At 36.5% G+C, this 72,089-nt stretch overlaps 6 non-coding genes across 6 annotated transcripts; 4 read left to right on the top strand and 2 right to left on the bottom strand.

Moving 5' to 3' along the window:
- Positions 1-17,526: 17,526 nt before the first annotated feature.
- TRNAK-CUU (transfer RNA lysine (anticodon CUU)) lies at positions 17,527-17,599 on the bottom strand. Its single transcript has one exon. It is a non-coding gene; the product is annotated as a tRNA-Lys (tRNA).
- A 12,342-nt stretch (positions 17,600-29,941) lies between these two features.
- On the top strand, positions 29,942-30,014 carry TRNAK-CUU (transfer RNA lysine (anticodon CUU)). Its single transcript has one exon. It is a non-coding gene; the product is annotated as a tRNA-Lys (tRNA).
- A 203-nt stretch (positions 30,015-30,217) lies between these two features.
- On the top strand, positions 30,218-30,290 carry TRNAK-CUU (transfer RNA lysine (anticodon CUU)). Its single transcript has one exon. It is a non-coding gene; the product is annotated as a tRNA-Lys (tRNA).
- Positions 30,291-30,357: 67 nt separating this feature from the next.
- Positions 30,358-30,430, top strand: TRNAK-CUU (transfer RNA lysine (anticodon CUU)). Its single transcript has one exon. It is a non-coding gene; the product is annotated as a tRNA-Lys (tRNA).
- Positions 30,431-33,633: 3,203 nt separating this feature from the next.
- On the top strand, positions 33,634-33,706 carry TRNAK-CUU (transfer RNA lysine (anticodon CUU)). The gene has a single exon. It is a non-coding gene; the product is annotated as a tRNA-Lys (tRNA).
- A 2,423-nt stretch (positions 33,707-36,129) lies between these two features.
- TRNAK-CUU (transfer RNA lysine (anticodon CUU)) lies at positions 36,130-36,202 on the bottom strand. Its single transcript has one exon. It is a non-coding gene; the product is annotated as a tRNA-Lys (tRNA).
- Between the last annotated feature and the right edge of the window lie 35,887 nt (positions 36,203-72,089).

The raw sequence follows: 72,089 nt of genomic DNA on the forward strand, positions 1-72,089 counted from the left end.
CTCAAATACGTAGACTCAAGGAGCGCCCTGCTGCCAAGGATGCAAGTTCTGTGTCCATCAGATCCCAATCCCACAAGAGTTTGGTTGTAAGATTGAAATCCGATCCCCGTATCCGGCCCAAACCAGCAGGGTCCCGAAAATCCTCCGGAAGGTTAGAGACGGCGTTAATTTAGAATTTCAAAAGAAAAAAAAATCATCCGACCTCTTGGAAACTAGAAGATTCCAGAATAGTAATGAAATTAGAGTAATAGCTAAGATATCCCTAATTAGAGTTTGCCAAAATAAAAAAATTAAATAAACTGAATTTTGGATCGGTGATTTCAATAACCAAACATCACCGATGGCTACCCCGCGCAGACATGCCACAGTCTGGGACGTCGTTAATTTCCCTCATCTAATTAAACTAAGAAAAGACATGAAAATACTTAAGGGGACTAGGGGTCGACGTCCGGGTACGCTAATGACATGAATATTAATTTAGTAGCAGTTGATTTAATCGGATAGTCCGAACTGAGTTATATGAACACTGCACAATAAATAAATAAGGTAAGCAACGAAAAAGAAAAAAAAATCTCGGAGAGACAATGAATGTTAAAGGTACAAATGACCGAAACCTGTACTTTTCGATGATCACAGGAAATAGCAGTTATTTTTCTTAATTATCATTTCTGTCAACCTTTAGAAGTAATTCCCACATGATGCTACCCTATCTGTTGAAAGGCTTAAGATCCGGGGCTGTTAATATGAGGTACATAAATGCGAAGTAACACACAATTCCCAACTACAATTTACTATCCAAGTAGCAAACTCGGTTGGATGAATGTACTGGTGTAGAAGTCAAAACGCGAGAGATCTCTTTTTTTTAGTAAACGTATTCATATTTTCACTATATAACATACACTAGGCCTATCCATTTAAATGTAGGTGTCATATCATCTCATTCATATTATTTTATATCATATTATTAATATATCATTACGTTCATTCATTATCTACTAATTTTTGCGCGAAGTAATATTTTATAGACACCCTATTTCATACATTTTACACGCAGGCCATACACATATTTATATTACACACTAATAAATATATATAATTATCACAATCTATCACGCTCAAACTACTACACGATAACATTCATCGAACCACGTACTCTTCGTTTCGAAGCACCCAAATTGTATTTACTTCGCAGTTTAAAAAAATCATACGTGCGTATTCACTGAAAGTTAAATTGTCAACGATTAATCTATTTCCGATTTGCTGATAAAACTAAAGCAACAATGGAATTTTTCTACAGCCACGGGAAAAGAGAATTTAATACTACATTTTGAAACAAACAGTAACAGCATATGGGCTTTACTTCTATTAAGAAAATAGGTATTCTTTATTTCAGCGGATATTTCAATTACTACTGGACCTAGCAAGCTGAAATTTTCAGTACAGTAAGATCTCATGCTATCTTATATGAAGGTATACTCATCTGAACCGAAAACCATGTCCACGGGAAGTAATTTGAGAATAAATGGCCAAAATCAAACAATCTAGATCACTAAATCATGCGATGTCGTAATGTCAACAAACAACTGATTATCGAAACCGGACGCAATGGCGCTGTAGTGGAGGCATAATTTACCGTGTACTGAAATATATACTTGTACTCATTAATCAGGAATTTAATATTTACTCCGGTTTAGTATACTTCGAGTTAGACAAATGGTACTAAATTAACGCATATTTATACACTGTCCTAACCGAAAATTCACACACTCACACAAAACTACTAACTACATACATCACTGTTAGTACTATACATAAAGACAACTAACTAAACCAAACATGCACCATTTAATTACATGCATGTTGACGAAAAATACTCCCTTGTTGGTATATACAGTCGGCTCTATTAAACTTAAAGGGGGGCAAAATGAGAAAAGTAACCCTAGGTCCAATTGACCTGACCAATTGTTTACATAATGATTGCCAAAGATTGATGCCCTGGGGGCACCTTAACGAGATTTATGGAGGGACCCTTCCCCTGAGAGGGGAAAAGGCCCTAAAACAAACAATAACTAACCCATTCCCCCGCTAGAACTGGTTCAATTTGGAAAAGGGGATAGGAGCCCTTTTAAGCTAACTTAAGCTGCCATTATGATTATTTACATTACAACTATCAAACCTACTACGTACATGCACTTACTGTAAAATAAAAAAAAATCACATCTACCTAATACACGAACAACATGCACTAAACAGGTCGTAATTTCCCTAATCCCTAACTGAATCTATGGTTTGAAAGAAAAAGAAAGTAAAGTCACTATTTCACTTTGTCTATTCTAGCTGGGCAGCAAACATGGCTTCCTAGTAAACAGAACTGGATGTTTCACTAACTTATTGTTTCTTTACGAAAAATGTAGATTTTTTCCCTTTTTTTGGGGCTCCTACACAGCCTTCAATGTTCAACTATGAAATTAAATCAGATTTTTACCTGAATTCTATTAAAATCCTAGTCCTTTTACCGCAGATATGTAGGCGAAATTATAAGCTGCGCCTCGTAAGGTGTCTTCGATTATTCTGATAACATTGCGCCGAAAAAGCCAGAGGTAGGAGAATTCCTCCAATCAGAACGAAAACTTTAGCCGCGGAAATTACAAAGCAAATAGAAATTTGGCAAATCCAGATATAACCGGATCTGAAAGTGACTATGGACTAGTGAGAGGGGGTGAGGGAAAGATTAGGTACCTGACTAAATTCTACATTGGTCTGAAATTAAGAAAATTTATATCCAATGACGGAACTATGTTTCGGTATGACGTCAGAATGGTAAACCTTGTAACTTTTCAACTTGTATATCCGAAAATGGGATTTACACTTAATCAAAATATAAATAAAATATATTATTCAGTGGGAATATGGTTACTAATGAAACCTTTCGATTCATTATATTTAATTCGAAGTAAAGAGAGTAAATAAATTGTGTAACTAAACCGAGATTGGAAAAAAAATTACTAGGTACAGGGTGCGTAAAAAAAAGTTGCCATTACTTTCAACTGTAATGGTACATTACAGTTTTCCCCGGCCCATTAACAAAATTTTGTTAGAATAACAAAATTTTGCTAATTGGGAATACTAACTACTGATGCTTGTTAAGTTAACACACTCATTCATCCCATTCAAACGTTACCAGTCACACTAGGACAGTATATTATATCTACTTGGGGTATTGCGCGAGTAATTCACTACGTTTATCTTCTGTACAATTGAAAATCTTTAAATTTCGAAAATTGTGAGTTCCGATACTTTCACCTTTGAGATTATGCAAAACAGCGCAGTTTTTTAGCAATTTTTTCACGACAAACGGGCCAGTGAAAATTTTCATCCATTTGGCGGATTCCTGCTTTATTATTGACGATAAGTTGTGTAATTTCAGCATTACTAGTTGACCTTCTTCCAGAGTAACAGAATGTGTTGACCGTTTACTAGAATTTCGTGAATTTATATCTATCTCCGTAAATTTAAACCTATTTTCAATGGAATCTAATTGTTTTGGCCATGGGAACACCTTCCGGTAGTTGTCAACAGCAGAGTAACTCAGAAAGCGTTCCGCCGGCGTGCAACCAATACTTGAGCAATAAGAATTATTAAGAAGGTCCTGTATTTTTACAAGATATCTATACCAAGTGGTTTGATCTTCATTACACCATAACCGAACTAACCTATTGAGCTCTTTATGGCTGCGCTCTGTTATGCTGTTACCCTGAGGAGAATAGCTAGCTGTTTTCTTGTGTTTAATTTTGTACTTAGCACAGAAATCCTGCCACAGTTTAGACTGGAACTGTGGTCCCCTGTCACTTAAGAATTCTTGAGGATATGGTAAAAGGTGAAAGTATCTTCTCTCTAGTACCGTTATTATTTCTTTGGTATGAGCTTTTCTGAGCGGAAGAAAAGTAACAAAACGAGAGTAAATATCTATTAGTGATAAAATATAATAGTATCCCTGGCTAGGTGGTAATTTCCCAATAAGGTCCACCCCCAGAGTCTCATGGGGTACATTTGCTCTTATGTGATATTCTTGCTGAGCTATGGTTCGGTTTGTGAACTTTGTTTCCGCACATTGGATACAGTTTCGGATGAAATTTTTTATGGTAGATTTTTGATTTTTCCAATAAAAGATTGCGCGACAAAAGCGATAACATTTTTGAACTCCAAAATGACCTGTGGAGTGAACAATACTGATAATTTGGTGAATGCAAGCCTGAGGTATTACTAAAAGCCATTTTTGAACTCGCAACGGTTTTATGTACATTAACCCACAATGCATTACGATTCTACTCTGATTACCACTATTTTCATATTGCCTTAAGAACGTTTGACATAATTCATCAGTTTCCTGATTTTTCTTTATATGATTTAAATCAATGTCAGCATATTGTGTTTTCGTTAGGAAATGCACATAATGGGTTTCGGGTTCAAGCAATACCTCAGGCGGGTACCTACTAAGTGTATCGGCGATAAGGTTCTCGCGGCCTGGACAGTGCTGAAATGTTAAATCAAATTTCTGTAATTTAAGTAGGATCCTGGTGGTTCTTGGTTCAAGGTTCTTCTGAGTGAAAGCATGAGTAACTGCTGCATTGTCGGTATGAACATACGTGATACGACCCATAATATATTGTTCAAAGTGCTCACATAGGAACAGAACGGACAGTAGTTCTAACTGAGAGATCGACAGAGACAACTCGTAAGGCTTTACCCGTCGACTAGCATATCCGATGACATTAGGATCTTCTTGACCTGCTGGATATTGTGCAAGATAGCCAGCCAGATTTTCCATACACGCATCACTGTGTATGTGAAATGGCAGGGAGAAATCTGGCTGACTTAGAGCAGGCGGATTGCTAATAAGCTCTTTTAACTTATGGAAAGTTTCCAATGTTTCATCGTTCCATGTGAATTTTTGATCCTTTTTTAGTAGTTGATATAATTTAGCGGTAAGTCCAGAAAAGTTTGGTACGAACTTTCTCCTCCACCCTATGAGGCCTAGGAACTTTTGTAATGCCTTCTTTGATTTCGGAACCGGAAAACAACGAATGGGTTCGTTTAATTTAGGGTCGACCCTTATCGTTTTGCCACTAATGATATGACCTAAAAATTTTATCTCCCGTGCGAAGAATTTACATTTTTGAAAATTTAAGGAAAAATTTGCCTGCTTGAAAATTTCAAAGGTTCTTTCTAAATGAGATAAGTGTTCTTCTTCCGTGACCGATTTTACCATAACATCATCAAGGTATAAAACTACAAAAGAACGAGTTGAGTCGTTGAAAAAATTAGTCATAACGGATTGAAAAACAGCAGGACTGCTCTTCAATCCCTGTGGCAAAACGGTAAGGCAATATTGCCTTCCTTTATACACGAAGCTAGTACATTGATATGATTCTTTGTGTAAACTGATCCCATAATAGGCACTAGATGCATCAAAAGATGAGAACCAAGTGGCTTGTGAAACACGATGTAATAAATCGTCTATTGGTTCAACCTGTGCTTGTGGAGAAATAATTTTAGAGTTGGTAGTCCTGAGGTCCAAAACGGGACGTACGCCCCCAGAGGCCTTTCTGACAACATGAATAGGATTTCTGTATGGGGACATCTGTTCTATAGCAATTCCTAACCGTAACCATTTATTTAATTCGGCCTCAAACTCGGGTTGCATTGCTTGAGGGACAGAATAGCAAGGTCCCACAACTGGTTCGTTATCTTTTAGTTGAATTTTGTATGGAGGCGCATTAACACGACGTGGGTACTCGGAGAAGAGAGATCTGTACTGTAATAATAGTTTACGGAGACCTGATCTAATTGGTGGTGGTAAGTCATCCCGAGTAGTAATGTAAGTATCGATATCTTGTGGAGAGACATTGCATTCGGCATTCAGGAATGGATCCAGCTGATCGTCCCTGTTAACCTCTCCCCCATTGAGAGGTGTCACTGCACAGGCAGCTTGACAGATAAACCTGGGGTCAAGCATGGGCTGATCCATCACTGGCCGCCCTGACTCACCGATTGCAATCTCTCTTTCCGGTATTCCCACTAACATTACATTTGGTTTATTAGTTGAAACAGTAACTGCATTCCCGAGACTATCTTTCATACGAATTTCTTTCTTTTCACGGTCGATGATACAATGGAACTTATCTAAGAATGGGCAACCCAAGATTAAATCCGTTCGCAAGTATTTAATAACAAAAATAGCTATTTCAAAAATATGGTTTTGAATATTAAGATTGAAATTTTGAACCCCTTGAACTGAAAAACTTTCCTTCCCAGCAAATGCACCCAGTGTAAGACCCGTGTACGGCCTTAATTTTGCAGAAAGGAAGCGCTGTTTCAATCTTCTCCACACCTCCCAGTCCATTAGGCAGAGCTCCGAACCACTATCTATGGTAGCAACAAGTTCAACGCCACCGATACTTCCCTTTAGGCTGGGAGATGCCGAGAAATAGCGTTCTTCCCCCACCGCAAATGGCTCTTCATCGATTACGAATTTTATTATAAATTCTAAGGAATTCGGCGAGGGGTATTCTAGTATCTGAAACTCGGATTTACTATTATTAGAATATTGCATTTTGTAGTTAATGGGGTGTATGTACCCGCAGTTATCCTCCCCCATTTCATCAGGTAACTGCGGCGTTAGTTTGTCGACTTTACCGCAGTTTCGCGACTATCACTCCCATTTAATATTGTTCTAGGCTCACCGTTACCACGCACTTGCGAAGGGACTGAATTCTGGGGTCGATTTACATTATTGTTACTATTATTGTTATTATTATTGCCCTGACTATTACCGTTCTCCCTTCTTCCGTACGTCCTGTTAAAATTCCTCCTGGTGTTATCGCCCCTATCCGGGTTCGATTCCATGTTGGTACGGTCATAGGGACGATAACTCCGGCGATTGTTGAACATGGGCCGATTCCTAAATAGTCGCCGGCCATTAGTGTTGTTTTCTGAGCCATACCCACTAGGATAACGAGATCCAGCTTGGGTATAACTCAGGAAATCTGTCTGGCAACTTGCCGTTACCTTCGTCTTCGTCGGTTTTAGAATCTTTGCCTGTCGGGCGAAGTATCGTTTTGGTGGACCACCAACTTCCTTGCCGCACAAGGCAGCTAAACGTGAGGTGACTTCTCGCACCGTTTGGCACAAGTGGGACGCTATGGCCCGGGACTCATTGGGTGGAAGAGCGTTAACTATAATATCTACCAGTTCGGCCTGAGAGGGATGTTCAGCTATCTGATAATATAGTTCAATGATTTTCCAAGCATAGTCCAAGAGGGACCCATACTTGGAGCGATCATACCGGAGTGATTGTAAGTTTCTCTTTTGGAGCCGCTCGATGTGCTCATTACAATACTCTTCTTTGAAAAGAATCAAAAAATCACTGAACGTCCGGATTTGGTATTTAACCGAGGCAAACCATGCGCCCGAAGCGGCGATCAAACATTTTTCGACTATTTGTAGGCGTTCCCCATCAGTAAGTTTGTACATATCTAGATATTGCTGCAATCTTCGCAGGAAAACTCGAGGTAACCCGTTAGCAATGTTCCCATCGAAAGTGGGAAAACGTTCAATATCCCGGAGGGAAACTTTAGAGCTCATACTATACGGGGCAGGAAAAGAATCTATTGGAATCAACGCGTTATCCTGAGCGGTTGGGGTTGTCACCGGATTTGCCACCGACGGAGTGGTCACCGAACTGAACGCTCCCATATGACCAAGAGAGGTTTTATAATTAGTGTTGACCATGTGAGGTTCGAACTTAGGACCCACCACGGCAGTAACCGACGGTCCGGCACATCTCCTTTCCCCTCCTGGCAGCACGCTGTAAGATTGTACCATTCCAAAGGTAGAGTGAGCATTTACGCTAGTGACTGTTGTAGTCACAACACTCGACTGCATCGGTACATCGAAATTACTCAACCATGATTTCGAGGTTGGCTGATGCGGGGGACAATACATTGTTGTGTCCCGTGCATCAGGCAACACTTGACATTTTATCGGGGGGACGTTACTTGTTTCTGGGAAAATTTTACCTGGAGAATCGCCATCAGGAAAAGGATAGGAGATATCAGACTTGACGATTTCCAATTTAGTAATATTCCCCTTAAGACTGTCTACTTCGGTTTGAATTTGACCAATCCTTTGATCAACCGACTCTAGTTTGGTTTCTATTGATAGGTTAGATATTACAACATTTAATTTACTTATTTCAGCCTGCTGCTGTTCAACCTTTTGTTCGATGTCACAAAATCTTTTGTTTGTGCTCTCAAACCTTACATCTATTTCATTTAATTTTTCATTTGTTTCGTCTCTGAGCTGCTCGGTAGAATGTTGGGCCTGGTATCTAACCTGCTCTAGTTCAGTAGACGTTTGCTCTTTCAATTTGCTAATCGAAGAAGCAAAGTCTAAACAGATCTGGTCAAATTTATTGTTTAGTACCTCGAATCGAGCATCGGTCTCTCGTTTCGAGGTATCAAACTTTTCATTTATTTCACGTCTCATTTCTGCATTCTCACGCCTCATTTCTGCACCGTTCTGTTTCAATTCATCAAATTTGTTGTTCATCATTTGCATCATTTGGCGAATTAATGCAGACGTGTCAGACCCTCCAGATGACATTCCTTCCTTCGGGTTTGCCGTCTGATCACGAGAATCATTGTGATCTCCATTCTTTTCATCATCATCGAGGTCAGATATCTCCGCTGGAGATATTTGGCCTCGGTCCTTTTCACAATCCTCACAATATTTTATTATTTCGCCGGTTTGAACTTTTTCTGCATTTTCAGCAGTATCATCCAAATTGGTGCAAGCAAAGTGGATCCATTTTAGTCCACAACCAGTGCATCTTATTAATCTCCGCGGGGCGCGAGATCTTTTCTCTTTTTCATCTAACGTGCATTGAGTGCACGTGACTTCACATTCGTCCTGTGACAAAACAACTTTTTTATTTGTTGCCATAGCTTTGACACACTATACACTTTACAAAAGACAAGATATATATCAAAAATACACATATACTATAAAATACTTATTCGCTATCAAGACAAGTATTATTCATGAATTAAAGGACTCCCATTCTCTTTCCTTCCTTGAAACCCTTCTAGCGTTTAGTTCTAATTTAGAAAAAATTTTGACACTCCTTCTCTTTTTCCCCCTTAGAAAAGGAAGCAAAAATGACAAAGTAGCCAACGACTCTACTTGTTTCATTTGACTATAAAATTTCTCTTATTAATTTCAATGTTGTAATCAATTCAACATGCCTTCAACCTCACTCTTTGACATTCTTAAAAAAAATTCAGATCTATCGGTCGCCATTTAAACTGAGATCCGTTGCCATGGGAACAAACGTTGCCATGACAACCATTCTTGTCGCGGTTCACCAATCAAACTGATTGGCATGATAACTGGTATTATTCAATAAGCATTTTCAGATCCGTTACCACAGCAAACATGGTTACCATGGCAACAGTCTTGTCACGTGTCGCCACTCTAAAACTGAAAAAGGAAGGGCCCGTTGTCATAGAAACCACCGTTTCCATAACAACGAATCCCGGCACGGCTCGTCAATCTAAAACTGATTGAGGGAAGAAAGAATCTGCAACAAATGTGATGCACGGAATAAGTCGTGAGTGGGAACCCTTCACCCCTGGTGGGGATATTCATGAAGCTATCAGCTTATGTCTAATTATATTGGAATATATTACCCATTTCTTAATTTCGAACATACTAGGTTCGATCGAAACGAGAAAACTTTTTATCGGACTTCTAAAGAAAATAAAATAAAATAAATAAATACATGACCGTGTTTATTACATATAGAATTCCCAGTCACGACCCCTTTTCAGTTTTATTTAAAAATAGAAGAAGATGAAGAAAGGAAAAGGAAGATAGAAGAGGAAAGAGGTAAAGTAAGAAGGTGATAAAGAGGAAACTGTTACTGGATATTTTGAGAAATATGGTAAAGGGAAAGTGAATAACTATCGAATTGGGATCATTTCCAATAGCTATTGGGTGAATGTTTGGTATTAAGGTGATCAAAGGTAGACACATGTTAACCCATACATCCCCGACCTAGATCCATTTAACCCCAACTACCGAATTATCCCAATCTAGCTCTGAGATAGATGAGAAAGTTTAATTTTACCGTTTATTCAATATTTCCAGAAGTTCTAGACTAATATCTAATATTTGAAAAATGAACGACGAAGTTGATGGCATGTTAGAATCGACCACAGAGGAGAAAGAAAAAAAATAAAAAAAAATAAAAAAATCAGAGTATCACATATTTGTCGAAGATTTTGACTTTCACAGTTCTCACATGATGATCATTCGTTCAGGCTACTTCGGTCCTTTTTACTTCCTTCATAGAGCCAACTTAAATTAAGTTAGTATTAACATTCAATGACTTTAATTGCTAGCTACCATTAATTATAATAAGTCACACATATATGTCAAAATAATTTGTGCACTTAATACTAAACCTACATTTCACTCACACACACATTCATACAGGACAATGTATGCTTCAGGTTGTATTTAGTTGAATTAAACTAACCTAACTACATTTCTATAGACATTTATTACATTTCAATAAAAGAAAACTTAGTTTGACATAACAGGAAAAAATTTAATACATGAAAAGAATGTTTTATAAGCATGCACAGAAATCCGCTACTTTCAACAAGATCAAATAACACATTTCTCTTTCTAGATATATTAAAAGTTGGATTACATAAAAAAGAATTCGACAAAAAAAACGAAAGACAGAAAATAAAGGGAAAAAAAAGAAAATTCAAAGGTCAATATATTTAAGATTCAGTGCAATGAATACATATCATTGCGGGCAAAAGAAAGAAAAAAAAATATAATTGGTTAATCACTCTTTTTTTTTTTAAAAAAAAAGCACTTTAGTAACATTTTATTAAGTCTCTGTCCCAAGAGGAGACATTTCGACAATTTTATGAGTCTTTGTTCTCACGTCGATAATAACTCCTTTTTTTAACTCTCTTTACGCACTGTGATTTGTGTCCATGAGAGTATTTAATCGTTTTTGTTTTAACTATAGACAAATAGTTGCTTCATATCACATATATATTTATATTTCTCATTTCGTCACTTGACGCACTTGATATAAAATTTCAAAGTTTATCAAGATTTAAAATATCGAGTCTAGTCCCAAACATTGGGAACATATTTCCATATTCCTGTATTCCCATTACTAAATTATTAACCTAATTTCAGTTCGTTGAATTTAAGATCACTATTTTTTTTTCTAGTATAGATCGTGTAGTCAAAAGATTCTAGTCACTGAATAGTTAGGTTTCCGATCGTAGGGGAAGGATTTGTTTCATAGTTTTCTGATAAAAGATTCGTTGGTGGGGCACACTGTTTCGACGTTTACTGAGTTCACTATGATCTCGCAAAGTAAATTTGGATAAGGATTAGGTTATTTTTACATTTCTTACGACCTGCTACTTGTTTTATTTACATGCAGTATTTAACATGATATTCAACTTTAATAGTCACAAACATCAATAACAACTCAACGAAATGTAATTTATTACAATTTACGCGGTAATACTGTATATCACAAATAGTTGGTCAATATCGGGTGTCAAAAGTCTATGGCAACCTAACACAACCAGGGTAAATACCGAGCCCTTTACATACATACTCGCATATATATATTCATATTACTCAATATAATAAATTTCACTTTAATATCCATCTTAATATTTCGTCGACATTTAAATTCTACATAACCTTTTTATATTCGATAAGTATTCATATTTTATTGGCTCAAAATAAACAAAAAACCCTGACTATCAAAACTCACTTTTTTCCCTCATAAGGTTGCAACATTGTACTTTATATGTAAACCCGATAATCAATAATCATTCTCAATTTACTAAAGATCCGCGTATAAAGAAATAATTGGTGTTATTTAATAAGTTGACATAAGAGGTGGAAATACAACAAATAGAGCAGGCACGTAACTTTTCAAACTATGTAAGTACATATATATAGATGTATATACAGAGAAAGAAAAAATCAAGGTTATTTGAAACTAGTGGGCCCAAACTACTAATACATATACCATATAACCAATCAATAGAAAGAAAAACCAGAAATCAGTAATCAATTGATATAATTTGTACGAATCAATGAATAACAAATAAGTTTCTAGGAATCTGAAAGCATAGTGTACCTTCTCGTCAGTTTCTCCCGTGGTGGATTGAATATCGCGAAAATGGTCTGAGTTGTGCTGCAATACCTCCACGAATTGCATCCCTCGATGTCTCAGTTAGTACATACGATCGAAATAAGTGATATGAATATTGTATGTTTTTAATGAGTTTCAGAAACCGGGGGGGGGAGGTTAAAAAATTTGAAAAAAAAATCTCGAAGTAATGAAGACAGAGAGAGAGATAGAGAAGAAGGAAGACGAAGAATAGGGGCGCCAAAGACTTAAGTGGGAAATAACTAACGCTACAAAGATAGAAGTCGAATTTCGCTCTCAACAAAATCCATAGCCAAAATATTCTTAACATGCCAAAAGGGTGGTCTACTCAAATACGTAGACTCAAGGAGCGCCCTGCTGCCAAGGATGCAAGTTCTGTGTCCATCAGATCCCAATCCCACAAGAATTTGGTTGTAAGATTGAAATCCGATCCCCGTATCCGGCCCAAACCAGCAGGGTCCCGAAAATCCTCCGGAAGGTTAGAGACGGCGTTAATTTAGAATTTCAAAAGAAAAAAAAATCATCCGACCTCTTGGAAACTAGAAGATTCCAGAATAGTAATGAAATTAGAGTAATAGCTAAGATATCCCTAATTAGAGTTTGCCAAAATAAAAAAATTAAATAAACTGAATTTTGGATCGGTGATTTCAATAACCAAACATCACCGATGGCTACCCCGCGCAGACATGCCACAGTCTGGGACGTCGTTAATTTCCCTCATCTAATTAAACTAAGAAAAGACATGAAAATACTTAAGGGGACTAGGGGTCGACGTCCGGGTACGCTAATGACATGAATATTAATTTAGTAGCAGTTGATTTAATCGGATAGTCCGAACTGAGTTATATGAACACTGCACAATAAATAAATAAGGTAAGCAACGAAAAAGAAAAAAAAATCTCGGAGAGACAATGAATGTTAAAGGTACAAATGACCGAAACCTGTACTTTTCGATGATCACAGGAAATAGCAGTTATTTTTCTTAATTATCATTTCTGTCAACCTTTAGAAGTAATTCCCACATGATGCTACCCTATCTGTTGAAAGGCTTAAGATCCGGGGCTGTTAATATGAGGTACATAAATGCGAAGTAACACACAATTCCCAACTACAATTTACTATCCAAGTAGCAAACTCGGTTGGATGAATGTACTGGTGTAGAAGTCAAAACGCGAGAGATCTCTTTTTTTTTTAGTAAACGTATTCATATTTTCACTATATAACATACACTAGGCCTATCCATTTAAATGTAGGTGTCATATCATCTCATTCATATTATTTTATATCATATTATTAATATATCATTACGTTCATTCATTATCTACTAATTTTTGCGCGAAGTAATATTTTATAGACACCCTATTTCATACATTTTACACGCAGGCCATACACATATTTATATTACACACTAATAAATATATATAATTATCACAATCTATCACGCTCAAACTACTACACGATAACATTCATCGAACCACGTACTCTTCGTTTCGAAGCACCCAAATTGTATTTACTTCGCAGTTTAAAAAAATCATACGTGCGTATTCACTGAAAGTTAAATTGTCAACGATTAATCTATTTCCGATTTGCTGATAAAACTAAAGCAACAATGGAATTTTTCTACAGCCACGGGAAAAGAGAATTTAATACTACATTTTGAAACAAACAGTAACAGCATATGGGCTTTACTTCTATTAAGAAAATAGGTATTCTTTATTTCAGCGGATATTTCAATTACTACTGGACCTAGCAAGCTGAAATTTTCAGTACAGTAAGATCTCATGCTATCTTATATGAAGGTATACTCATCTGAACCGAAAACCATGTCCACGGGAAGTAATTTGAGAATAAATGGCCAAAATCAAACAATCTAGATCACTAAATCATGCGATGTCGTAATGTCAACAAACAACTGATTATCGAAACCGGACGCAATGGCGCTGTAGTGGAGGCATAATTTACCGTGTACTGAAATATATACTTGTACTCATTAATCAGGAATTTAATATTTACTCCGGTTTAGTATACTTCGAGTTAGACAAATGGTACTAAATTAACGCATATTTATACACTGTCCTAACCGAAAATTCACACACTCACACAAAACTACTAACTACATACATCACTGTTAGTACTATACATAAAGACAACTAACTAAACCAAACATGCACCATTTAATTACATGCATGTTGACGAAAAATACTCCCTTGTTGGTATATACAGTCGGCTCTATTAAACTTAAAGGGGGGCAAAATGAGAAAAGTAACCCTAGGTCCAATTGACCTGACCAATTGTTTACATAATGATTGCCAAAGATTGATGCCCTGGGGGCACCTTAACGAGATTTATGGAGGGACCCTTCCCCTGAGAGGGGAAAAGGCCCTAAAACAAACAATAACTAACCCATTCCCCCGCTAGAACTGGTTCAATTTGGAAAAGGGGATAGGAGCCCTTTTAAGCTAACTTAAGCTGCCATTATGATTATTTACATTACAACTATCAAACCTACTACGTACATGCACTTACTGTAAAATAAAAAAAAAATCACATCTACCTAATACACGAACAGCATGCACTAAACAGGTCGTAATTTCCCTAATCCCTAACTGAATCTATGGTTTGAAAGAAAAAGAAAGTAAAGTCACTATTTCACTTTGTCTATTCTAGCTGGGCAGCAAACATGGCTTCCTAGTAAACAGAACTGGATGTTTCACTAACTTATTGTTTCTTTACGAAAAATGTAGATTTTTTCCCTTTTTTTGGGGCTCCTACACAGCCTTCAATGTTCAACTATGAAATTAAATCAGATTTTTACCTGAATTCTATTAAAATCCTAGTCCTTTTACCGCAGATATGTAGGCGAAATTATAAGCTGCGCCTCGTAAGGTGTCTTCGATTATTCTGATAACATTGCGCCGAAAAAGCCAGAGGTAGGAGAATTCCTCCAATCAGAACGAAAACTTTAGCCGCGGAAATTACAAAGCAAATAGAAATTTGGCAAATCCAGATATAACCGGATCTGAAAGTGACTATGGACTAGTGAGAGGGGGTGAGGGAAAGATTAGGTACCTGACTAAATTCTACATTGGTCTGAAATTAAGAAAATTTATATCCAATGACGGAACTATGTTTCGGTATGACGTCAGAATGGTAAACCTTGTAACTTTTCAACTTGTATATCCGAAAATGGGATTTACACTTAATCAAAATATAAATAAAATATATCATTCAGTGGGAAATGGTTACTAATGAAACCTTTCGATTCATTATATTTAATTCGAAGTAAAGAGAGTAAATAAATTGTGTAACTAAACCGAGATTGGAAAAAAAATTACTAGGTACAGGGTGCGTAAAAAAAAAGTTGCCATTACTTTCAACTGTAATGGTACATTACAATGAAGAAGAGGACTACAAAGCCCGCACTTGATATTCGTCAATCTCCTGAAACGACGAAAACATGACTTGTGTGAAAGAACTTTCACAAACAGACCGTCGAAGGAGTGCTCTGTTCAATGGCCGACATGTTAAATATTCCAAAAACTATCATCTATGAGATTGTGACCAAGGATTTACACATGAGAAAAGTGTACGCGAAGCTTGTCTTAAGAATTTTGATCGATGACCCAAAACCTCACCAAGCGGAAGTTTGTCAAGACGTTTTAGAAATGTATGAAAATGATCCTCACTTTTTGCACAAAGTTATCAGAGATGATGAAATGTGAATATTCCAGTATGACCCCGAAACGAAGAGGCAAGTGGTACACCTGGACGTCCTCTTGACGCAATAAGGTGCGAATGAGCAAATCAGAGATCAATACCATATTTATTGTGTTTGTTGACTTCAGAGGGATCGTCCATGATGAGTTTGTAGCTCCCGCTACAACTCTTAACTCCTTAAATTTTATGTAGAAGTACTCAAGAGACTGAGAGCAAGAATCCTGCGCGTCAGACCAGATATCAGCAGCGATTGGAAACTTCATCATGACAATGCGCCAGCTCACTTCATCATGACAATTCGTCGTGATCAGCTATCTGGCCAAATCTAACGTAGCAAACGATTCCCAGCCACCCTACAGTTCCAACTTGGCTTCCGTGTGGACTTCTTTCTGTTTCCTCGTTTGAAATCCCCCAACCCCTGAAAGGACATCGTTACAGAACAATGGACGATGTGAAAGCAGCTTGTGAAATGGCTTTAAACACACTTCCTGTTCCAGAATGACTTCGCAGATTGGAAATCACGCTGGGAAAGATGTATTAACACAGGAAGATAATATTTGGAAGAATTTTAATATGCAGGTATTGTTATTTTTTTCTAAATAAATTATTTTTTTGCATACGTGTAGAGTTGGTGACATTACTTTTCGGACATACCTTGTATTTAAAGAAGGAATTGTTAAGAAGAGCAGATCTAATCAAAAAAATATGAATAGGAAAAATCAACATTATGCTGAGTAACTATCCCTGTTTAAACATTTCCCCCCATTTCATAATGGGTACTTTTTCATAATGTTTCAAAACAAAATTGAGAAGTGAAAATATACTAGAAAATAAGTCATTCTAGTGTTTCATATTATTATTATTATTATTATTACACATATTAACACTTGAAACAATGTTTTAAGAACGTCTTAGAAATACAATGAACGATTGAAGGTCAGTAGAAGTGAAGTGAAGATAAAAGCAAGACCCTGATAACCAACTGATTTATTATATCGTTGATAAACTTGACCTGTAAATCAATGTGTTTTAAGTTGTGTAACTTTCGCTTATCTACAGCTTCATTGTAGGCCTATTATATTTAGTTGGAGTATTATCTCAAGTGTTATTCTGTGTTATCAGGATTTACAGCTTAGTTCATTAATACATCACGACTTTTTAATTCAATTCACCGATATTGAATGTAACTTCTTTTTTTTAAAGTATCGTCTCGTGGGTTTTCTCGGGGTTCTCCCGTTTCCTCCCACTTTCTTCATTCCACCATTTCACTCATCTCTCATAATCACCGTCTCCTTTAGCCTAACCGGCATAACTGTGGGACGTAAAACTGACAGATTTCATTTTTTAAAGTATCGTCCAGCGCGCGACTCAAACTTACAACAGTAAATTTAAGCGTCTCATGCTATACCGACTTAGCTAGCCAGAGTTAACATTCTCTTTGTCTGCTTTCTATATTTAAAAAAAATAAATAAAAGAAAATTTAAAAAAAGTTTCACATAGAGAAGGAAGAAATGAAAAGGAAACGCCCAGCGTGGGGCTCGAACCCACGACCCTGAGATTAAGAGTCTCATGCTCTACCGACTGAGCCAGCCGGGCTTACTGCCGAACTACTGTATATTTTCTAAGCAGATAGTATCTTTAGCATAACGAAGGAAGAAATGAAAAGGTAACGCCCAGCTCGGGGCTCGAAACCACGACCCTGAGATTACGAGTCTCATATTGTACTGACTGAGTTAGGAGGTTTGGATGTGTATTGTTATTGTGTGTGTTTAATAGTAACAGTGTAACTATTAAGGGTATTGTTAATACAGAGTCTTCGAAAAATAATGGGAATTGGTAACTATTAAGGGTATTCATAATACACAGTCTTCGGAAAATAATGGGAATTGTACAGTGAAATAACTAGGCTAGTTGTCACCCGGGGCAAGAATCGGGCTTAGCGCCTCCCTGACCCTGACCAACTAAACCAAAACCTTCCTTCAAATATTTGCCTAATTTTGCGCCCTCTCAATCCAGCACCAGGGGCAAAGTCCCGTTTCCACCACCCTAGGATTTGGATTTCGTGAGCTGCTCTGCAGGCAGTGACTTCGATATGTGTATAACTTTGGGAAACTCCCATTTAAGTATACATGTTACATTATCATAGAAACAAGCAAATATATACAGATTCTGGGGGCCCTAGTATTTCTTTCAGAAACAAATGTTCCGGGGCACACTTAGTATTCCGCGGAGCACACTGCAGGCATTATTCTATCTGTTATTATATTACAGACGTATTATTTTGGTCTCCTCCTGGGTGCACTGCCCCTAAAAACAAGTCTGGAAGAAACAATGCCAGAGCCCCCTCGGCTCCCCAAAACCGGCGCCCACACGAAGGAGTGATGGTACTTGGGTTTTAAAATGAAACATGACTTCGTTTGACAACTAAAAATAGTTTATTACGTAAATGCAAAAGCAAATGCATTGCTAATAGAATTCATTGTACTGACGAAAAAAAAAAAAAGAGAGAGAGAGAAAATGAGTGCATGCCAGTATGTTTCAGTGTGCGCCAGGACCGGATCCAGGACGGACTTCTGGGGGGGGGCGGTGGGTTGTAATACTGCTACTTAGAGATTGAGGCTGACAAGAAAGACCCGTTTTTCTCGCCAGCCTCGTTAGAGCTACTTTTAAGAGCTCCAAACTCTGTGGTCGGTTTTATTTATATATAAAATAAAAATTTCCTCTTCTGGGGGGGGGAGATCTTCCCCTGGATCCGTCACTGGTGTGTGCACCATTCACAGCGCGATACATAACCAAGCCAGGAGCGTTATTTGAGGAAACAGGGGACAATTCCCTTCTGAATTTGAGTGATGCACATTTTAACCAATTAAGTAGTAAAAAACTTGAAATTCTTATGCTGGTACGGACCCCTTGCTTCCCTCCGACTCCCGCAAGCAAAAATCTGAAATTACTCAGCTGGTCCAGACGATAATCAATTTCACACCGGACCCTGTCGAGCATGTCTGGCGTAACAGTACTAACCCCAGCACTACCAACGGAGGGGGTGGGAGTACTTTGTGCCCAAAACAGTATGTTGTTTGTAATTACTCTTCCAATCCTTTCTTTAAAAGTATATATATATATATATATATATATATATATATATATATATATATATATATATATATATATATATATATATATATATATATATATATATACATATATCTTACGGTAGTGCAAATTGAAGGTTCGTATGTTTCATAAATTTTGCTATTTTAAGTTGGTGGGCACAAAGTACCCTCCCATCTGTTGTTAGGAGACGTGACTGACGTTTAGAAGTGTCATTTCTAGATTTTTGTGAGGTTCTAAGTTCTTTCTCTTGCGAGATGTATTTCATCATAACAAGTGGGTACAAAATTATTTATTTATTTATTTATTTATGACTTCTTTTACGTGGCGAAGTTAAGGCTCTGCAGCCTTCTCCGAGCACTTAACCAAATTATTACCCCTTTGCTCGTCCGCGTTACAAAAAGTACCTATTTTTTAGGTAGTGCGAGGGTAAATTTGCCTCGTCGGTTCTTGTTTTCCGATAATTCACATTAACGATTGTAACATCACTTTAGAAAATCATATTTAAATGAAATTGGTCGCATTTGAAAGAAAAACTCAAATATATATATATATATTTACTATACCTCAAAGACATTAAATGTGGTCCCCACGAGTGGCGATGCAGACATCAACACGATAAAAACAAAATCCCATTCACCCACACACGCTCCAACATACTGTATCTGATGAAATGAACTGGATGAATGGATTTAATAACATATGTAGCCACTATCCACAAAATCACGGTGCCACTTCAAAATTGACGCGTGTGTAGGTAGGAGCCTGCTGTTGAAACCTTCGCCTAAAAACACGTGCTGTGATATTCCCAATACACCAACTTTGTTCTTACCCCATCATGATCCTGCCGCCTACAGTCGGACAATTTTTCCATGCCCACCAGATGCCGCGGTCGGATTGCCGGCGCCGGACTTTGGCGTCTTTCCCCGCGATTTTTGACCGCGACGAATAGTTGCCTTACCGTGTTGCCGAGCAGTCGCCAAACAGGCGGAAATGAACATTAAATGCACCGGCGCTGCCGTCGAAAAAGAGACCGATGTAAGGGAGTCGGCAGAGGGTCGGAAAGAGGCCTTTCCGACTGTTTTACCGACTCTTAACGGTCGGCAACAGTCGGCAAAGGGCATTTTATTTTACGATTTTCGACCACTTGCCGCTTCGGCAAAAGGTCGGCAATTTTTTAATAAGTAGATCGTCGTGCCGCCGCGGACGGGTGCCGGCGGCCTGCCACCGTCGACGGCGGCAATCCCTCTTTCCGACCGCGACTTCCTGATGGGGTATGGAGTCGCCATAACTCCTTGAAACTTATTCTTTAATAACAATACAACACAACACAATGAAAGGAAATAAATTTACGCTAACACATTGCGGTATAACAATATAGAAACACTAAAGCTTCCCAACATGACCTCCAGCAGAAACAGCAACCGCTTGCTGAATATCCAACAATGAACCCATATCGACTAATTACAAAGTAAACATGAGTGAATTTACTTCTTCCTTGTTTGATATCGTCCATTATTAACATTGTTGTTTATTGTTATCCATTGTTAAAATCAAGGTGACCAGACGTCCCGTTTTAGCCGGGACAGTCCCTTATTTTCAACCGTTTCCCATTTTCTCTTATTCTCAAACGGGACGCCTAAATGTCCCGTTTTTAAGCAAACATGACCCAGGTGTACCTTAATTATTATTATTCAAAATATAAATGGTCAATGCTAATTGTACACTCTTCCATACCAACACTCATTGGGAAGGTTCAGCCGTGCCTAGAACTTCTGAATATTCAAATGAGAATTGAGTGTTCTGTGGTTCAAGTGGGAATTGAGTGGGAATTCTGAGTATTCAAGTAGTTAATAGTATTGTTGGGCTGTACTTAATGCTGTGTTATAATTCTTACTTGTGTATTTTGTAAATTGAAAACACTGCTGAGTCTCAAAATGCAATGTGGAAGTCACCGCCACCCCCCCCCCTCCGTCGCCGATTCGTATGCGTCCCGTTTTTAAAAGTAAAAGTTACCTTGGTTAAAATGCACAAAAATATTTGAGTTTTCTTGCAAATGTGGCCAATTTCATTTAAATACGATTATCAAAACCGGCGTTATTCCACTTTAAAATATTATAGTATTATTACGGACACCCTCTATAATATTTCACAATATTTGAATTCGACTACCGGAAACATAACAGAGGGAAGTACGGATACTCATAAGGGCAGTATAACTTGTTTTTAACGCAATCTCATTTCCTGGAGCGTTTAAACACAAGTACACATCATTAAATAAATGTAAAATAAATAAATAGAAATAAAGCACTGAAGGCGAAAGTGTAATAATACCAGAAGTTCTTCATTCCAATTGTGTCTTGCAGTCTGGGAAGAAAACAACCTTTCCGTCTTCCTTTATTTCTCAGGAACAAGCATGTCTTTTTCTTTTTCACTTTTTTCCAATGTCTGTGAAGGTCACCTCTACGAACTGGAAAAAACTAAAAACAGTTCATTTCTCAGAATAACAAATATAAATTACTTTATAGATAGAACGGCAGCTTTGCATGCTTACCATAACATCTGTCGTTCAATTTTTACTCCATAGCTTTTTCTGTGCAGCCTGCAGTAACGTAACATATCACCAAAGAATATTATTCTTGATTATTTACAAACATTCTGTCAACATTCCTGGAATATTAAAAAAAAAAAAAATTAAAAATTTAGTCGAAACGAAACACAATATAGATAATTTCAGTACTTAAATATCAGGAGTGGTAGGGTTGCCATATGTCCGTATTTTGTACGGACTGTTTCTATTTTCGGGTCGGTATCCGTGTCCGTATCGTACAAAGCATGAAATAAGAAAATGTCCGTATTTGGAGCTGCCCGACAATTTCCGAGTCGGGAATCATTAAAATCTCGGGCGAAAAGAATTGTGTTTTCATCATATATGCATAACTTATATTTTAAAGCCTGTGACAAACATCTTGACATTTTAGCTAAACGAATAAAACGCAAGCTCTAGCGCGACGTTGCCAAGTGGTAAAGGGGTGTGGCTATGGCTAAGCAGACAAACTACAGCACGATCAGGTGGCAGGGATAGACGTGGATATTTATAATATAAACGTGGCAATACCGCTGGTCTCTCATTTGCTAGCAACATTTAAAGGGATTTTGGAGCGCCGCCTTCAAATGCCAAGGTGTTTGTCACGCCGTTTAGTTACTATTAATAAAGTATGTAATGTTTTTAATGAATGTCTCATTTTTCCATTCCAGGGTCCTTTTGGTTAGATTTAATATACGTAATTTAATGGCAAGATTTATTACATTTGTGTTAATGAAAGAAAATTATAAAGCATGTTACTTTCCAATAGTGTTTTAAGTATTACAGTTGACAATTGTGTGATAACCTAAAAAGGTGATTTTTAGGTAAGAAATTGCAACATTTATTCTGTGTTTGGGCACCGTATCTCTGATAAGTCGTCATTTTAAGGCTTGCATCCGTATTTTGGATAAAAAAAATTATGGCAACACTAAGGATTGGTTCTGTTAATGGCGTATACAGAATTTCATCGCATATATTTAAATCACGCTCGACTCTAGGCATAGGAGCTAAATACACGGTTCTGATTGGTTGAAGTTATCTGTTTCTCGCCACGTAGCATACATATAGCACAAATCAACATCAAGTGTTGTTAGTTCTCGTGGCTAAGCTTACTAACACTCGTGGTAGCAAAGAAAATCGTTTTAGGCGTGGGATTCAAACACTGTCCAAGGATTTTTTTACTCTTTCTAATGTTTATAACACTTTTATCATTAAAATAAGATATAAATTATACTCATTTACCTTAGTACGTAGTATATAATGAGCAAACAGTGGTTTACTTACGTTACGAAACAGAGCTGAGTGAGCGTCAGCGAGCGAAGGCGGTTAGAAGCCCAGCAGGGCTCGTTTTGTTCCATCTTTACTCTATAATATTACCACGTGACATTACGTCACACTTCGATGTAAATCTACAGTCACCCGCTTCCTTGCGACCAACTTAAAAACATTTGGCTAGAGTAGCGCGTGAAAAAAATGCAATTTCAAGGGGGATATTCACCCGGGGCTAGGGTCGCGGGTGGAAAAAATGCAATTTCAAGGGGGATATTCACTCGGGGCTAGGGTAGCGCGTGGAAAAAAATGCAATTTGAAGGGGGATATTCACCCTGGGCTGGGGTAGCGCGTGGAAAAAAATGCAATTTCAAGGGGGATATTCACCCGGGACTAGGGTCGCGGGTGGAAAAAATGCAATTTCAAGGGGATATTCACCCGGGGCTAGGGTAGCGATTGAAAAAAATGCAATTTCAAGGGGATATTCACTCGGGGCTAGGGTAGCGCGTGGAAAAAAATGCAATTTGAAGGGGGATATTCACCCTGGGCTAGGGTAGCGCGTGGAAAAAAATGCAATTTCAAGGGGGATATTCACCCGGGACTAGGGTCGCGGGTGGAAAAAATGCAATTTCAAGGGGATATTCACCCGGGGCTAGGGTAGCGCGTGGAAAAAATGCAATTTCAAGGGATATTCACCCTGGGCTAGGGTAGCGCGTGGAAAAATGCAATTTCAAGGGGGATATTCACCCGGGGCTAGGGTAGCGATTGGAAAAAATGCAATTTCAAGGGGGATATTCACTCGGGGCTAGGGTAGCGCGTGAAAAAATGCAATTTCAAGGGGATATTAACCCGGGGCTAGGGTAGCGCGTGGAAAAAAATGCAATTTCAAGGGGATTTTCACCCGGGGCTAGGGTAGCGCGTGGAAAAAATGCAATTTCAAGGGGGATATTCACCCGGGACTAGGGTCGCGGGTGGAAAAAATGCAATTTCAAGGGGATATTCACCCGGGGCTAGGGTAGCGCGTGGAAAAAATGCAATTTCAAGGGATATTCACCCTGGGCTAGGGTAGCGCGTGGAAAAATGCAATTTCAAGGGGGATATTCACCCGGGGCTAGGGTAGCGATTGGAAAAAATGCAATTTCAAGGGGGATATTCACTCGGGGCTAGGGTAGCGCGTGAAAAAATGCAATTTCAAGGGGATATTAACCCGGGGCTAGGGTAGCGCGTGGAAAAAAATGCAATTTCAAGGGGGATATTCAAGGTTTTAAAAAGTTTCGCATTTGCTAGTATTTTAAATATAATATCTTGTTAAACAGAAAGGTTTAAAACCCCGGAATCCCCCTTTACGTACGCCACTGGGTTCAGTGGTGATTTCAGAAGTTTCCCCTTGAGGGAAATTTCAATATACGAGGAATGAAGAGTAATACTGAAAAAAAACTGCAGTCAAACATGAACCCATAGGGCTCTAGCATATGTGCAACACGTGCATTTTGCACGTGACGGCAAAATCTGTCATAATTATATTATTTAAAATATATATTTCTTGTTGGAAACATACTTCATGATGATGATAGTTAAATTTACTAAGATGACCTTCTATTTGAATACTACATTCATAAATCATGTTTAGGTCGAATTAGTTGAATGTCACATTGTCAAAACAAATCCCAGCATGAATCGTTTGATTGTTGTCAAATACAAGATGTCAATTCTCGGACAGTGGCGAACACCTGTTCCATTTAGTCATCACAGTTTTGATATGAAAAGTAGTCGTGTCTTTTGACGCAAACAAGTTTGTTAAGATTGAAAGTGGAAACAAGTTTCTTTCTTTTCTTTTCTTTTCTTTTCTTTTCTTTTCTTTTTTTTTAATAACAGATGTAGAAAGAAAATCAAGAAATAAAAGTGATAGTTGCACTGAAATTGCGAATTGATATATTGAGATTGAAGCTCGATATTGAATTCTACAAAAAGTATTGCCATGTTTCTCTGCAAGAAACATCGTGTGCGTCGGTTTCCGCGGAATTCTCTCGTTTCCTCCCACTTTCTTCATTCCACCATTTCATTCATTTCTCATAATCACCGTCTCCTTTAGCCTAACTGGCATAATCGTGGGACGTAAAACTCAAAAGATTTCATTTCATTTTATATTTCCCTGTAGGTGTGTTTGCTATATCTTTCACTAACATTATTATTTAAAGAAAAAACAACAGAAACAACGAGATTGTATTTGTTGTGCTTATGCCTTTCTGAGTGCGAGTGCATTTTCCTTCCCCTTCGTTGTTGATGATGGGGTAACAATTAAAATCACGGGTTTTAAAATTTGTTCTCTCTGAATAAAGGGGGCCGGCAAATTATTCCATTGCACGGGGCTGCAAATTGTTTAGAGCCGGCCCTGGTTCTGGTTAAACCGGACGTCTGGGAGCCCTATGTAAACTACAATAACAATAAAATAACTACAAGAAGCAACCTTGCACTTTAGTTAACCCTCATATTTAATAGTCTCTTGCGATTGTTAGGTTCCCGACGGGAGCTCATGTGGTTCGGATTCCACGTTAATCAGTAGGTCCACGTCTCATATAGCCTCGCTGCTGAACGGGACGCTAAATTAAAATCAACTTAACTCTCTTACGATTGTATTGTTTAATAATGACATTCGACTGGTTGATTGAAGTTTTAAAATTTGAAGATCGGATAGAACGTCCAGTAGCAAACTGGCATACACACCCTGACTATTAAAACATCTCTTTAGACTAGTAGTTGTGGGTACGATCTTATTCACGTCACAAAGGAAACAAAATGGCTCTAGCATGTATGAATAGCACAGGTGCATGCGTAGTGGATCAAAGAAGGCGAGGTTTCATGCATTGTGAGAATTACATATAGAATGTGTGCATATAAGGTTCTGTTTACAAGTTAAGTGTTGATGTGTGAGGGAAATGGAGAGGGGGGGGGGCACAGGTAAAAAATGTAAGGTAAGGTAGCGCTCATTGTTTTGCAGCCAGCAAACAAGTGGTTATTGAATCGAAAAACAAACCAAATGAAAGGAAAGGAATTTGTTTGTACTATAGGTTACAGAGGAAATCTGATTCTTTTTAATGGCCATATAGAGAAAAAAAGACGATGAAATACATTAGCATTCATAATAAGAAAGTTCTTACATGGTACACACTGCATAACATAACCGTTTTCATTGTTTTAGCAGCCCTGTACTTCCACAATACCAAACGTGGTTTGACTTTATAAATGCCCTTTTTTCTTTCTTTTTCTTCTGAACATACTATCTGAGCAGTTCTTGAAAGAACGATTCGCAACGAACGATTCTCTAAGAGGTTCCGATATATATTGGTTTACTGTATTGTTACCGAACGAATAAGTATGGTGATTCAGTGCTAATCTAGTAGTCTAAGGCGTTCCACTGACGGTCGTTGGTTCGAAACCTACTGAAAACCCTGGTCATTTTCAATTGTCTTCGTATGTTCGTGTCACTGATCGTGTTCAACGTGACAATATCTTGACAGCACTTCATTACATTTCATTTCTTGTATATTGAAAGTCACTCTTCCTGCTGGGGAAAATCTCGTATCATTACTGGTTCCTGGCCCTGTCAAATTACTTCTTTTTGATCATCTTAACCATAGGTTTGTGGGCAACATGGAAATTTTAAAACTTTTCTCTCGCTTGGCAGAGCTGTTTTATACTTTGATAAGGCATCTTCTTCGTAACTGCATCTAGATATTCTATACTTGGTCTTCAGCTTCCTGGTTTTCCTTCTGCCTTTATCAACACAGTGATCCAATCGGAGTGTCGAATAAGATGGCCAAGCATGCTGTTTCTTCTTTTTTCCTATTATCTTTATGATTTGTCGTCCTTCATTAGCTTCCTTTAGTACTTCATTCCTTTTCCTTTCAGTTCATGGTATGCGCAGCATTCTGCGCCAACACCACATTTCAAATGCTTCCAGCGTGGATACTTCAGCTTTTTTCTCAATGTCCACGTCTCTGATCCGTACAGCGCCACGCTCCATACCAGTGTCTTAATAAATCGGTTACGAACGTCCAACGACACATATCTTGATGTTAGTAGTCCTCTTTTCCTATTGAATGCTTGTTTAGCCTGCCTATTCTGGAACTTACGTCTTTTTCACTTCTTTCGTCCAAGGATATTAGACTTCCTAAATAGGGAAACGTTTTCGATTTTCTCTCCCTTTAGCCATACGTTTACCCCTTCCTGTCCTGCTCTTGTGGACTTTATCACTTTGGCTTTCTTCTTATTTATCATTATTTTGCATGTTTTATCCAGTTGGTCGTTCAACTTTGAAAGTGCTTCTTGCATGTCCTCATTGTTCTCCGCTATCAATGCTATGTCATCAGCAAACCTTATTGTGCTGAAAACCTGACCGTTTACTTTTACTCCTTCCTCGTTTTCATCAAAGAATTCTTGCATAGCCTCTTCTATATAGACGTTGAACAGGAGAGATGAAAATCCACATCCTTGCCTCACTCCTTTACTTATTCTTGCTTCCTTCTGATCTCTTGTTATAACAGATGTCTGATTCCTATAAAGTTGTTATATTATTCTTCTGTCTCTGGGTATGTCATTAGTAAACTTTATTGTGCTGAAAATCTATGGTATTTACTTTTACGCCTTTCCTTTCCATGTTGTTTTCTAGGGACTGAGAAAGGTAGTGGTGTCCCAAGTTCTTCCACCTCGCAGTGAAACAGCCATAGAGGACATCCCCTCTCTGCCTGTTTTCGTCCACATCTGAGCCTTGCCGATGTCAATCATCTTCGGCCTCAGTGTGGTGATGGTAGAGCTGCTGCCAAGAATGTTATAAAATAGAGGATCTGCTCATACTTATCTTCATCATATGAACTCAATGAAGCCCCCCCCCCCCAAAAAAGCGAGCATCGTCTGAACCGGCACGTCTTATTGGCTACTCTCGTTTCCGCCATGATTGTGGGCTCGAAACATTGCAATCTTAGTGGAGCGGAGTGGGCAGACTAGGCGAGGCGAAGCTGTGATGTATGGCTTCACGATTTTGTTGTATGGGCAGATCCTCTATTTTATAACATCCTTGGCTGCTGCCCTCTACCATAACACCTCTGTTCGGTCTGACTCCTCCTGTCCGGTATGGAAATCTCTCCATAGCGAAGCTGTCTTCGGCATAGCTCTTGGGATCATTAAAACACACAAGCCCCTCCAGCAAGATGGTGATATTGAGGGAGGGATCTGTCAAATTAAGTAAAGTCTTTCCAGCCTTAGAACAAACTAGACGTAAACAAAGCAAAATGAATTACTCCGCGGCTCACACGTGCTTCGGCAGCGAGAGACGTGAACAGCAAGATCGTCTGAGTACTTACCGTCGTCGCATAATTTCCAGACTATAAGGCTACAGTTTGTTGGTAAATAATTAACGGACTGACACTGACTACTGCTATGTTGGAGATATATATTTTCTTAAATCCTTATATAAACGAGATATTCCTGTTGTCTTTTGTGTTTTGTAACACGAGACGAAAATTGGTTATTGCAACACATCGTCGCCATGAAACTCTGCATACTACAATAATTTTAAATGAGTGGGGAAGGCGCGTGAACGCATACGCATGCGCAGTAAATACTATGTGCCCAGATACGGGTGAGGTTGAAATAAAGCTACATCTGTTGTTAAATATTATATATATTGCGCTTATTATCACAAACTGTAGGATAAATTCAGATATTTTTATTTGAAATTATTATTTTAGTAGGGATTATATTGCGGTAGGATACTAGTGCACTGAGACCAACAACCAATCACTGGGCATCGGCAAACTGGTAGTCAGGTGGGTTTGTTTACATCTACTTTTTTCTAAGGCTGGAAAGAGAATAAAAGGAAATACAAGTGTTGCCTTCGAGGTGAGAAATTTTTCGAGTTTCGTTGGCAACACTAGCTCACCCGAGTCTTCGATTTGAAACACTGTTTTAATGTTATGTAATTCGTATTAAAAACACTATACATAGATAAAGTGATGGTACGAACCACGATGAAAAGCATTTATGAACGTTCGAAGACATGTAAGTCATTATACAATATAGTCCATGTGTCTTGTTTAAATGTTGTTGTATCACACTTTCGTGGATCTCACGTGATTCGGAAAGATTCTGATAACTTGAGATGAAATTAAGGGAAAATCGGAAATTTGTACTTAATTTTAAAAAAGCGAGACGAGAAAATGCTTTTCCAAGAATTGAGACGAGACAAGAAAACCTTTCTTGTCTCCTCAGTAACACTAGTATCAACCCAAAATGAGGAAACGTAGCTGCTTAAGAAACTGACGCATGATTAGTTGGTCAATGAAGTTAAGAGTCTTTATCCCGGCGAAATTAAAATACCGCTAATTTTACAGTAATTATGTGATATCTTCAAATAGATAAAAGATAATCGAAATGTGGAACAAGAGCGCCCTCGACAATATTATTTTACATGAGATATCGTTATCACGACTCACTTATCTGCTTTCGATTTCGAGCCATTTTGCAAATCGGCATTTATTTTCGTGTTTCTAAACAGCTGAAAACGGAAAGCCACTAGGTGACTTGTGATAACGGTACCTCACGCAAAATAATATTGTCTAGAGCGCTCTTGTTCCATATTTCAATTATCTTTTATCTATTTCAAGATATCACATAATTACTGTAAAATTAGCGGTATTTTAATTTCGCCGGGATGAAGACTCTTAACAAATAAATCAAATTGGTAGAGGGCTCAGTTCTGGTGCAAAATTTCCAATTTATGTGAGTTTGTGATGGACTGGACAATATGTGTTCGTGGGGTTTATTGGGGCTCATTCGATTCTTTTGTATTCTTTCACGAGACTTAATCTCAGGGTCGTGGGTTAGAGCCCCACGCTGGACGTTCCCTTTTCATTTCTTCCTTCTTTATTTAAAAGAGACTATTTAAATGGAAAAATTTTAACCGAGAGTATTAAGCCCGGCTAGCTCAGTCGGTAGAGCATGAGACTCTTAATCTCAGGGTCGTGGGTTCGAGCCCCACGCTGGGCGCTTCATTTTCATTTCTTCCTTTATGTTTAATACTATTTCAATAGAAAGTATTAATGAAGGGTCTTAAGCTCGGCTAGCTCAGTAGAGCATGAGACTCTTAATCTCAGGGTCGTGGGTTCGAGCCCCACGCCGGGTCTTTCATTTTCATTTCTTCCTTTATGTAAAATACTATTTCAATAGAAAGTATTAATGTAGAGCCTTAAGCCCGGCTAGCTCAGTCGGTAGAGCATGAGACTCTTAATCTCAGGGTCGTGGGTTCGAGCCCCACGCTGGGCGCTTCATTTTCATTTCTTCCTTTATGTAAAATACTATTTCAAAAGAAAATATTGATGAAGAGTCTTAAGCCCGGCTAGCTCAGTCGGTAGAGCATGAGACTCTTAATCTCAGGGTCGTGGGTTCGAGCCCCACGCTGGGCGTTTTGTTTTCATGTCTTCCTTCTTTATGCAAAAGAGGGGAGCAAGATTATCTACTGACATACGAGTGATTTTTTTTGTTAGTATACAACATATTAGTATACAACTTATTTTTAAAAAGCATGTATTTCTTAAACTCACGGGGCAATTGCACACCTTCCCCCCCTAAAAATGACACAAAATAAACTTTAGGTCTGTCAATAATGATGGCTATTTTATTGGAATTCAAGTGCATAAATAATTTGAATTAAAGTTCCGCGGCAGGTACAATGTCTCCTCAATTTCAATTTACACCATTTCAACTTCTATTGTTAGAAAAAAAAAAAGATTATTACGTGGTCTGCAAAATGCATCCTTTTCTACTGGAACTATGCCGTAAATACCAGGATCAAGCCCTGAGGGACACTTTTCAGGTCCTTTCCTTTCTCGTATTTCAAGCTGAGCCTTAGTTACCAAAAGGCCATAAAAATATACATAAAAACGAAAGAGCTACAAATTCTTCCCTCAGGGGCGTCATTTAGGGAGGGCAGGGAGGGGCAATTGCCCCCTGAGTTTGAGATCGATATAGATTTTATCAATAGATTAGTAGAAAGTTAGTGAAAAACGCGAAAGTTTGCTTATATGAAGGGGTCTTACCCCCCAAGCAAAATCTGAAATGACGCTCCTGTCTCCTCTAGCCTCTTGCGATAAACCCTGCAAATGTCTATGCGCACAACTGGCGTTATGGTTTTGTATTAACCGTTAAAAATTCCTGTGTTTTCAAGTTAAATTATACACTTTCAGTCAAGCAGCTACAGTATAATTCCTTTTTATCTTAGTATAATGGTTCATACCTTATTGTTTCCACAACAGAGTAAGCTTTCAAACGGTATCATTCACATTTCCCTATCATGTCCGTGAGGCGGGAAATTTTTAGAGAAATCGAGATTTTCTCCGATTTTTTAAAAAAATGTTGAGCCACTCTTTACTCTCTTGTGTTAACGCAGAGATCTGAAAATCAACTGAAAAGTACTAACACGTGTTATAAATGTATGCACAAAATATCAAGCTTCTATCTTGCATATTAAGGACGGGAAAAATAATTACCAATTATGTCTACAATGCCCTAGATTACCGCAAAAGACCCTGATTTCAGGTAAAAAAAAAAAAAAATCCTGATTCATCTTATTTATCCTAGTGTCATGTTTTGTACTTCATTCTCTTCAAAATAGCCTTTCAAATAATACCATTCACATGTCTCCATGGTGTATCTGAGGCTGGAAAGTTGAGAAAAAAAGGAATTTTTGGTAAAAAAAACTTTTTCTTTATCTTTTTGCCCCTCTGAATACCCCCCCCCCCTTTGTTAAGGCAGAGATCTAAAAATATCTGATAAATACTACTCGGTAGACTGAATGTTTGTACAGAATTTCAATCTTCTAGGTGTAAAAATAAGCCCGCCAATAAATAAATAAATAAATAAATAAATAAAAATAGACCTAATAAAAATATATTTTTTCAAAATTATAACGTTTACTCATCACCTCCTATGTTTCGACGCAGAAAGCCATAAAACCATATGTAACATGTTCTACAATGCCTCTAGACTTGAAAATTAAGAAGAAAAAAAAAACGAAATAAAAAGCTTTATAAGTTCTTTTTTAATCGAATAATGAAGACACTACTTTAGTACCTAAAAAATAGGTTTTGTATTAACCCTTTATTGCACGAATTAATTTTGGTCGTGTTGAAATTATTTTTCTTCTTTCTTTCTTTATGCATTACGTAGATAAATGAATATAATTGCCAATAATATGATTTTTTTGGTTTTACTTGTGAGATGTCAAATTACAGAATAGATGTCATGATTGTATTACACTAGTGAAAACAGAGTTTAGTGTCAATATTAGCAGAAACCATGTGGTATGAAAGATCGTGAAATACTAATTTTTTTAATGTTAAGAGAACAAAAAAAAAAGGCTTTCTGAAAAAAATTACAAGTAACAACTGTGCACATTTTGTGCTTTTGAATATGGTTTCTGATGCTCTCTGACACGCTCTGTCCGACCTATGCCACTAGGCGAAAATTGTGTGATAGAAAGCTTAAGAGTCTTCATCCCATCGAAATTAAAATACCGCTAATTTTACAGTAATTATGTGATATCTTCAAATAGATAAAAGATAATCGAAATGTGGAACAAGAGCGCCCTAGACAATATTATTTTACATGGGAAACCGTTATCACTACTCACTTATCTTCTTTCGATTTCAAACCATTTTGATTATCGGCATTTATTTTCGCGTTTCTAAACGCCTGAAAACGGAAAGTCACTAGGTGACTTGTGATAACGGTACCTCACGCAAAATAATATTGTCTAGGGCGCTCTTGTTCCATATTTCAATTATCTTTTATCTATTTGAAGATATCACATAATTACTGTAAAATTAGCGGTATTTTAATTTCGCCGGGATGAAGACTCTTAACTCCATTGGTGCTTCATGGCATCGGCGTGCACTATTCGCTAATATACACATTTTAAGATTATTATTGTTGTTGGTTTACTAAAACGAAACGAACGTTTACTTATGAAACGTTCCTCGTATTTCATTTAACGATTCGTTCATTTGGAACTAGGTCGCACTGAACGAATCTCTGTAATGAACTAAATGTTCCATCTCTAAATTCTCAACTGAGAGGAACGTGGGGCTTATTGTAGTGCCTCATACGCGGTAACAGCTGAACCGTGGATAAAATTTTGAAAAGAAAGAAAAAAAAAAGAAAAGAAATCGTGGTTGACCTTGAACAAAAGAATGTAGTTTACCAACTGTTCGTGTTTCAACCCTCTCCCTTCACACTTCTGTTCATTCAATATCACTTCCTCTTTCGATTTTAAGTTCTTCCTTTAGGATATCTTCCATTGTTACGTCATTAATACCAAATTGTGTAAGAACGATGAAAAAAAAAGCTTTTGTTCTCGCAAAGTGAAAATTCTACAATGTTATCTTGTGTATCTTTCATTTTCATACAATAAGGAGAATTGTTGTGCCTCTTTGTGTCCAAGTGGTTAATGCACGTGCTTTTGCGTCAGTGGTTCTACATTCCATTCCCGGTAAACATATTCCCGTCGTCTCCCCAACTGCTCGATGTCAAATTGTATGGAAACAAAAGCTTTAAAACTAGTGTTCATTTTTATCTATTTATATACAAAAACATTAATAAAAGTTATGGAGCCCGGCTAGCTCAGTCGGAAGAGCATGAGACTCTTAATCTCAGGGTCGTGGGTTCGAGCCCCACGCTGGGCGCTTATCTTTTATTTGTTCGTTCTTTAAGTTTCTTAAATCTTATGATAGTAGTAGCTGAACCTGCACCCTTTACACGGTGCATGATTCACATATGAGCATGAATCTCCTTGTCATTCCTCATAACACCTGTACACAAGGTGACCAGAATTTTTACTTGCAAAAACGGGACACATACGAATCGGAGACGGGGAAGGGATCTAAATATCTGACTTTCAGGTTGCATTTTGGAACTGAGTAGTGTTTTTAATTTACAAAATACACAGGTAAAAGTGATAGCACAACGTTTCTAACTTAAGTGCTACTCGACAATACTTTTAACGACTTGAACACTCAGAATTCCCACTTAATTCCTACTTGAACCACAGAACATTCAATTCCCACTTGAACATTCAGAAGTTCCAGACACGGCTGAACCTTCCCAATGAGCGTTGGTATGGAAGACTGTAGAATTTGCATTGACTATTCATATTTAGAATAATAATTACAGGATACTTGGGTCATTTTTGCTTAAAAACGGGACATTTAGGCGTCCCGTTTGAGAATCAGAAAAAAACGGGACAACGGTTCCAAAAAAGGGACTGTCCCGGCTAAAACGGGACGTCTGGTCACCTTGGCTGTACATGTCCCTTTAAATACACAAGTGAAAGACATCTTGCTAAAAATCGGCAAGGGGTACCATACAGAGGATTTTTTTCTATTATCTTTCCAATATTTCGCACCGTTTGCAAGATTTGATCCTACTTCCGGTGGGAGTTTCTAATCCATGTATGATCAATGTTTTCTTTCTCCTTGCATGCAGTATGTAATAAGCAAATACATAACACACACAATTAATTGTAATGTCAGTGATATATGGTGTTCAGTATGTAAAACACTCCAAACAATAAAGATTAATCTTATACTTGAGAAATAATTATCTTCTTTTCTTCATTACCATTTAGCCATGAAACAAACGCCGAAGAGAGATACTAACCCCGTATACAACTGTGTGGTGTTGAAACGTATAACTCGTAGGATATTATGTTTTAATTTTTCAAAATTTCAATATTTCCAGTGTACTCCTAAAAATGTAATAAAGAAATAACAGTAATTTTCAAAACATTCAATTAAAACTGAACAATCTATACAAAATTTGCAATCTGTCGGTGAAAACGGTATCTTTCTAGAGCCCGTGGTTTCCAAGATATTGTCAATAGAATTGGTCACAAACATATAAACGTCCACAAACATACCAACTATTCTTGACCATAAGCATATAAATCTAGCTAGCATTATAATATATAGATTCTTGTGCTTTAGACTGTGGTACCTTCGAGCCTTGGTCGAGCCTTCGTATTTATTGTGCGGGGTCGGTTCGGTTGTAGCTCATGTCAACTGAACTTTGTGGTAGAGGGTTTTTCGTCTCCTTCCACTTTTTCATTCCACCAATTCACTCATTGTCACCATTAACCTTGAAGATTAGACGTTAAAATAGATTTTCCATTTCCTTTAATTCGTCTGTTTCCAGACCAAATTTCTCGATTCATAAGGTGCCATATTTTAGACCAGTGGTATTTAACCTATAATATGCGCACCCCGAAGGGCGCATGACGAATTCCTAGGAAGGTACGTAAAATTTAAAATTCCACAATTTTACAGCATAATTCTGTATGAATATGGCGCATAACTAACGTCATAATTTAGATGTTGAATAATGTTTTTATTATTCACATTACTTCCTTTTCTTTTTTAGGGTTATAAAAGCGACAGCTAGCGGAATTTATCACGGAAAGACTCACCATGGAACAAAGATGTATGGTTGTTCAATTTTACTTTGAAAGACAACATTAGGTTGTTTCAACACCAAGGCATATATATATATATATATATATATATATATATATATATATATATATATATATATATATATATATATATATATATATATTTCATGTTCTTGACGAGCCCATTGCACCAACAATTTATCAGTTGGTTTAACATTTTTAGCAGATGGGAAATGTCTGGGATCTTTCACGTAGCGGAAGACATCGTTCAGTCCGAAGGCAGGAAAAAATTGCTCCTACCGAAGAGAGTGTCGAGGAAACCCCGTAAAGGTTAAGGGGAAGATATTCTTAAGAATTAGCGATGGACAGTAGGAACCCAAAAAGGATTTTTCGCGAGTTACACTTTTATCTTTATAAGAAGCAATTGATACACAAGTTAAAACCACATGGTCCACAAAATTATGTGGGATATACTCGTCTTTTTCAAGAGTTGTCAGCAATGTGAGACGATTTTATTCACAACCTCATCCTCCAGCCACTTGAATAAGGAAAACTGCAGGATATGGGGCGTCAAATGCATAAAATTAGGTGTACAGTATGGTGTGGTGTTACCTCACATAAGGTCATACTTTTTTGAAGAAGGAACAAATAAAACAGAAGCGCCCAGCGTGGGGCTCGAACCCACGACCCTGAGATTAAGAGTCTCATGCTCTACCGACTGAGCTAGCCGGGCTTCGTAGGTAGTAGGTTACGTTTAACGTAGATGGTGTTCAATATCAGACGATGATCTGGGATTTTTTTTTTTAGGACAAGAATATGCAGAACAATACAAGTGTGTGATTTCAACAAGATAGAGCCCACTGTACACATCGCTCCACACGCTATAACACTCTTGAAAGAAATTTTTGGTGAAAGAAAAAATGTCACGATTTTCTTATTTCAGTTGGCCACCATAGTCACCAGATTTAACGGCAGCAAACTTCTTTTCTCGGGAGCTATGTGAAAGGCAGGTTACTTGTTATACAAGAGCTTAAGGTCAATATTCGACCGTTAGAATCCGAAATTTTAGCGACATTAATGGAAAATACCCTAAATATTAGCATGTCAAGTCGAAGCTAACAATGGTCGGTATATGTCGGATGTTACTTTTAAATTATAATATATACATATTTACATATTATGTTGTAAATAGTAACGATAAAAAATATTAACAATCATTCAAAACAAATAAAAATATTTAGTATTGAAACTATAACATTAACTATATGTGCACGATAACATTATTTTTTTAATTAAATTTATATCACGATTCTCTTGTTTATAGTAAAACTAGGTGTAACACTGTGGTTCCTGTATTGGAAGCCAAGTTTTGTAATGATAATGTTATTGTCTCGGGCGCTAAGTTTTGCAACGATTGAAAATTACTAATAATTAAAGGAAAGTTTCTGCTCGGACTGCCAAATAAAATTACTGCGTGATATTACCAATAAGCAGATCTTACGTATTCGGGCGACGAGGAATATGAAACGTATTGTTTTCGGAATTCGATTCCTTATCTCTAATTTGCATATTTAATCTGCACTAGAATGAATAATTAAGGCACTCACGGATGAGCCTAATATGCATCAGAAAAATGAATACCTGACCTTGTACTTGAAAAGTGAATGGTACTGATGAGCGACAACTCATCTGCCTATTACACAAATAAAAAAAATGAATGAGAGTTTGGAGAATTGAAGTTGACTCCACGGGGCTCGAACTTCAGTTCTCCAAGGTAAAAATACAGTTTTGCTAAGATGGTTAGGAATTAAAAAAAAAATGATATATATATATATATATATATAACGAAAGATGACCTAATGTCTAATCGATCCTGTTTTCCCCATAACGGTGTCTCCAAGGCGCTAGGAAAACAGGTGCGTAGTTAATAGTTAAGTGATTTAAATATGCGGAGCAAAAATCTCACAAGCTGCAAAGCTGAAAGAAAGATTTTTCGCTAATGGCTTGTTCAGTTGGCTACACTGACTATCACTCTGTCACCGAAGTGTGTGGAGATAGCAAAAATAGTTAAAAAGCAACAAACAAGGAAAGTTTAATTTAAAGTTTAAAAAAAATGAGTTAATTTAGATAAAAATTTCTGATGGTCAATGTAACCGTATTTCAACTTTTTCAGTTCTTCTAGGTATGCTAATACCGGTTAAAGAAATAGGCATATCTTTGAAATAATAACCACATAAATGCTTTGGTTCTAACGTCAAATAGACTTTTAATAAGTTTAACGAGAAAGAAGGTTATATTTACAAAAATTAACAAGAAAGTTAATTTGGATTTACAAAAACAAAAATGAATTAATTGACTTTACTGAAAATGAATCAGACTTTTGACTGTTTTGACCAAATAATATGATTTCTCTTAACACATTCTTCACTGTACAACGTAATATTCAAATTATTCAATCTTGACTGTAAAATTTAGCAACAATCTATTTCTACTCAACTAAACTGACAATATTCGATTCTTTATAATTACCATGACGTAGTTATACAAACAAAAATTTCTATTAAACTGAATATTAATTAACAAAATGATTTATTGTTTTTCCCCTAGGCATAAACGACTATTAAGTAATTCGCCCACAGTTACTACCTTTTTTTTATTTATAAAAGAAATGGAAATAAGTTTAAGAATCGGATTGCGGAATGAAAGAATTAATGGTTTAGGTTGCTTGCAAGACTCACTGGAGAGATAGTTTAGAAGCGATAGTATGCTTTTGAGAAAATTTAGTGCACTGTTTCTAATGAACTCTAATGAATTTTCAATATTAAAAGATTTGCATAAACAAAACATAGCTTTGTACACATACTATATCAGTTGGAAAATAATACCATTCACAATAAAAATCGTTACACAACACTAACTACACAAATATTTCATATTCAAATGCACTACACAGAAATATATATATATATATAGTACTACTATTATTATAATTTGGCCAATTGATCAAAATAATTACATTGTCGACGCTTTCTGATTTTCTCACTGATTCCTTATTTTGCGAATACACGTTTCTCCATAGCTATGGACCCTATCTGCGTTCGTTGCTCAGATAGGTACCTCCGAAGGGATTTACTCGAGTATCTTAAGTTGTTTACCTTATTTATGAGACTCTAACGATATTACGAGATAAGAGTATTTACACTTATTTGTCTGAAACTTACTCAACATAGCACGTCTTTGGAAGCTTTATATTGATTGTTTCTTTTAAGAATGAGTATAATAAAAATTGACAAGTTACAATAAAATCATATTAAGCCTGTTTACCGCTCTGACATATTTCCCTAACACAACCTATACAAATGTTAAAATTTGAAAAACTAGACTTTGACGCTAAATCATAGTTTACTCAAAACAGAAATTACACTACATTCACACATCTTAAACGCGATTTATGTTTAAAAGAGAAATAATCCATACTTGATATAAATAAATACTGGATTGCATATAAATGATTATAATGACGGCTTCAAGGATCTAAATATTGACACATGACGATTACAAATAAATGCATGATTGAAGATCTAATCAAAGTATACAAATTTCACTAGTAAAATAATCAAAAATTTTATGGTACTTATTCAAGAATGAAATTAATAGTTCCTATATCCGTGAACTAATTTTGGAAATGCAACCAAGGCATTAGGCTATTTGTTTACTTCTTTTAAAAAGAATTTTAAAAAAATGCTCTAAATGTTTACGGACAGTTCCGTATGAATAAGCAATGTCCCGAAGTTTCTAGGAAAAGGTGAGTATGGAGATCACGAATCACGGAAATATTGGCCATAGTCCTTCTTCAATAAAGAAAATAACAGAATACTTTGTCCTACCTTAATAAGTCTTTCCGCTTATATTTCCACACTTCAGAAGAAAACTGCACTGTACTTAACTGACCGTCTCAATGCTTCCTAATGTCCCTTCTCAGACCCCGCTGTCCTCTGGATTCAACTCCCGGAGAAGAGGTCCTCGTTTTTCTGAAGCGTCTGGGTCTTCCTGTGGCAAGGCATCTGTCTCGAGTATCGGGGATCGAACCCGTGTCTCCGTCCTTCATCTCCATGTTGTTGAAATGCAACGATGCGTCACTTATCACATCCATCTGCACTTAAATTTCACTCGCACAGTTTATATATATCCGCCATCCATCGCACTACTTTTCCTCTCTGAATACAGGAAGTCCACGTATATAGATCAATCACAGACTCAGTTCAAAATCACAAATTACGTAGCGTCACCATAAGATGATAAAAATTATGTCTATGTGTCGATGTTTTAAATATTTGTATAAATAATCTTGTAACGACGAAGTTGCTGTGGATAACGCGTGGTTTAAGTAGCTGGCTGCTAACGGGTCTTTAGCTAGCCATTTTTCTGAAATTTAAACACTTAAATATATATATATATATATATATATATATATATATATATATATATATATGAGTTGACGTATGCTTATGAATCGCGTGTTGGTGATGTTTTCACGATGAAGTGTCGACTTAGAGTAACCTCTCTTCCGTGTAGGCGTTCTCCCAGCTTTCTTTATTTTTTTTTAAAAAAATAGACGCTTCATTCTTCTCTTTGTGAATTTTGAATTTCGGATTCTGATTCGCCGCTTTAAGTTCGTGACACCATTTCCCCAAAATCGGTTGATAATTTGGCTTGGGTTTCTAGCGTCTCTTCTGGGCTAGTACGTGATGTTAAAGAGTTTCATAAGCACTTGCGAAGATTGTAGATAAAAAATTTTGGTTCCTGTGTGTCTGTGACGTGATATTTGCGATATCGAGGTACTTAGGTAGTGTGACAGTATGGCTGGAGTAACAATAGCAAATTCCATTACCGTTTACTGGCGAGGTAGAAAAGTGGGTGGTCAATTAGTGCGGTTACCGTCTTATGTTTTTTTTTTGAAAAGCAGAGAAACTTCTTTACCTGGGACAAATGAAAGAGGTTCGCTTGGCTGCTAAATGAAACAAAATAAAATTTTCCTTGACTTTTTAAAATAAATTGAATTTACATATAAATATGTTTTAATTTGAATATACGAACAATTAATTGAGTGTGTGAGCGTAATTGTCACAATACCCCCCTCCTAAGATGTAGCAAGTGCTGCAACAGAGTGAGGCACGGCTGCATCTAAGGAGAAGTAACATTTGCTAAATATAAAAGTTCAAATTCTAACAAAAAGTACAAATACATGAAAATCCTAACCCTAATCTATGTTGAAGAAAATTTATAAATTCTCCAAAAATCCGAACCCTAATGTTAAAATTTCATGCAAGCTGAGAGAGATAATCTCAATGTCATGTTTGAAGATTACTTCTGGCTACTGGATGCTCCGGGTGAGAGTCGCTCATTCATGCGTTGGATCCATTCTTCCTTTCTCTCTTCTGAGCATTTCCACGTCTTGAGATTCTCCAGATGTTGTGGGACCAATTCTTTTCCTGTACTACAGTCAATAATGGCGAAGGTATTAGCTCCAACCTTCTTCTTCACATAGTACGGACCCTGGTAAAGATCGAAAAACTTCCGCACGGTCTGGTCTGCAGCAGCACTTAACCTGTGCGCTTTCAGGAACACTAAGTCCCCAGGTGTTACCACCGGACCTTTAGTGGTGAGTTTTTCATTTCTTCGCCTTTTCAAGGTGATGTTCCTACGGGATGCATAGAACAGCTTGTCCTCCCAGGTCTCTCGTTCTTCCCTCGGAATACCAAAATGCTCCAAGATGGGATTTCTTCGCACTGCTCCTAGAAATAATTCCGCTGGAGTATAAGAGAGGGATTCTGTCACCGCATGATTTACGAGGATGACAATGCTTGGTAGATGTTCTGCCCAAGAAGTGTGATTTTTGGCACAGAATACTCTGAATAGTCGGTGAAGTTCAGCGTGTGTTCTCTCCACCAGGTTTGACTTCGGATGGTATGGAGGTGCGTACAAGACCTTGATGTTGTGTCTCTCCATTTCTTCCTTCCATCTTGAACAGGTAAATTGTGGTCCTTGGTCACTCAATATGGCATTTGGTACCCCAATGATGGGTAGAACGTAACGGCTGAGATACTTGAGGACTAGGTTAGCCGAACTGTTCCTCAAGGGAATGGCTACGAGATACCTCGTGCATCCGTCCATCACGGTGAGGATATACTTTTCTCGCGTGGGTGTTCGTGTCATTGGTCCTACAAGATCGACATAGTAAATATCTCTGGGTCGCTCTGCGTGGTAAGAGGTTACTGTTCGCTGAGGGGGATCTCTGTCCACTTTGGATCGAGCACACACTTCACAATCGGCTATCCATTTCTTCAAGTCTCGCCTCATTCCTTTCCAGAAGTAAGATTGGCTCAGGGCCTTCCACGACTTGTAAAAGCCAAAGTGTCCGCCGTTGTCATGGATGTCTTGGAGTGCCTTGTCTTGAAGTGTCTTCGGAAGACAGATTGTCAGCATCTCTGGAGCATGAAAGTTCTTGAGGCATAGAACTTGGTCAGCTAAGCAATAGCTTTGACTCCAATTCCGGTTCCTGGTGCTCCCATCCGTAATATCGCCTTTTATTAGGAAGTCAATTATATCCTTCCACTGAGGATCCTCTCTCTGCTGTCTCGCAAGCTCTTCTTTGGTGACTGCAAGTACCAAGGTCTGCTGCTTCACAGTATTCACGCTGAAAGTGTTTGCAGGGCCTTCCTCGTAATAGCGTGACAAGGAGTCTGCAACTGTGTTATCCTTGCCTTTGCAGTACTCTACATCAAAAGCGTAATCCTGCAGCTGTACACTCCAGCGGGTCAACCTACTGTTCCAGTTCTTGCTGCGGTGCAGCCATTGTAGGTTTTTGTGATCAGTGATCACAGTGAAGCGCCGACCAAGGAGGTAGATGCGAAATTTCTGTATGCACCAAAGAATGGCAAGACATTCCAGCTCATTGATGGCGTAATTCTTCTCTGCTCCTCTTAAACTTCGGCTGGCGTATTGGATCACTCGCCTTTCATCCCCTTGTTTCTGGTACAAACAGCCTCCCAGGCCTGACAAACATGCATCACACTGCAAGTAAAAGGGTTCCTGGAAGTTGGGATAGTACAGCATCACATCCTCCGCGATAGCCCTCTTTAAGTCTTCGAAACTTTTCTGGTGTGCTTGAGTCCACTTCCATCTTCGGCTCTTTTGCAGCAACTCAAAGAGAGGTTGCGCCACTTGCGAGAAGTTTGGTATGTATGAGCGGTGATATCCTAAGATGCCAAGAAATCTTCTCACTTGTTTTATTGTGCGAGGCGGCTCCAGGTTCAGTATGACTTCTACTTTCGATTTATCTTTTACAATACCAGTTGGTGAAATCACGTGTCCCAAAAATTGAACTTTTTGTAACCCGAACTCTGATTTCTTCAATTTCACCGTCATTCCTGCTTTGCTGATAAGTGCCAAAACGGTGTCGATGTGCTGCAGGTGTTCCTCCATCGACCTAGAAAAGATTAGGAGGTCATCCACATAACAAATGGTGAAGTCCTGAACCTCATCCCCTAATACCAAATTCATCGCATTCGTAAAAGATTGAGTCCCATTGCAAAGTCCAAATGGCATGACTTGAAATTCATACAATTTGTTTTCAAATGGGAAGGCGGTATAGGGTTTCGAGCGTTCCGTCAGTTCTAGCTGCCAGAAAGAACAGTTCATATCTATTCTTGCAAAATGCTTCACACCGTGGAATCTCTGCAGTATCTCCTGAATTTCCAGAGGTCGTGTCTGTAACACCTTGGTATGCCTATTTAGGGATCTAAAGTCAACACATAGACGTAGAGTTTTATCACTTTTAGGTACAACCAGCAGTGGATTCAAATGACAGGATTTTGAAGGCCTAATAATGTCCCATTCAAGCATTTGCTTAAGTTGCGTACGCACTTCATCTCTGTGTGCTAATGCAACCGGATATATCTTGGAAACTATGGCCTCCTCTGTTTCAACAACAATATCATGTTGATACACCCTACAGCGTCCTGGACGATCAGAAAATACTGAGCAGTGATTACGAAGGATATCTTGAAGTTGTTGTGCCTCAATGTGCAAGGGTAAGTTGGCTGCACGCACTTTTTCTTCAATCTCTTGCATTAATTCGTCTTTGGTTACATTTGAAATTTGAAGATCTTTCTCGACGCAAAGTTCCTCTTCCATTCTTGACATAGGTAGGAATTTGCGGATTATGTTGGCGGGTTCTGCATCCGCTCGCAGCTCACAGCGATTGAAATCTAGCTCGGCGCGTAACCGGTACAGAAAGTCCACGCCCAGGAGAATGGGTGCGTTGAGTCGTTTAACTACCAATACTTCCAACGCAATCTCCATCTCCGAGAGCTCAATCGGTATAACTGCACGACCGATTGCTCTGGATTGACACCTACCCGTGAAATCCACTAATCTGATCTCCTGTGCTTGTCGCAATGTCGGGTTGCGAACATCTGCCGATATCTTTTTCCAAGTGGACTCCGTAATCAACGTAGCTTCACTGCCCGTATCCAAAATTGCCTCGAAGGTATGTTGGTTTATAACGACTTCTATCCTGGGTGTTTGATATCGTTGTGTCTCATCTTCCTCTTGTTCATTCTCATTATCATCAGAGGTAAGCCAAGTGGCAGAGACATGCACATTCATCTTCTGAGGCTCAGTATTCTTTTGTGTTTGCTCTACAACGTTTCTTTGATTAGTCTCTGTGCAACATCTGCCTTCTGCATTAATTCTTATCTTCACTGCTGTTTCATTTCCTTCCACATCGGTGTCAACTACTTTATTGGGTTCCTTTCTAGCAGACTGAGACTGACCGTCAACCCGAACCCTGGACCGTTGGCGGTCAAGTTCTAGTTTTCCTGCTGCTGCTCTGCCTGCAGGACCAGTGGGTTGGTAGCATTGATGCTGTCTGGTGTACTGCTACCTCTCCCTCGTGACCCACGATTGTTTCCTCTGGTGTGACCTCTTCGCTCCGAGCTGTTCCCTCGATGCGTGGTCACTTGTCGGACTTGTCTCTCTTCAGTTCTTGGCCTGTCTCCTCTGTTTCTTTGATTGCGGCGGAAACGGCGCTGCCCGTGACCTCTTGTCGGTGCTCCTGTACTTCTCTCGCTGCCGGAACTGTCTTCATCTGTCCGCTGTGATGGCTGGTGAGTGTTGCGCAATCGATTGTCCTCTCTTCAATAAGGATGGTTCCGTTGTCTTCTATTTCCGGAGTCCCTATATACGGTTTCCTCCGTTGACTGCCTACGCACATGCTGTACTCTCCGTTGGCCTGTCGTACCCCTGTTATTCCTTTGGGCATTTCGGTCTCTCTGGAAACTCTCTATCCTGTCCAGCTCTTCGCTGTCCCAGAGGATCATTGACAGTTGCTCCGTGTCCTCCAGCTGAACTCCGATGAGCTGCCTTTGGATACGTAACGGTAACATGTTCTTCACGTTTGAGAGAACTTCCGCTTCTGACATAGAAGGACTTAGTTCCCGGAACGCCTTGACTTGCTCCCAAAAGAATTCACGCAGGGACTTACGTGAATCAGCCCTATAGCGTGTGTTTCTGAGTCGAGTGAGCTTTCGCTGAATAATGGCTTCGCTTTGGAAATTCCTCAGAAAGGCACGACGGAAGTCTTCAAAAGTTCTGAACTGTTGGATGTGATTGTCTATCCACATCTTTGCTGCTCCACGTAGGATACGTGGAATTATGTGGAGAAGTTCTTCCTGCGCTATTCCGTATAGCCTGCAGTCATCCAACAACCGCACAAGGAAGGTTGATGGCAGTCCCACATCCGTATCCGGGTCAAACTATGGCAATTCATCTATTTTAGGAGCTCGAAGAAAACTTCTGCAGCTAGCGTGAGAGTCCACAGATCTTCCACTCTCCTGATTCCCTTGACTGAGGTCTTCTAAAATTGGATTTGAAACCGGAGGCGTCGGAGTCCTTCGAGGTGGTTCCATTCCTGAGAAGGCGGGTTGAGGTATGTTTCTTACTGCTTCCCCAACTCTCCTTTCTACCAACTCGGACATCTTCTCCGTTAGGGATGCTGTCAGTTGGTCCACCGTCTGCTGAATAGCTCCTGCTTTCTCCCGTTCGACATCTTGGATTTGCCGGAGTTCCTCAATCCTGGTGCTCTGATTAGTGAGGCTCTCTATTAGCTCCTCTTGTCGTACAGTCATAGAATGTTCAATATTCTCCATCCTTGTCTGCAGCTCTATCCTTTGTGCTTGGGTCTGCGTCTCCAAGTCCATCCGCATGCGCTGCATATCTTCTAGGACCTGTCCCTGCCTTTCCTCCATTTGCCTGACCATCCTCTCTTCCATTTGGCCAGCTTGTGCCGTGAGACGTTCTTCTGTCTCCTGCAACTGCCTGTGCTGCCGCTCTCTCTGTTCCTCCAGACTTTGGGAGATGGTGCGCTTGAAGTCCTCCAGCGCTTCCTTGTTTGACTTCTCGTGTTCGTCCAGCCTCCTGGCTTGCTCCTGTAGTTTCCTCGAGAGGTCTTCTGCCAACTGGTCTTGTTTTTCCATGAGCTTGTCAAGTTTTCTCTCTTGTTCTTCTCGGTCTTGTGCCAAATGGTCTTGTTTTTCCATGAGCTTGTCAAGTTTTCTATCTTGTTCTTCTCTAAATTCTTCGTTTTTCTTCCTCTGTTCTTCTCTAAATTCTTCGTTTTTCTTCCTCTGTTCTTCTCTAAATTCTTCGTTTTTCTTGTTTTCTTCTTTTTGTTGTCTCATGAACTCATGTAACGCTGATAGAAGAGATTCCTGAAAATCGCCATTAGTGCTGTTCGGCCTGTGATGCTGTTGAATGTTGTCTCTACTTCCTTGAGTGACATCATTTTCCATAACTGGACTTGTATCCCTCTGGTCACCACATTCGGGACAATTTCGAGCCTCATCCGTGGGATCCAAATCCTGTTCCCATAGGTCACGTCCACACGTGCGACAACGTTGTGCTTCTTCCATTGCAGACATCCTGTTTCTTGGTCGTTGCCTCAAGGTAGATGGCCTCAACTGTGGCATCTGCAAGTAGACTTAAATAACTGGATTGTCAGAATAATTCTTATTAAAATTTGTCTAAAATGAATTCTAATTGTCTGACCTATGCTGTCAATCACTCTAAATTTCGTACTCTAAGTTCACCTTAATACGCAAAAATATTACTATTTCATCAATGTAGCATGCCAAGCTACTTTATCACCACACGTTTTCCACAACAACTTAGTTCATTCTTTTTTTTTTTACTATATTCATATGGATATTCATGTGTATATACAAATAGTGTATTAATTAACAGATAACGTGTCTAAAACACAATAATATGTAAGTAATAAAATGCATGTGTAAATAAAAGTATTAAATCTGACCTATTCTAAACCTATATCTATATATGAATATATAATTATGTTAATACTAATGTTATTCACTAGAAACACACTTAGCTAAATTTATGCATCAATATGCCAAGAATTTGCATGTTCACTTATATTAGTCGCTTACCTGGTGCATTACCTTTTTGTTTTCTTCTTTCCTTCTTTTCTTCTCTTTTTTTTTAAACAAACAAAATGGTGTATCTTTTCTCTTCCAATCACATAAACCAACAAACAAACATGAGGTAAGAACAATTATTATTATTATTATTATTACTATTATTATTTTTTTTTTTACGCATGTGCTGAAATGAAATAAAATTGGATGCGAGGGGGAGTAGAACGCTTAATCGTTCCCTACGGGTAATCTCGAAATAATGATTCTTTGAATACAAAGTTACCTAATTTCATATCACGCTTCCCATTCTTAATTTTAGTATTACGGAATAGACTTGATTACTGTTTTCGTTCGCTGTTCGAAATTTACTATGTATGCTTCTCCAAACTAGATTTCCTACTTTTTTTTTTTAAGCTTACTACGCTTTTCGGTCCTGAAATAAAATTAACTACGCATGTTGGTCCTTCAAATGAGATTAACTACGCATTCGGGTTCCTGTTCGGGAAGCCATTTCTTTTGTAACACTGTGGTTCCTGTATTGGAAGCCAAGTTTTGTAATGATAATGTTATTGTCTCGGGCGCTAAGTTTTGCAACGATTGAAAATTACTAATAATTAAAGGAAAGTTTCTGCTCGGACTGCCAAATAAAATTACTGCGTGATATTACCAATAAGCAGATCTTACGTATTCGGGCGACGAGGAATATGAAACGTATTGTTTTCGGAATTCGATTCCTTATCTCTAATTTGCATATTTAATCTGCACTAGAATGAATAATTAAGGCACTCACGGATGAGCCTAATATGCATCAGAAAAATGAATACCTGACCTTGTACTTGAAAAATGAATGGTACTGATGAGCGACAACTCATCTGCCTATTACACAAATAAAAAAAATGAATGAGAGTTTGGAGAATTGAAGTTGACTCCACGGGGCTCGAACTTCAGTTCTCCAAGGTAAAAATACAGTTTTGCTAAGATGGTTAGGAATTAAAAAAAAATGATATATATATATAACGAAAGATGACCTAATGTCTAATCGATCCTGTTTTCCCCATAACGGTGTCTCCAAGGCGCTAGGAAAACAGGTGCGTAGTTAATAGTTAAGTGATTTAAATATGTGGAGCAAAAATCTCACAAGCTGCAAAGCTGAAAGAAAGATTTTTCGCTAATGGCTTGTTCAGTTGGCTACACTGACTATCACTCTGTCACCGAAGTGTGTGGAGATAGCAAAAATAGTTAAAAAGCAACAAACAAGGAAAGTTTAATTTAAAGTTTAAAAAAATGAGTTAATTTAGATAAAAATTTCTGATGGTCAATGTAACCGTATTTCAACTTTTTCAGTTCTTCTAGGTATGCTAATACCGGTTAAAGAAATAGGCATATCTTTGAAATAATAACCACATAAATGCTTTGGTTCTAACGTCAAATAGACTTTTAATAAGTTTAACGAGAAAGAAGGTTATATTTACAAAAATTAACAAGAAAGTTAATTTGGATTTACAAAAAAAAAAAATGAATTAATTGACTTTACTGAAAATGAATCAGACTTTTGACTGTTTTGACCAAATAATATGATTTCTCTTAACACATTCTTCACTGTACAACGTAATATTCAAATTATTCAATCTTGACTGTAAAATTTAGCAACAATCTATTTCTACTCAACTAAACTGACAATATTCGATTCTTTATAATTACCATGACGTAGTTATACAAACAAAAATTTCTATTAAACTGAATATTAATTAACAAAATGATTTATTGTTTTTCCCCTAGGCATAAACGACTATTAAGTAATTCGCCCACAGTTACTACCTTTTTTTTATTTATAAAAGAAATGGAAATAAGTTTAAGAATCGGATTGCGGAATGAAAGAATTAATGGTTTAGGTTGCTTGCAAGACTCACTGGAGAGATAGTTTAGAAGCGATAGTATGCTTTTGAGAAAATTTAGTGCACTGTTTCTAATGAACTCTAATGAATTTTCAATATTAAAAGATTTGCATAAACAAAACATAGCTTTGTACACATACTATATCAGTTGGAAAATAATACCATTCACAATAAAAATCGTTACACAACACTAACTACACAAATATTTCATATTCAAATGCACTACACAGAAATATATATATATATATATATATATATATATATATATATATATATATATATATATATATATAGTACTACTATTATTATAATTTGGCCAATTGATCAAAATAATTACATTGTCGACGCTTTCTGATTTTCTCACTGATTCCTTATTTTGCGAATACACGTTTCTCCATAGCTATGGACCCTATCTGCGTTCGTTGCTCAGATAGGTACCTCCGAAGGGATTTACTCGAGTATCTTAAGTTGTTTACCTTATTTATGAGACTCTAACGATATTACGAGATAAGAGTATTTACACTTATTTGTCTGAAACTTACTCAACATAGCACGTCTTTGGAAGCTTTATATTGATTGTTTCTTTTAAGAATGAGTATAATAAAAATTGACAAGTTACAATAAAATCATATTAAGCCTGTTTACCGCTCTGACACATATTTCCCTAACACAACCTATACAAATGTTAAAATTTGAAAAACTAGACTTTGACGCTAAATCATAGTTTACTCAAAACAGAAATTACACTACATTCACACATCTTAAACGCGATTTATGTTTAAAAGAGAAATAATCCATACTTGATATAAATAAATACTGGATTGCATATAAATGATTATAATGACGGCTTCAAGGATCTAAATATTGACACATGACGATTACAAATAAATGCATGATTGAAGATCAAATCAAAGTATACAAATTTCACTAGTAAAATAATCAAAAATTTTATGGTACTTATTCAAGAATGAAATTAATAGTTCCTATATCCGTGAACTAATTTTGGAAATGCAACCAAGGCATTAGGCTATTTGTTTACTTCTTTTAAAAAGAATTTTAAAAAAATGCTCTAAATGTTTACGGACAGTTCCGTATGAATAAGCAATGTCCCGAAGTTTCTAGGAAAAGGTGAGTATGGAGATCACGAATCACGGAAATATTGGCCATAGTCCTTCTTCAATAAAGAAAATAACAGAATACTTTGTCCTACCTTAATAAGTCTTTCCGCTTATATTTCCACACTTCAGAAGAAAACTGCACTGTACTTAACTGACCGTCTCAATGCTTCCTAATGTCCCTTCTCAGACCCCGCTGTCCTCTGCATTCAACTCCCGGAGAAGAGGTCCTCGTTTGTCTGAAGCGTCTGGGTCTTCCTGTGGCAAGGCATCTGTCTCGAGTATCGGGGATCGAACCCGTGTCTCCGTCCTTCATCTCCATGTTGTTGAAATGCAACGATGCGTCACTTATCACATCCATCTGCACTTAAATTTCACTCGCACAGTTTATATATATCCGCCATCCATCGCACTACTTTTCCTCTCTGAATACAGGAAGTCCACGTATATAGATCAATCACAGACTCAGTTCAAAATCACAAATTACGTAGCGTCACCATAAGATGATAAAAATTATGTCTATGTGTCGATGTTTTAAATATTTGTATAAATAATCTTGTAACGACGAAGTTGCTGTGGATAACGCGTGGTTTAAGTAGCTGGCTGCTAACGGGTCTTTAGCTAGCCATTTTTCTGAAATTTAAACACTTAAATATATATATATATATATATATATATATATATATATATATATATATATATATATATATATATATATGTATATATGAGTTGACGTATGCTTATGAATCGCGTGTTGGTGATGTTTTCACGATGAAGTGTCGACTTAGAGTAACCTCTCTTCCGTGTAGGCGTTCTCCCAGCTTTCTTTATTTTTTTTAAAAAAAAATAGACGCTTCATTCTTCTCTTTGTGAATTTTGAATTTCGGATTCTGATTCGCCGCTTTAAGTTCGTGACACCATTTCCCCAAAATCGGTTGATAATTTGGCTTGGGTTTCTAGCGTCTCTTCTGGGCTAGTACGTGATGTTAAAGAGTTTCATAAGCACTTGCGAAGATTGTAGATAAAAAATTTTGGTTCCTGTGTGTCTGTGACGTGATATTTGCGATATCGAGGTACTTAGGTAGTGTGACAGTATGGCTGGAGTAACAATAGCAAATTCCATTACCGTTTACTGGCGAGGTAGAAAAGTGGGTGGTCAATTAGTGCGGTTACCGTCTTATGTTTTTTTTTTTTTGAAAAGCAGAGAAACTTCTTTACCTGGGACAAATGAAAGAGGTTCGCTTGGCTGCTAAATGAAACAAAATAAAATTTTCCTTGACTTTTTAAAATAAATTGAATTTACACATAAATATGTTTTAATTTGAATATACGAACAATTAATTGAGTGTGTGAGCGTAATTGTCACATAGGTTATTTAATTAATAAGTAATAAATATCATAAATTTATTCTTGATACAGTTACCTGTAATTTGATTTCAGGATAGTTTAAATTTGGGATACACGCTTGAATGGAAAAAATATCATTAAGGAAACGCGAAAAGAAATAAAGAATATCATTAAGGATACGCGAAAAGAAAGAAAGAATATCATTAAGGATATGCGAAAAGAAAGAAAGAATATCATTAAGGATATGTGAAAAGAAAGAATATCATTAAGAATACGCGAAAAGAAAGAAAGAATATCATTAAGGATACGTGAAAAGAAAGAAAGAATATCATTAAGGATATGCGAAAAGAAAGAAAGAAATGATATCATTAAGGATACGCGAAAAGAAAGAAAGAATATCATTAAGTATATGTAAAAAGAAAGAAAGAAAGAATATCATTAAGGATACGTAAAAAGAAAGAAAGAATATCATTAAGGATATGCGAAAAGAAAGAAAGAATATAATTAAGGATATGCGAAAAGAAAGAAAGAATATCATTAAGGATACGTGAAAAGAAAGAAAGAATATAATTAAGGATATGCGAAAAGAAAGAAAGAATATCATTAAGGATACGTGAAAAGAAAGAAAGAATATAATTAAGGATATGCGAAAAGAAAGAAAGAATATCATTAAGTATATGTAAAAAGAAAGAAAGAAAGAATATCATTAAGGATACGCGAAAAGAAAGAAAGGAAAGAAAGTTTAATAATTATTATTATTGCAAAATATAGTGAGTTTTAAGTGATTGAAATTAGTGTGTAATCCTTAAATAATTTTCGTAGTAAGCAGTAAATTATTTTAGATGGAATACACTACAAGATTTTAATAATTCGAACTGGAGGTTAACGTCATAGTATGCACAGTTTAGAGCTTCGGGATCCCTTTGTAAAGGGAATTCCTAAAACAGGAAACTGAAAAACCGGTGGATCGATCGTTGTGGGGATGATGATCAGCAACTCCTGTTATGGCCTCCACGTTCTCCGGACCTAACCCATGCGATTTTTTTGTGTGCCTCGTCTACAATAAACCTAAGAGAACTCGAAGCTGACATCAACAGTAACTTCCAACAGATGAATACTGTACTGACTGTAGGAAGAACTTGATTATCGACTTCATATTTGCAGAATTCCTAGGAGGAGCACTTGCAATATGGTACATTTTTTAAAAAAAGTTTTTTAATATGTCTGCAAAGTTTTGTGACCATATGCCCAATAATAGAGCTACAATGAATTTATGAAATCGCGTTAATCATTTGTAATATCCCTGTATTTATTTATATCCCAAATTTAAGATAATTTTTTCGATAAATCCATGCACTGATCTTTTTATTTTTTTTAAATAGCTGTATTGAATACAGCGTCCACAAATTAGACCAAAAAGAACAATTAGAGATGTATTCAGGGGAGAAGGCAGATTTTACTAATGGCATGATCGTTGTTTTGCACCTTTTTTAAAAAACAAGTATCATTTTTTAACCAAAATCTTGTATCTTTTCACCTTTTTAACCAAAATTTTACACCTAAAATTCCTATTTCTAGATCTAACATCACACATAAATAAAGAAGATCGACAGTTCCACAGAATACAGTTTCACATGAAAGATCAGAAGTTCGCGTGCTTTCGATTCCCCCTTATTTCCTGTATTCTTATCTCTCGTAGTATGGGTTATGTGAACGTATTCGCAAGTTATGTGTACCTCCGCAGGGGACGAGTGGCGTGCCATCTTGAACAAAACTTTGTCTTCATGCAATGCGAAAAAACAAAACAGGTTATTACGTTGCGATGGGCAAGTTACCAGAAATAGTTCAGTTGGTTAAGTAGTTTTCTTTTTTTTCTCAATGTATCAGTACCACAGCACGTGAGATGGTTATTTAAATCAATTCAATACAGGCCTGTGTCTATATATACAAAGTACACAATACATTACGTTGCATAGCGATACTACTAAACATTTTTTTTTATTGTAGATTAACAAGAAAGTATGATGCAAGTAAGGTACTAACAAACATAAGTATATTGTATTCTGTTAAATGGGTTATTTAGAAGCTAAACACTCACCTCACGTTTTTGATATGGGCGTTAACAGGTTTGCCAACTTATCCAATTAAAGAGTCGGGCCAGACTTGGTACGTGTCTCGAAAAAAATATATAATATACAGTGGCGTACACAAGGGTTACAGGCAGGGCCGGATTAACGCGTCTGGAGACCCGGGGTTAGAAAAAGTATGTAGCCCCTAGAGTTGCCAACTGTGGAAAATATAAAACTGGCACCCCCTCAAAATTCCCTGATATAGACCTAAGTATGAAGTATTTCTGTTCGCACCAATCCATCAGAAGGAAATGTACTATCGTAAACAAAAGTGCATTTAGCACCTGTATTTTGCATATCCTTAGAACATTCACTAATAAGCTTTACAGATAATTATATTGTGCTATACATGAGAAACTGAAACCGGCATTGATCATTTTACTGTATTTACCAGTAACTGCTACTTCTATAAAATTATCTATAAAATAACAGTTGAACAAAAGTATAATTTTTACTTGACGATTTTGGATTTGGAAAATGAAATTTATTCTTTATACTTCAACCAGTAGCGTAGCCAGGATGTATGTTTGGGGGGCCCAAGTGCTGTTATAGGTAAATATAGAAAAATTACAAAAAAAAGAAAAAACAATATATAAACATAAAAATATATAAAAAATTACAAACATCAAAGTACCAAAGTACATTATCGGACCTCTTTGGGGTGGCGGCCCCTCTGGGCTCCCCTTCCCTACGCCACTGACTTCAACTACAGAAAACTGCTTTAAAAAGTCCTTTTTTACTCCCAATAAATGTATAAAATTCCTTACAAGTACATTTCAAATTTTCCCTGATGCAATCCCTGTGATCTCTAAAATTATCTAAACAGATAAAATATATTAATCGTTGATAGATGGTGAAAGATGACAGTTTTGGATTTACAAAATGAAATTTACTTTTTAAATCTATACTTCGAACTACATGAAATTGCTTCAAACTAGATATAAATTTGAAAGAAAAAAAACGGTCATAAAGGGGCTTGTAAGAATTTTGTACCGGTCACCGGCTTTACTTAAAATAACAGCAATATTTCCGGCCAGGCCGGTCAAAAACAGGGCACTTGGCAACCCTAGTATCCCCTGATGACTTCGCCTAATATATTTCTGTTAAAGTACGGTAGGAAAGTTAATGGAATACACGTAGTTCTACGTCATCAACCATACTATGTATTAGATGATGATACACTTAATGGAACTTTCCAAGTTAAAACAATATATGTAACAAACGAAGAAATATGTTTTGTATTTCTGGTGATATTTTATCTTATGATGATGATTGTATCTTGTGTGATTGTATTTCTCGTATTTCTCATATTTTATCTTATGATGATTGTATCTTGTATGATTGTATTTCTCATATTTCTCATATTTTATCTTATGATGATGATTGTATCTTGTATGATTGTATTTCTCATATTTCTCATATTTTATCTTATGATGATGATTGTATCTTGTATGATTGTATTTCTCATATTTCTCATATTTTATCTTATGATGATGATTGTATCTTGTATGATTGTATTTCTCATATTTCTCATATTTTATCTTATGATGATGATTGTATCTTGTATGATTGTATTTCTCATATTTCTCATATTTTATCTTATGATGATGATTGTATCTTGTATGATTGTATTTCTCATATTTCTCATATTTTATCTTATGATGATGATTGTATCTTGTATGATTGTATTTCTCATATTTCTCATATTTTATCTTATGATGATGATTGTATCTTGTATGATTGTATTTCTCATATTTCTCATATTTTATCTTATGATGATGATTGTATCTTGTATGATTGTATTTCTCATATTTCTCATATTTTATCTTAGGATGATGATTGTATCTTGTATGATTGTATTTCTCATATTTCTCATATTTTATCTTAGGATGATGATTGTATCTTGTATGATTGTATTTCTCATATTTCTCATATTTTATCTTATGATGATGATTGTATCTTGTATGATTGTATTTCTCATATTTCTCATATTTTATCTTATGATGATGATTGTATCTTGTATGATTGTATTTCTCATATTTCTCATATTTTATCTTAGGATGATGATTGTATCTTGTATGATTGTATTTCTCATATTTCTCATATTTTATCTTATGATGATGATTGTATCTTGTATGATTGTATTTCTCATATTTCTCATATTTTATCTTAGGATGATGATTGTATCTTGTATGATTGTATTTCTCATATTTCTCATATTTTATCTTATGATGATGATTGTATCTTGTATGATTGTATTTCTCATATTTCTCATATTTTATCTTATGATGATGATTGTATCTTGTATGATTGTATTTCTCATATTTCTCATATTTTATCTTATGATGATGATTGTATCTTGTATGATTGTATTTCTCATATTTCTCATATTTTATCTTATGATGATGATTGTATCTTGTATGATTGTATTTCTCATATTTCTCATATTTTATCTTAGGATGATGATTGTATCTTGTATGATTGTATTTCTCATATTTCTCATATTTTATCTTATGATGATGATTGTATCTTGTATGATTGTATTTCTCATATTTCTCATATTTTATCTTATGATGATGATTGTATCTTGTATGATTGTATTTCTCATATTTCTCATATTTTATCTTATGATGATGATTGTATCTTGTATGATTGTATTTCTCATATTTCTCATATTTTATCTTATGATGATGATTGTATCTTGTATGATTGTATTTCTCATATTTCTCATATTTTATCTTATGATGATGATTGTATCTTGTATGATTGTATTTCTCATATTTCTCATATTTTATCTTATGATGATGATTGTATCTTGTATGATTGTATTTCTCATATTTCTCATATTTTATCTTAGGATGATGATTGTATCTTGTATGATTGTATTTCTCATATTTCTCATATTTTATCTTATGATGATGATTGTATCTTGTATGATTGTATTTCTCATATTTCTCATATTTTATCTTAGGATGATGATTGTATCTTGTATGATTGTATTTCTCATATTTCTCATATTTTATCTTATGATGATGATTGTATCTTGTATGATTGTATTTCTCATATTTCTCATATTTTATCTTATGATGATGATTGTATCTTGTATGATTGTATTTCTCATATTTCTCATATTTTATCTTATGATGATGATTGTATCTTGTATGATTGTATTTCTCATATTTCTCATATTTTATCTTATGATGATGATTGTATCTTGTATGATTGCATTTCTCATATTTCTCATATTTTATCTTAGGATGATGATTGTATCTTGTATGATTGTATTTCTCATATTTCTCATATTTTATCTTATGATGATGATTGTATCTTGTATGATTGTATTTCTCATATTTCTCATATTTTATCTTATGATGATGATTGTATCTTGTATGATTGTATTTCTCATATTTCTCATATTTTATCTTATCCCATGATGATTGTATCTTGTATGATTCTGTTTTAGACAGCCAATTGCAGTGGTGTATACTGGTTTGATGGTTTGGGCTACCACTAACCTTTATATCACCTGTACATCACATTATTATTATTATTATTATTATTATTATTATTATTATTATTATTATTATTATTATTATTATTATTATTATTATTATTATTATTATTATTATTGGAGCCGCTGTGGCTCAGTGGTAGAGCGTTTACCTCTGGTGCATGGAGTACCGGGTTCAAACCGTGCTCCCGCCAAGCGAAACTTTGTGGTGGATAAAAACCATGTGCGTGGATTTTCTCGGGGTTCTCCCGTTTCCTCTCACTTTCTTCATTCCACCATTTCATTCATTTCTAATCATCATCGTCTCCTTTAGCCTAGCCGGCATACACGTGGGACGTAAAACTCAAAAATTTCATTATTATTATTATTATTATTATTATTGGAGTTTAATTTCCACGTTATTATACAATCTTGAAAATTAGAAAAAAATCTTGCAATACATCTTCCTTTTATCAAGTAGATAAGATCTTCTCTTCACTAGCAAGACTTATATTATTTTATTAGTATTACGGAAAAAACAATCTTACATTCCTGCCTTCATTTGTTGCATGAAGTATCCCCACATAATGCATTGAATATCTTGTAGTCCTACTCACCAGAGAAAATGGAAGCTGTCCGAGTAATAAAGAACGCTGAAATAGGCGATTAGCAACGAAGGAGCCTCAATCTGTAAGGACCTTTGTAACTAAACGCAAATAACGAAACAAATATTTATAACAGCTATGCCAACTTTCGCAAAATACTATAAAACACAAAATTTTCGTTGCGTTGATACAAAACGTTACAGAACGAGCTCAAGATATCCGAGATAATTCCCAGAAACCCTCAAAATGCAGTGTCATTACTCGTATAATTTTCCTTTACTCTTAGCTGACGCCCAAGAAACCTATTTCTCTAGAGGCAACTGGTGTTACCTGGCATCCCGTTCGTACGCTGTGGTTGTAGGTGGAGCGAAGAGGAATGCGCATATGACTACACGATTTTCACTAGAGAAGTGGTTTCTGCTGCGTTGTCATATCCAAGAGCTCTTAAGAAAGCGAGACAAACTGCGTGCGAAGAAGTTTGTGGATGTTTCTAAATACACACATTTCTCAGAAACTTGTACCATCCAAAGAAGATATTAAAGTATAAAATTATCAATATAATTTAGTTTATAAGAACTTTATTTTGTAATATTCTAGGGCTACCACCGGTAGGCCCGGCAGGCCGCAAAATACGCCACTGGCCAATAGAGATTTTGATCACAGTGGAAGTTCTTGTCCATCTGAAGACCCGGATCTACTGCTTCCCTAAGGCCCCCTTAACAATGTCAGTCTCGGCGTCCCCCACAGGGACATAAAATATGACGAAATTATTATTTCTTTACAACTTTAAAATCAGACTGGTAACATTGAAAATTGTTTACAGGGGATGATCCGTCTATGATCATCCCCTGTAAACAATTTTCAATGTTGCCAGTCTGATTTTAAAATTGTGAAGAAATAATAATTTCGTCATATTTTATGTTTCCTGTTGGGTATGCCGGGACCGACATGGTTAATCCGGCCCTGACTGTAGGGTTTTAATATCCCCATTTAAAATATATTATCAACATTTATTAAAAAAAAAAAAAAAAAAAAGAGATGACCTGTTGTCCAGCTCGTCCATCCGTCCGGCTGAGAAACGAAATCCCAAGAACATTTTGATGGACCACCATCACTTTAGGCCGGAAATTGGGAATCGAATTCGTTAATAAAGACCGGAAGTGATAGAAATCAATAATTTTCCGTTTCAGTGTTAATCACCATACAACAAAAACGGTAACAGATGGCGACAAGCTTTTTTTTTTTTTCAATTGATCCAGTGTCTTGGGAGAATATGTCATGACTAGTATCAATACTCCATCAAAACCGGGAGTGGTTTAAATTTATTAGTAGGGGTTACTTCCGATTTCCAAAAGCATGAACGAAAAATTTAAAAGAAAAAAATATCGAGAAGCAATTGTTTGTAATCGATTCATAGTTCCAAGAATAGATTCCATCTCCTCCGCTAACACTCTCTTTAAACCGGAAGTGGTACAAATCAACCTTTTCCGGTTTCAACGTTGGTGGCCATAGAACAACCATGACAATAGACGGCCAGAAGCAGTTTCCTGGAATCGATTAAGAGTCCTAACAATACCCTTAATCTCCATTCTAACGATCTACTGAAACCGGAAATGATATAAGTTCTCTAAATCTCGACTGTAGTTCATTAAGAGGGGTGTCCATTTTTGTCGCTTGTTTACTTTTTTCCCACACTACATACTAAGTATATACGGCCTATCAGTGCATCTATAGATATACCACATTAACTTGACACTTAGTCTTCTATTCCAAGCACTGCTATCGGCTCAAGGAATTCCACTCCCCGCTCTGTCGCTTAGCAAGAGCTGAACCCTTATTGGCTCAACGCGTGGGTTTGTCGAGGGTGTGAGCTGAGTTCGCATTTTTGCCACGGCTCAAGACATTTTGGCAGCACTATAGTAGCTCTCACGGCGCTAAGCCTGTTGCTTTTAAAGTTGTTTCAGTGGTAAATAACATGAAGTAAATGAAATCTTTGAGTTTAAAATGCCACGATTATACACTTTAGTCTAAGGGAGACGACGATTAAAGCAAATTAATGGTGACGGAAAAAATAGTAGAATGAGAAAGTGGGAGGAAACGGGAGTACCCCGAGAAAACCCACGCATATGGTGTTTCCCATCACAATCTTACTTGGGCGGGGATCGAACCGGGGACTACAAGTACCGGTGCTCCACTACTGAGCCACCGCAACCCCTATCAGTTGTAAAAAGCCGGAATGTCCATTAAGAGTCTTCATCCCGGCGAAATTAAAATTCCGCCAATTTTACAGTAATTATGTGATATCTTCAAATAGATAAAAGATAATTGAAATATGAAACAAGAACACCCTAGACAATATTATTTTGCGTGAGGTACCGTTATCACAAGTCACCTAGTGGCTTTCCGTTTTCAGCTGTTTAGAAACGCGAAAATAAACGCCGATATTCAAAATGGCTCGAAATCGAAAGCAGAGAAGTGATTCGTGATAACAGTTTCTCATGTAAAATAATATTGTCTAGGGCGCTCTTGTTCCACATTTCGATTATCTTTTATCTATTTGAAGATATCACATAATTACTGTAAAACTAGCGGTATTTTAATTTCGCCGGGATGAAGACTCTTAAGAGGTTCACAACTTAGTTTTATTTTTGTTTCTGAAAAACTAGATTTTGTGACAATCGTCCTTAACGAACCAAGGTACAGATATAGTCATTTCACTGTAATCAATAAATTATTTTAAAAAATATTAACAATATTTAATAAGCTCTTATATTTACTACACTAAATACCTTTTTACGTGTAATATATAATCTAATTCTTTGTTCGAAGCTCCAAGTCTAACCGGACGTGACAAATAAAATCCTTTGATTTTGAAATGGACGGACACATGTGATACATATATGTTTGTTTATGATACTTTATATTCATATGTGTATATGAGAAATAGAGGGGCAAAAAGCTCAGTGGACCGAACTAAAGCTTTCCCCTTTTCTCCCCCTGCCCCGTACACACACACACGTGTTCTTCATGTGGTTTCATTAAGCTTACAAATACATATACTGTATATATTCATCAACTACGTAATAGTAACTACCTCATACACAGGCTGGATGAGCGAGATGAAATAATACAGAGAGGGAGAAGATCTGGCAACATTGCACAGTCTGTATGAATCTAAAACGTGGGATGCTCGAACTAGAGAGAGATTGCGGTTTACTTCAGTGGGACATCAAGTTTTTGTTCTCCACTGGTTGTGTGGGCACAAACTTCATTTACAGCGTAGTAAACAATAACCTCGTGTTCAAATGAGAACCAATCAAAATCGAGATAACAAACAACACATGGAGTGGGCTGGTATCAGCTGCTTCTTTGCCCACCTGTAAATATTACACGTTGTGAGTTTAGTTTCGTCTCAACTTGACTAAAACACGAAATAATGTTTTAAAATATATTTTATTTGTAAGGATATATAATTTTCTTGTGATCACTTTCTTAACATAACCATTTTACTATTTAAATGCATACACAATACAGAAAAAGTGTATGTAATAATGCTTTTATTTATTTACTTATTAATATATTTATTTATGAAATGTAATGCATAATTTTTGACAGGATTTCTTGGAATAATTCGTACTCTCCTCCTCGCCGATTAAGAGCCTGACGTACTAAAAAAAAATAATGCATTTTTTTACTTGTTTTTTCAAAAGTGAAAGGAGATAATGAAATGCAACTTACCACAATCATAGATAATGTTATTTTACAACAGGAAATATGAACCTCAAGAATTTTCAGTATTATCATGCATAGAAATTACAGTGTTAGCAGCACTGGCGCAAATCCCAGGGTGGATGGGGGGAAGGGAACATGTCCTCTCCAATCTTGGAACTGAGGGGGACTGTCCCCCCAATAATACGATGTGAAATGTGTATTTTGGGAAGAAATGTGTTGATTTATATCCGATTGCTCCAAAGGAAAGTAAGGACAGATTTGCTCCGTTGGTTAGCAGAACAATATTTCCCCCAAAATCCTGTGAACGGAAGGAGACGTTACAACTACTTTTTAAATAACATTATTATTTAATTTTAATAACTATATGTTAAAACTATTTTGTTTATTATAAAGTAAATACAATTATTATTTAAAAAGTACGTCACAGGATTCCAAAACAACATGATACGTAATTAAATGCAGTTGAGTTCGTTCCTCTAGTCGCTGCCTTAACTTAATTTTTGGGGGAAATGTTATTCTGGCAACATTGTAATTTCTGTGGATGGTAACACTGAAAATTCTTCAGGTTCATATTTTCTGTTGTAGAATAACATTATCTATGATTGTGGTAAGTTGCATTTCATTTTTCCTTCACTTATGAAAAACAAGCGAACGATTTTTTTTTTAGTGATTTCTTTATTAAGTGATACTTCCAAAGTACTTTTCTAACGAAACTAAAGTAAAGCAAATTTAGTTTTTGCCTTTAGTGTTTTATTTAAGTTCAACAAATGTGAATCTCGAATTGTAAAGTAAATATTACAGTAATTTAATAATATCTGTAAAAGCTACAACGGTATGTTGTATTATTATTTACCTGTACCGGTCTTAGAAAGATGATCAGAGGCGCGACAACGGAGCATATTTTGAAAAGAAGAAGAAAAATTGTATTAAAAAGATTATTAATGCTCCCTAGTTACCAAAAAATTGAATATATAAATAAGTAAGTTTGTTGAGTTATAGATTGCAGGGTTATCAGGAGAATTTGATGTTTAGGAAATTAATCGTTTATAATAGGAATATTTATACGAAGGTATAAATAAATGATATTTACGCTTCAAAGTTCTGTTTTTGATATTGTGGCTCAAGAACTATTTAATTAAGAACCAGTGGTGTTACATAATTAAATGGTGCCGAAACCCGGGAGTTAGTGTATCGTTCTGAAGTACAGTAACAACGGACACAATTGAGCCCAATATTTATGTTACTATATTAAGAAGCGGTAAACGAATAAATCGAGGTATGTCGGAAACAGAAGGTATACAAGACCGACCTATGCAAAGTGGTAGTCAGGCTCCTGATACCGTGACAGACCTTTTAAAACAGATATCATGCCAAATGAACCAGTTCCAGCAAAATATGGTTAACCAACAACAATTTGAGGAGTTCCAACATAAAATGGACCAACTTCAACAGAATCAACAGGAGTTCCAACATCAACTTCAACAGAATCAACAGGAGTTCCAACATAAAATGGACCAACTTCAACAGAATCAACAGGAGTTACAACAAAAAATGGTTACACAACAACAATTTGAGGAATTCCAGAATGTAACCCATCAACAATTGGAGGACTCCCTATAGCAATTACAACTTAAAATTGAGGAACGACTGGAAGATAAAATGGATCAATTACATTGTAAAATAGAAGGTCAATTGGAGGAACAGATTTCCACGAGATGTAAGCAGTATGACCAAAAGATGGAACGAATATCCCAAAATTACACTGAGATGCAGGATGTGGTCAAAGCCATGGAATCGGTAATTAACGAACACACCTTTCACATCCGAGAACTCCGGGAGGATATGAATTCTTTGCAAGAGTGGTACCATACTACTAAGGAAGAGCACGACGGTGGACATAGACATCAGTCTCACAGTGGACATAGAAATCAGGCTATGTATAATGGATTAGAACCAGTAATCTCTCATGATGGTGGTTATAGAAATCAGTCTCCTTTTAAGGAACCCGAACCAGCAACACCTCATCGAGTTTTGGAGGATAGTGAGTCTTCGGGATACAGTGAAGGAAGTACCGAAGTTGGAAGAAGAAAGAAATCCGGTAGGAATTCAAAATATTACGGTAAATATTCAAAATCACATAATAATGACAAACCTTTGCGATTTAGCGAGGTAAAATCATTGACCAAATTTAGCGGTGGACCTGATGATATTCCTGCACGGGTATTTATCGAGAAGTTCGAGGACGAATGCGACTTGATAGGAATCAAAGAATCAAAATTCCTGAAGATACTTCCACACGTCTTACAACCTCCATGTTTAACGTGGTTCAAAGCCATTCGAGAAAATCTCCATGCTTATTCAGATTTTAAAGCGGCCCTACTATCCAATTATGAAAACGACTTTATGCTTGCTAACAGGGATGCTTTATTACGTACCAAAGTTTTCGATCCCCGAAGTCACAAAAATGTTACGGAATTTGTAGTATCGACATACAACGAATTAAAAGCTCTAAATCCTAATCATCCGGAATCACGTTTAATTGCTTCAATTCGCATACTATTGCCGTTTAGATTACAACAAATGTTAATGTCTGCACAATGTGTCAATTTCAGTCATATGGTCATGTTAGTGCAGAACTTCGAGAGTCAATATTTGATGCAGAAAAACAACAAAAATCCCAGCAGAGGTCAGGGTAATGTTAGCCGCAATCCTATTAATTATGCTCATATTCGCAATATAAGTGTACAGAATGGAAATAGCTCTAACATACAAGGAAATGGCAATCGTCGTTTTAATGAACGAGCGTGTAATCTAAATAATACCGGTAACTCAACTCAACCTAATGGAAGAAATAATAATAGGAATTTCAGAAATAATCACCGAACTTATAATCGAAGTAACAACAAGTATCGTAATTATGCACAAAATCGGTTCATAGGTGGTAGCAATTATAATAACAGAAATCCAAATTCTGTGTATACATACAATCGATCCGATTCTACTCAAGAATGCGGAATACAATGTTCCTTAATTGCGCCCTTTGAACGAATAACTTGAACCATTAAAAAGGCGTCCGACAGATTTGTTTTAGATCGACTTTGCTTATGTCTATGGTTAATGTATTCTTTATTTTGGCAACCTACCGAAAATACTAAAAAGAAATGGATGGACCTAATCAAAAATGTAGTCCCTCCTGAGATCATAAGTAAAATTAATATAAATTATGTATAATAGAGGGAACTCAATCTCAAAAAGAGATAAACGTCGTATTTCATAATTATATAACTTATTTATTGTATTTTTCTTCATGTTATTTTATCTTCAACTATTTTTCTAGTGTAACAATTATTTTCTTCAATGTTAAAGTATGCTATATTGTTTTATTGTGTTCACAACACTATAATTACTCATTAAGCCCTTTATGCAATCTATATGTATATTCATGTAGAATGTTTATTCCGTGTTTACATCTGGATCAATTCTATTAGAGAACATATTTATATTTAATTCAGTGCAATTATATTTAACTTCATGAATAAAACTATGCACATTATAGTAAATATAGTCCAATGAATCAAAAAAAATTGTGGACCGTATTATTATTGTTATTTTTCTGTTGATGTACTTTGATATTTATATTACAATGTAAGGCCAAAGAATATGCTTAATTATGTGATTGATTTTATGATACAGATGTAAAATATAATTTTATGTATATACAAGGGCTGATCAAAATGTGTATACTTGTACGGTCCAGGATTCTTTTCATTTATTGTTAATGAATAAATGAAATCCATGTTCGTGGCGCCAGATACAACGGTATGTTGTATTATTATTTACCTGTACCGGTCTTAGAAAGATGATCAGAGGCGCGACAATGGAGCATATTTTGAAAAGAAGAAGAAAAATTGTATTAAAAAGATTATTAATGCTCCCTAGTTACCAAAAAATTGAATATATAAATAAGTAAGTTTGTTGAGTTATAGATTGCAGGGTTATCAGGAGAATTTGATGTTTAGGAAATTAATCGTTTATAATAGGTATATTTATACGAAGGTATAAATAAATGATATTTACGCTTCAAAGTTCTGTTTTTGATATTGTGGCTCAAGAACTATTTAATTAAGAACCAGTGGTGTTACAAAGCGATATATGACAGATATTGTCCATACGGTTTTCTGTTTAAGAAACACAAAATAATTTCTAAATTTTTATGATAAGAAAGGTAAAACATATTTAGGACTCTTGGTCCATCTCTTAGAAAATTTCTAATTATTTTTAAAGATTACTACTTGAAATCGTACTCACGTACAAAATTACCACGGTTTCATAATATATGAAATACAGCATAAACATTTTAAAAGAAAAAAAATATATTAATAATGACTCTAATCTAAACAAAATGCTAAAGACACCGTAATTCTCAATCGCGATCTAAATTTAACTCAATCGGAACTGAGATTGATATAGAGATGTAGTGGTTTACGTTGAATATAACAACACTTTATCAAGAAAGTCTTCTTAGATTTCTCTCTAATCCAAGAAAGCGGGTGGTTTTTCGTAACAAAGAAATGATTAAGTGGGGGACGAATACAGGACCTGAAAATCGGGTGGTACCCACTAAAATCGGGTATTATGGCAACCCTAAATGCAAGCGTAGTGTGTCTAAAAGAGTATGTTGTCACATTTCCGAAAAGGCAACAACAACAACATACTTTCAGCAGTGTTTGTCGCTACAGATATGTACAGTGTAGTACATAAATAAACAAGAATTTCTTGTAACAAAATAACAGCTTATCAAGTACTAACAGATTGCCCGCTCTTGGCACGGGGAGAATACATTTCATTTTAAACATAAAGGGCAATGGGGGCTGAATTTTGATTTAACCGGCATCGGAAGTGTGACTGTTCATCTCAGCGATCCCCCAAAATTGTGGATTCAACATTAATATCGGTTATTTTCGATAATTTTATATATATATATATATATCTCCCCCTCCTCTTCCTCTAAGTTGACCCGTCAAAATGAGATGATAAAAACCATCTGAGGCCCGACCCTCTTCTATGATAAAATTTTGATCAAGATCGGTCGAATAGTTCAAGAGATATAAAGTCACACACATAGTCACTTTCAATTTTATATATCAGATTATTAGCCCGAAAGACGTTCATTTGAACACAACGCAAGTTCATACTTTTTTTTGATAACTACACGTGAGAGTTCAACCTACACTATATCATTTTGTTCAGCCTGACAAGAAGTATCCCCTGATTTATGTCTTTTATCCTTGGATAATATTTTACTTAAACACACGTTAAAATCCATTAACCATGCTATGTACTATGTTGTCTTTCTGTTGTCACAAGATAGAGTTTAATAAGGGCGTATTTTAGTACCAGTTTCATACCAATAGATGGCATGACTTTCGTACAGCATCAATCTTTTAGGTTTACAAAGAAATTTACTTCTCTCGAAGAACCATGCACAAGGGCGCCCATGTTGTGGTTTCCAGGAGGGGGCAAGTATAAGTGACATTTCAAATGTAGTCTCAAATTTTGCGGTAAATATTTTTAAAAATGTATTGAGTTCTCGGTCTTCCGAAGTATAATTTCTTCTAGAGGGGGCGAGCGCCCCACCTTTCCCCCTGATGGGCGCCCTTGACCATGCATGAGGTTTTACACACACACACACACAGCGGCGTACACAGGAATTTATTTCGGAGAGATTCAAATTCAACATGAGGATACATTCTATTAAAATTTATAAAATTATCCCTAAAATTACACTAAATTTACACAAAAATTGGAATTTTGGCCCCCTCTCCCCCAAAAAAACAGGATCTATCCGGCTTGAATCCCTGCTCACGTATATCATTTTATTCAGTTCAGGAAGATTTATTGATTGATATAGATCATGTCTAAGTTTTGGACAGTTTTTTTTTTCTTTGCTAAATGCTAGTAAACAACTCTTAATTATACAGATTGTAGAATTTGCCCTATCGTATCTCAAGGTACTTCTTTAAATACTTTCATAATGATTAGTTTACTGAAATATAAGTCTTGGATATGTTGGTATATGAAAAAAAATCGTAAATTTGCTTGGGATCCACCTAACCGTTAGGAAGAAGAAGAAGAAGGATTTCAACTAGCAAAAACTTATTGCAAAATTCTACTAAGCAGATGGAAGGTAGAGCAATCACACACTGCTCTCATTACCAATTCTATTACGAAATTTCCTGTTATAGACACTTTGATGCAATATCACTATGAAAAGTCTAAAATATGCTAATAAAACTAACTAACTAACTAACTCTATGGCCTATGGAACCCGGAGGTTCAATGCCGCGTTCACAAAAGCTCTCCACTGACTTCTATCCTTAGCTAACTGCATCCAGTTTCTACTCTGTATTCCAATCTCTGCGAGATCCATCTTAATATTGTCCTCCCATCTGCGCCTAGGTCTTCCTAATGGTCGTTTTCCGATTGGTCTTCCAGTCAAGACTTTGAAAGCGTCTGTACTATTTTCCATTCTAGCTACATGACCCGCCCATCTAAGCCTCCTAGACTTGACGACCCTAACAATGTTGGGTAAACCATATAAATTATGTAGTTCCTCGTTATGAAGTTTCCGCCATTCCCCATTCCCGTTCCTCTTGGGTCCGAATATTCGTCTCAGGATCTTGTTCTCAAATACTTTCAGTCTATGTTCTTCCCTCAGAGTAAAATATGCTAATAACTAGAATAAATAAGTGTCCTAAGGTCCAGGCAACCTAAGAAGGCTCCCCACACAGTTCCAAGCGAACTACTGTACGTGGGATGTATTTAGGATTCTCAATGCTTCACGAAAGCAGAGGGAGAGGTTAGAAAGCCACAAAACTCCATGCAAGATGGGTGGCTGTGATTAGAAATCCCACAATGCTCAAGGCAAGCAAAGTGAAGTGGATTCAGGAGGCCTTAGAGCTCCATGCAAGCTATGAGGCTTGAGTTAGGTACTCCCATGCGCAAAAAAAATTGCGCGTATACTGTAACTCAAGATTTTTCGCATTTATTCCATTTTCCTTACGTTTATGGGTAAAATTCAGTTATTAGTATGTGGAGATAATAGAAAGCAATTCATCTAAGGAGATATTTCCAAAAAATATAATAAAATAATAAAAATATAAGCAAAAAACAAAATTATGCTCGGTTTTGTGTATACTGGCAACGATGATTTCTAGGGATTTTTTCAGTAGCAGATCACAATTGCGGAGGGAATTCAGTAGGGGAATCGAGAAGTTGGATCAAGAAATGGATAGTGGACTAAAATGTTGCATTTATTGGTTAAAACCTAGTGTGTAGATTGCCTGCCAAATATAAATTAGCTTCTGTAACTAAGATGTCGTACGAAAATATAGAATTAAACAGAAAAACTCTTATCTTAAGGTTCGAAGCGATACGGACCATGGTTATGAAGATTATTTCTTTAAAAAAAGGAGCTAACACCATGTAGCCTCCGTGGTTCGGTGGGTAGAATGGCGGACTCGTAGTTATTTTATAATTTTGACACCACATCGAATCCCATCTCATCCCATCCTTTTTTTTTTTTTTACAAAACATTATAGGAAGTGTTTAATTTTGATGTTAATAAGAACCGAAACAATATAATAAGGAAATGATTTATTGGTAGTATCCTTTAATCGACGTATTTATTCAGTATTAGAATACGTGTCCTATTGGAAACAGTTATTGTTTTCAGTTTATAGTCTTGTATGTTACTTCCCGTTCTTGAACAGCAGACAACTCACTTCGGGTTTGTGTGTCAGGAAGAACGTACGCGACCTTGACAGTCTGCCGTCTTTCCCCTTGTTACATCGACCTGATGTTAAATGATCGTTTATGTGTGTGTGTGTGTGTGTGCTTGTTTTTTGCTTTTTAGAGTATTGACTTTCTCTCTCTCTCTCTCTCTCTTTTTCATATCCACAAGTGCAAGAATGCTTTCGTTGAACGTAACTAAATTATACAGATCTATGTATACGGAACACGAATATTTCCAAATATAGAATGAATATGAACGATAATCATACCATATTTCTACATTATATAGTAGCGTGAAAAACTGATATTAAAATGATATAACAAACAGGCATAAGCTTTTTTTTCTAGCATGGCAACACATTAAACGTAACTCATTAAATTTTGGGAATTACAAATTATCACCTTACGTGTCGTTGTATTCCTATTCTTTTTCACGTTCAAGCGACGAAAGAAGAAATTGTAGTAATAGTGATAAAAATCGAATTCGAGATTTCAATGAATTCAAGTTTCACGCCCCCACATATCGAAAAAGTTATTTTGATGTCTGTCCATCTGTTCGTTTGTTGGTTCGTCACGCTTTTACATGCATTCAAATAGAGGCCATACTGTTCGACGTATCTGGACCTAAGTCTAGACATGAAGTTTTTATAACACTTTATCGTTTCGAATTCTATATTCTCCGACACATAAAAATAAGGGTAGTTTCCTGAAGGATGAAAATTTAAAATAATTAAATTGTTTCAAAAATAGCTGTAAAGATTTTGCTTATTTTTTTTTTTTTTACAAATATAGTTTGAATCATTGCTCTGAAAAAATACGTAAGGTGTAATTTACTGTATGGGATGCGTTTTTTCGAACAATTTTCTCAATCACATTTTATAAATAAATGTATCATTAATAACCTAACAATATGACACAACTCGTTCGTCCTGTAAACATTCAGAAGGGTAGTTTAGCCTACTCTTCGACGATTTCCCCATTAGCGCCTGACCCAATTTTGTTCATATTTCATAAATAAATGTCACATAAATAACCTAACGATACGGCATAATTCCATCATCCTAAAAAGCTAGAAGTGGTATAATACTTTTCGGAGTAAGATTTACCCTACGATTTTGTGGAGAACGACTCAGGCAATTTTGTTCGTATTTCATAAATAGCATAACTCGTTTGTCCTGAAAAGATACACAAGGGATATTTTATTCTTGGGGATGACTTTTTTGACGATTTCTCAGAAAGTACTCAGACGCTTTTGCTCATAGTTCACATGCAATTATTTCCTTAATAATTCTAATATATGGCATAAGTTATTTCTAACAGAAATATGACCAATGGGTACTTTACTTTTGGACATAAGTTGCTTCGAACAAAGTTTTCCAAAACACATTATTTTATTCGCATTTCCCAAATAAATGTTTCAGTAATAGCTGCAGCCTAACACGAGTCAGTTTAAGAAATTCGAGCGAGAAAATTCAGTGCGTTTCATCCGTACCCATTCTTAAATATATTTTTAAATGTTACACCTAATCACAATTTTCCTAACAAAATCGAAACTTCTATTTAAATGTGCCTTGTAGTTGCCAAATGGTTCAAGTCCATTGGTTCTGGATTTGATTCCCGGTGAGAGTTAGTGTATTTTTATCCAACGTTAAGGTATAGGTAATAGGTAGGTGCAAAGAGAAAAGTGTTGAAACAAGCCTAACCAACCAAATAAATAATACAAAGAAATAATACAATATTACGAAATTATAGAAGAAACGTTGTTAATATTAGATATTTGCGTGTGAGATTGTCCAACCGATGACTGTCAACTCCAAAGGTAAGAAAGTGAAACATCCAATATTTTTTTCTACCAGGTTAATCAGTGGTCTCTAGGTAAACCTATCCTACTAGGAAGTGATTGAGATACCAAAAAATGTTGTAATCGCTGGGAGACATGTTAGGAGAATACATTGGGTGAGAGACTTTAATTCATGAATAGTCTGCACCTTCGTTGGTGTATTGAAGTGCGTAGGTGGTGTGTGTTTAGCACATCGGGTTCCTTTGTTGTTAGTCCCAGCTTTCTAGACCGGATGCAGTTATTCCCGGTAGAAAATACAATATATATATATATATATACATTTCTATTACTATTAAAGTAAATAATTACGCTCATTCCCTCAATGTGATACTTGTTTGTTTAATTGTATACAGAGAGCTGATCCGTGGAAAAATCGTTCATAATAATAAATAAAATAAACTCGACAAATATTCTTGTAAATAATAGGTAAAAGTTTGCGTCACACTGTTCATTTTGCTGGGCACGTCAGTGTGCCACGTTATCCGGTTGTGGCACACTGGAATACAGGGTATGGCTTTCTAATTTTTCCCAACTATTTTAACTGCTTCAATTGAAATGGATTTATAATAATAAGAGAGTGAATTTAGTCTTCTTACCCTTCGATTTAGGAATAAGGTCCGCTAGAATTGTATATATAAAAAATAATAATACTCAGAATTTTATAGAGTGGTTTGTTTTATTCGAAATGACATACTTCCTGCAACTGTTTGGGTTGGAATTATTTGAAATCAAATCTTTAAGTTTTACGACCCACGGTTATACCGGCTAGGCTAAAGGACACGGTGATGATGAGAAATGAATGCAATGGTGGAATGATAAAAGTGGGAGAAAACAGAAGAACCCCGAGAAAACCCATGCACATGGTGTTTCTCCACCACAAAATTCATTTGGTGCGAGCTGGGGTCGAACCAAGGATCCCATGCACCAAAGGTGAACGCTTTATCACTGAGCCACCGCGGCCCCTCTGAAATTATTTATAGGAGAGAGTGACTACTTTTATGAAAACTTGATATCGAACACATTTGTTTAAAAATACCAGCTTTTTGTGAAATATTGCTAATATTCAGGAAAACCTAAGTCAATAAAATAATAATAATAATAATAATAATAATAATAATAATAATAATAATAATAATAATAATAATAATAATAATAATAATAATAATTATTATTATTAT

The sequence above is a fragment of the Thermobia domestica genome, chromosome 14 (assembly GCF_964235325.1).
Source record: "Thermobia domestica chromosome 14, izTheDome1.hap1.1, whole genome shotgun sequence".
NCBI lineage: Eukaryota > Metazoa > Arthropoda > Insecta > Zygentoma > Lepismatidae > Thermobia > Thermobia domestica.